Genomic DNA, 72,089 nt, shown 5'->3' on the forward strand with positions numbered 1-72,089 from the left:
CTTCAGTATTTTTCTCCTACACCAGCGTGTGCTGGCATCTGTCCTCAGATACCACTATTGCCCTGTAGGGCTGAGATCACCTGGAGGCACAACTATGAATATATAGGAATGACACCTACAGCAATGTATTGGAGCTGGCAGTAATTCCCATGGTGAGTCAAGGCCATTTAGCTATGTCTCCCAACAATGGGCAACAATAAATACTTCTAAGGACAGAGAAGACACAATGCAGCTCTATTTACTTTTAGCTTCCTTGGAATGTCTTACACAACCGGAAACTGAGACACCACCCCCTGCCTAGCTGTCCCCTCTATCCTTGCGAACTATTCCATTCTTCCTCTATTTATCACCCAGATAAAAGCCTGGCAAATAGATGCTCTGCTTCGGCTACAACATTCTTGGGATGTTTTCCCCCCCAAGGCTAAGCTAGACGATTGCATCATGTTGACAGGGAGCTGCAAATGTTTTGGGGAAGTTTGATGAGTGTGAAGTGTTTATAAAATGATCATAGAATCTGCCCCTGCAGTTTGCCTGGCTGCATCTTCTGAGACAGGAAACCCTGTTTGAATAAAGGAAGAAGAATGATGCATACATGACCCCTCCAATGCTTTCTATTCAGTTGGCTTTCAACCAATCTCTTCTGGCTACTGGCTAGCAGCTCCTTCTTCTGCACTTGTGGCTGCTTTGCTGTGAGGCCAGGTTCAAGGTACTTGTGTCAGTTCACAAAGCCATAATTTATTTTATTTTTTTCATGGGCACAAAGTCCTTTAAGGGCCTTCCGATTCCTTATATTCCACCACCACCACTGAGGTCCTCTGATGTGGCACTTCTGGTGGTTCCCCACTAGGGACTTACAGTGGCAAACCTACATTTTGGGGGCCCCTGAAGTTTGACCTGTTATGGGGGCCCCTTCGCAACTAGCAATGTGGCCTGAGTAACCACTGTTATCTTCTTCCATTGGTTGTTCCATAACAGATCATGCCATTTAAAAATAAAAATTAACCACTACATTTCAGATTTTGCTTAAAAGTGCTGTTCCGTGACACTCCATTTTTACATCTTCTGTGCTACTGACTCTCAAGCTTGTTGTGTGACTCAAACTGGGTTGACTATTTTTTAAGCTTTTATTTTTTTATTTTAATTGCTTTTAATTTTTAAGCAATGTAAAGTTGCCTCTGGGGTCTCTCCAGGATTAAGGGTCCTGAATCTTAAGCTTCATTCGTTTCATAGTAGATCTGTCACAGGGAACCTAGTCTCTATTGATGAGTACATGGCTTTGAGGAAATAACAATCCCCCTTCTCACAGTTTACTGCTAATATCTACTTAGCATCTGTTGCCTTCTGAATAGTTGAGAAGATTATTTATTCACATATAAAAGCAAGCTAACAAATCAGGAAAGCGAAAGAGGTGACTTTCAAACCTAGGGCATTTTACATACTAAAGCTGCAATACTAACCCCACTTACCTGGGAGTAAGCTCCCACTGAATTTGAAAATGCTGACTTCTGAGTAGACCTGGTTAGGTTTGCCCTGTAATCTGATACTCATTTTTGGTATCAGGAGAGGGTTTTCCCACACACCTTTCACAAGGAAATGTGTTAAGAGCTGATACTCATTAACAAGTTGAGATAAACAAGGTGCCTTTCATGCAGAACTAGTAGCTAGTATGTGTAAAACTCACTGCAGATTATCTGAAGGCAAGACTAAGTAAAGCAGGTTGGGGGTGGGGAGGTCATTACACAGGGAAGGAGAAAGGGGGAATGACACAAAATTAGATGATCAGGGCATATTAAGAGTTAAAACAGAGAGCACTCTTCTTCATTCCTTGCATTCCCTCAGCCAGTGACCCCCCTCACTATTATAAAGCCCCCAAATCGCTCTTGATAAGCATCAAGGGCCATAGAGCAAGATGAAGTGTTAGTTACTGTCTGACATTTACCATCATTTTGTGAATTTGAAGTAGATCATGAGGATTCTGTTTCCTTGGTGGTGAAAGCAAATAGTTCTTGATAATGGAGTGGTCTATAGGCACATTAGTCGTCCCCCTCAAAGGAAGGGTGGGTGGGTGGAGGTGAAAGCAGCTGCCCAGAGGGAGGAAAACCTAAACCTTTGGTTTCTTATTCCATCTCATGCCCTTCTGTTTTATATTTCCGTGCTTGATCTTTCTTATCAAACGGCTTCCTGCAAAAGATCAAATGCAAACGGCAACCATAGAATGTGACATGGAATGTCTTGTGACCACATCAAAGGGAATAATTAAAAAGTTGTGTCGGAGGCTTAGGAGCCCATCATGGTACATTGGCCATGAAGCATAAAAACACTCAGCAAAAGGTGAGACGTTAAAATTTCATAACTTGAGTATTACACGGCAATAACTTAACAGTGTGTGCCTGTGTGTGTGTGTGCAGACTGAGCCCAGTGTTTCTGAGGAGCAACATGATAATGATAAGAGGATGCCTGCTGCATCAGACCAAAGATCTGTGGACCCCAAGGTTATGCTTCCATCCACAGCCAACAAGATGCCTCTAGAAGGAAGATGCTCACACACAAGGAATATAATGGCAACAGCTATCCCATGTGGTGTGTCCTCAGCATCTGGTGCTTAATGCTGGAGACCTGGAATCCACTGTTCAGTAGACAATCCCCATCATCAGCCCTTAGGAGTCATGCTATGATCTCAGTTGGGATCTCAGAGTGAGAGGACTCAACTGGCAACACAGGAAGTTGCCATTAATTGGAAACATCAAAGTGCAGAGATGCATACCTGCAGTAATCCCTACTGATAGTATGTTGTTCCATGAATTGATTAGTCTTCCTCATTTGACCCCAACTACAAGGCTAATGTGGGACTGTGGGTTAAACCACAGAGCCTAGGACTCACCGATCAGAAGCTCGATGTTTCAAATCCATGCGATGGGGTGAGCTCCTGTTGCTTGGTCCCTGCTCCTGCCAACCTAGCAGTTCGAAAGCACATCAAAGTGCAAGTAGATAAATAGGTACCGCTCCAGTGGGAAGGTAAACGGTGTTTCCGTGCACTGCTCTGGTTCACCAGAAGCGGCTTAGTCATGCTGGCCACATGACCCGGAAGCTGTACACCGGCTCCCTTGGCCTGTAAAGCGAGATGAACACCGCAACCCCAGAGTCGGTCACGACTGGACCTAATGGTCAGGGGCCCCTTTACCTTTACAAGGCTAATGAGATCATCCTGCGATGGGTTCAGCTCTTTGGTAGACAGTACCTGTCAGCCCCTAGGAGCCCTTCCATCTTCTGAGTTGAATTTATTGAAGGCATTTATTTATTTAGTGTATGAGTTGCCTAAAGCAAAGCAAGTGACGTCCATAGTAAAACAGACAAAACTGAAACATAACGTACAGTTTGATTGGAAAGCCACAAATCAATAAAACCAACCCAGCAGCAGTACAAGAACAAAAGCCATAAAAATTGATAGGCACAAATTAAATCCCAGCAATCAATCCATTTAGCACAAAAACAAAACTCAGCCACACTGCAAAAGATAAAACTAGCCAGATTGCCATAATTCTGCAGATATTAAAATAGTACCGGCCATGTTAAATAATATTGAAAGATGTTAAGAGGCTTGGGGACCAAAAAAGTGTTTGCCTTGGACCAAGAAGACAGAAAAGTAGGTGCCAGGAAAGTCTTTAGAGAGGAGCATTCCCCAGATGGGGGGGGGGCACTGCTAAAAAAGCTCAATGTCAAGTTTCAGGGGGTTTGAAGATGAGCCTTCATTAAAGACCCCAGGGCATGGAGTAAGTGCATACAGGAGCAAGAGGTGTTCCTTTAGGTCAGGGACCACCAATGTGGCATTCATAGGTGTATATGTGGCTAGAGTGTGGTGCCCAAGGGGTGAAATTAGGCTAATGGAACTGGTTGCAGTGTGCGCTTAGCCACAGTGTGCTCTGCGGTGCCACAACAACTTCTTCAGCTTGCAAATTTGCCCATGGGCCCTAAAAGGTCAGCAAGTGCTTTAGGTGTGTGAGAAACCTACCTGAAAAAGGAAGAAACATTTATCAATCCATCAATCCATCAATCCATCAATTTATTACCCATCCTTCACCATAAGGTTCCATTGACTGCCATCAACTGGACACATCTAAGTGTGATACTGGATTCCCACAGTAATCCCTGATAAGATGGTCTCCTCTGAGTGTATTAGTCTTCAGTCTTCCATGAACTCATTAGTCCTTGAGTGACCCCAGCTACATGGTTGATGGTCACTGGTTCATCCTGTGATGTCTGTATACGCAGCAGCAGCAGCAGCAGCAAAAAATTCTGCCTCCACAAATTTGGCACATTAAGCAGCCATCATTTTGGATATTCCTGCCATGTACTCAGAGGGCAAGCCCGAACACCAGCTTCTTCCAATAAATGTCCCCTGTCCTCAATATTAGTTGTATCTGATTTACAAATAAATTATTTTTGCTTGGCAAACTGAAGTGGAAGCAGCAATGGCCTGGCTTCCTGGCTCTGCATCAGCTTAGTAACTCTAAAGCCTCCTTTGGAAACGTGGCCTCTCGGTGAATGAGGCTCTAGTATTTGTGGGTTCAGATAAGGATAGGGACACGGCATTCAGCTTTCTGAGTCGCTAGGCACAATTAGGTAGCTGGATAACTGCATGCCCTCATTTGGGTAAACAAGTAAGGCATGCACTGAGCTGTGAATGGCAGCATTGCAAGCACAAAAGGAGTAGTTGGGTTCTGCCATGGAATCTTGGATAAGACACGCTATTGACCTCTTCCTGTATATATACTGTATGCCTATCTCAAAACTGTCCTGTTTGGTAATAGCAGCAGAAAGAGAGAGAGAGAGAGAGAGAGAGAGAGAGAGAGAGAGAGAGAGAGAGAGAGAGAGAATGCAGTCGGTAGAGCATGAGACTCTTAATATCAGGGTCATGGGTTCAAGCCCTATGTTGGGCAAAAGATTTCTGCACTGCGGGGGGTTGGACTAGACCTCCATGGCCCTTTCCAGCTCTACAGTTCTATGATAATATAGCTACTGTATGGTGTGTGTGTGTGTGTGAATATTTGCAACTTGGATGATTGACAATGTAATCACTCTTCCCAGCCAATTTGGGTTATGCTCTGCACTGTGGAACTCAGCATCTAATCTGCAGCCTTGTTCCCTATTATGCCTTTTCAAGCAAATGGCTCCTTGAGTTAGTTCTCTCTGTGTGTGTTTTTAAGCATTCAGTCCAGAGATGCTTCCATCCAGATTGCCACTATTTTCAAGTGGCATTCAATCACATACCAACACCAGATTTAGGGCGCAGAGCCAAGGGGGCACATGATGATGGTGGTGGTGATATCTCTATTTATATGGGTACCTACAGAGATGATCCACAAAAAAGCAACTGTATCAAAAAGAATTATTGTGAGAATAAGAAATATCGGGGGGGGGGGGGACACGACCAAATTTGGTTTTCACTCAGGGCGCCATATTACCAAAGTCCACCTCTGCACATACCAGAGAAATCAGGTTGCCCCATTAAAGTTTATTTGTCAGTCTTGTGCAACAAACTCGCTTCCCGAAAATATCAGACTTTTTGCAATGTGGAAAATGACGAGAAAATTCACTGGAAAGTGTTGAATAACACTTGCTTGACACACTGTTGTCTGACCTACCCACAAATGTATCAACATGAATGCTAAAAAATAGCTGTCGTGGCTTAACCTTTCTGTAAACAAATGAATAAGCATGTCATCTGGAAGCAGCCTTAATGGGAGAGTCATTGACAAGGAATGCACAAAGACTCCAACAATTGTGGTCACTGATCTTTATCTCCAGATTCACTGGATTTGGGCTTTTATGTTGCTTCAAGTATTCTTAAGGTATTCAAGTGGGATTTTTTTAAAATGAGCATTGCAAAGCATGCACATCATTAAACTTAAGATATGCTTGATCATCTTGTTACTTCTTAGATGTTCAGGATAGCAAGCTGCTACCTTTCTGCTTCCCTCCCATGAGCAAAGACTAGCTATAGTGGAGAAGATTAGGCATCCAATGTGTTCTGAGATTGGATTTCAGAGGCACAAGTTTTGTTTGCCAGCATGGAACCTCATGGGCTCAAGTACAGTACAGTACACACACGAATTACAGTAGTTTGTCCAAACATAGGTTCTTATTAGCAAAGCTCAATAGCTGGCCTCAGGAGAGAAATAAATTGCCCTGTGATCTTCAGATGAAGGGCTGTATGGAAATTTAATTAATTAATATTTCTCGGTCTAACCTAGTTGACAGGGTTATCATGAGGATAAAATGAGATATGGTTATGGTAAGGTTCTCTTTCCACTTTGGAGGCCCTGAGAGAGAGCAGAAAATAAAACAATATAGAAGATGTAGTTTCTTCTGTTGCAGAAAAGATACATGCACCACGTGTCTTCAAATTTCTGTCGATTTCTTGGTGCTGGGTGGATTGCTTCAACATAATGGAGTTATGTAGGAATAACCTGCCAACGAGATATTGGAGAGCCTCAACATTTTCTAAAAATAAAAATGAGGCTCCTTTTCTCTTTCTCATAAGAATTTCTAGATAACTAAACATTTGCAAGTCTTAGTGGGCTCCGAAAATTTTATGCAAGTAGTTGTTGATGATGATGATATTGTTGCCTGCATTTACAAAACATTTGTCCTGTAAGAATTGCAATGATGCCAACTCAATACTGAATCTATTATTATTATTATTATTATTATTATTATTATTATTCCTGTAATGCTACAAGTGACCTTATTCAAACCACACTAGACACTGAATTGATTGAATTAATCTTATATTCAGCTGTGATCTGCCTTGATTGTATTAGTGTGTTTCCCTGGTATGTCTCATTGCTGCCCAAGCGCTTTGAAGTTCTGGGAAAATCCAGGTCTGTATGAGTAACTCTGTAGTTATCTTTTTCTTCAATCAATGTGATGACCTCACATGCCAAAGTCAGGCTGAAGCTTTTGTTTTGACTGCTGTTGGAACTTTCCTCTCTAAGATCTGAAACCACAATGTGGCAGTCATTCGAACTATTATTAAGTTCCATAAAAAGCGGAGGGGGGTATTTCAACCTATATGAGGGTTGTTTTTTCAGATGGAAAAACAACTCTGTAAGAGTTTTTATAATTTAGATTTTTTTTTAAATGTACCCAATGTCCAGTAGCTTCTGAGTGTATATTCAGAGGGGGGTTTGTTTTGTTTTGTTTTGTTTTTTAAGGCATAGATGATTGCTAATACAAATAAGAAAATACAGCAAGGGGAGTGCTACAAAGAATTACCCTGTTTCCCCGAAAGTAAGACATCCCCCGAAAATAAGACCTACTTCCAGTTTTGCCTCTCGCTGTAATATAAGGCATCCCCCGAAAATAAGACCTCCCCAATAATAAGGCCTTCCCCAAACATAAGGCCTCCCCAGAATATGTGTACCATATTCTTCTTCATGGAAAAATAAGACATCCCCTGAAAATAAGACCTAGCCCTTCTTTGGGAGCAAAAATTAATATAAGACACTGTCTTATTTTCGGGGAAACAGGGTACAACAAGACCTGCAGCAACCTTTCTACATCCCAGCAAATACTTTTTTAAAAAATCAAAACCCCCCACAGTTGAGTCAAAATAGAGGTTGTGTATTCATTTTTCATAATGTGTATAGCCCAGCAGGTTTTTATTGAACCACAGGAAAACAATCCACTGCTAAAGGACAATTCAAATATTAAGGCTACATCCTATGCACACTTATCTTCAAGTAAGCCTGGACTTACTTCTGAGTAGGTATGCATAGGATTGGTTGTATATATAGATTGCAGAATAAAACAGGATCTTTCCCATTAATTTTGCTATAGGGTTTTTGTAGCAACAAATATATTCACCATTTGCTTTCGCTTCATTTCCTTAGCATACGTCTTCTGGTTGTTGTTCTAAATACACTGGAAGTCTCAGAGCTGTGGTGGGGAACCTCTGGCCCTCCAAATGTTGTTGGACTCCGGTTCCCATCAGCCCCCGCCAGCATGGCTAATGGTGAGGAATGATAGGACATACACTCCCAAATCATCCTGAGGGCTACAAGTTTTAAACATTGTTTCCTTGGAAATAACTAATTGGGAATAGTGTCCTAGTGAGGAAGGGGGCTTTCAAACAACCTGTTTATTGAGCATTCATTCTGATTTGTTTGCAGGGCGGTTAGATGATGTTGCCTCACAGGAAGTGCTATCGCACTTCCCAGTGTATTCTCCTTCACTTTCCTTATCACAGAAAGTTGCTATTGATCTCCTTTGTTTTTCAAGAACTCCCAATCACCTATAATTACACAACCTGAATTTGCAAGTGTGCGATTGAATCCCACTTGAAAACAGGGACAGTCTGGGAGTGACCTTAACACTTTGTTTGTGTAAGCAGATCGGGATGAAAAGAAGTCTGGAAGGGACCGATGTATGACATTCACTGTTGATGGGGAAATAAGTATATATGCCCTACCTCACGGGGCTGGTGTGAGGATGATGGGAGAGACAACATCTATGCTATTTGATAAAAAGGCAACAAATAAAACGCATCTTTTTTCTGACGTGGTCCCGAGGTGCTAAAACGAGGATGTTTGTGGAGTGCTGAGAGTCTAGTAATGATTTTGTAGGATGCAGTTATTTTCAAGATTCCCGCCTCTTGCTTGCTGCTGGAAACGCGCTTTCAAACAGCTATGCTAAGGTTGGCTTTTCAGAGACCCAACCCCCGCCGTGTGGCTCAGTTTCTGTAATTTTAACTTGTCTCCATAGAACCGATCACGTCTTCTTGGCTTTCTTTGTCTTGGGAGACAAAGCCCGACCACAGGATGCACGTCCTTCCTCGGAAGTCAGCCCCAACTGAGGTCCATATAGCTCTGCTCCCACGCAGATGCGCCTGGCGAAGCATCCTTGAGATTTCTCTGACAACACAAGGCTTCTTGTCCCCCCCGCCCTGCTCCCCCCCCCCGCTTTCTCTCCCCCACCGCCATGGACACCTTGCGAAATAGGTTGGCCACGTGGGCCGCCGCAGCCAATGGCTGCAAGGGGGCGGTCCGGCAGCGGGCAGGTTTGTAGCATTTATTGGCTCGGCGCAGGCCGGCCGGCTCCAGCGGCGCTTGCAGTCTGCCGATCGCTCTCTCTCCGTCTCCCTCGCTCTCCCCGCCTGCTTTCGTTTGTCACCTGCGCCGGAGGGGGCGATGGATCGCGCCTGGCCCTCCGATCCCCCGGCGGCCTCCGCCGCGCTAAGGGACGGGCTCCTGCCGTCGCCCAAGCCCCCGGCGAAGAAGCAGGCGGTGAAGCGGCACTACCACAAGCACAACCTCCGGCATCGCTACGAGTTCCTGGAGACCCTGGGCAAAGGCACCTACGGCAAGGTGAAGAAGGCGCGGGAGAGATCCGGCAAGCTGGTAAGGAGAGAGAGGGGGAAGTGTGTGCGTGTGCATGTGTGAGTGTGCGGACCCGCTTTATGCCAGTATGCCGGGACCTTTCAGGCTAAGGTGCCTATTGCGCTGCGTGCACATTTCCGCCAAAGCTTCTCGGCCATCATCGGCCAGTTATTGGTTCTTGGGGTGCCAGGCAGGATTCTGACCCTGTGCCAACTCCTTGGGGCGGAGGTCCCAGCAGCCCCCCATAAAATATTTGAAGGGGCCAGGCACCCCCAAAGTTCATTTGGCACTGACATTCAAATAGGGTGCGCGCGCGCCACATCTTGTGATCGATTATGTGGGGTGGGGCTTATCTGCCCCCCGTCAAATATTTTATTCAGGTTGGCACCCGTGGTTGGGGCTGCTGCAAACCCGAACGCGCTTACACGGAAGCCAGGCCCCTTGAACGCCTTGCTTGCTCCCAATCCTGTATAGGATCGCGCTTTGCAAGGTGTCAGGACAGGGTTGCCCCGAACAAGTTCCTTTGCTTGTCTGACTAGAATCCTCCCTCACCCCCCGCGGTGCCGCAGTTTGTTTTTTTCTTCCCAGAAGGATTCCCCGGGAAGATCTCCCTTGAATCTTCCCGCTGTTTGTGCCACCATCAGCACTGCTGTTCCTTTTCAGTTTAGCAGCGAGGTGGCTGGCAGCGGCAGGACTCCCTCGGCCAAATTCCCCTGCCTCAAAGCCCTTTCTCCCGCTGGCTGCCTCTGCACCAAGCGCGGCGTTCTTGTCCTCCAGGTTTTAAGCCGCGCAAGCCGGCAACTGGGACCCCCTTTGCCTTTCTGTATGGCGAGATGCCTGGCAGCGGCTCTATGGTATTTGCGCATCTGATGCCATAAAGGTTGGCAGATTCTCCCTGGGAGATCACAGAAGTCTTCATCCTCTACAGCGCAGGGTTGCCTGCTGCAGACAGCAAAGGCTGAGGGGCGATTGGTGCTGCAGGAAAGCGCTTTCCAAGAGCGGGGGGGGGGGACGAGGGGGCGCGTGAATCGCGGTTGCACAGCCTGCAGGGTTTGCTGGTGCCCGGGGCAGCTTCGAGATCCTTGGAAAAAATGTGCGCATTCTCTTTCTCTCACCCACCTACCCCCAGCATAAAAATAGATTGCATAATGAATGTCAGTTATCTTGTGCCAGAGTGCGTTTTTTAAAAAAAAAATCTGCAATTCAGATGAGCCTTGTAACTAGCTCTGCAATCTGAGTCTATGCAGATTTACTAAAAAATAAATTTAACTGGTTTTTAATGGGACTTACTCTAAGCTAATGGCGCATGGGTTGGCAGCCTTCACAAATCTGAAGTTGCAGGGAAGGGGGGGGTGCAAAGAGAAAGAGGTTGGTTGGGTGGCCGTGTGAGACAGGGATTTCCCCCCCCCCCCTTGTGGCAAAGGCCTCCTGGTTCCAAATTAGTGGTGCAAACAGTGAAGGTAAAGCGAATTAATCCTAATCTGAGTTAATAAACTAAATTGGCAAGCTGTGGAACAGGCCTGTGCAAGTTAATGGTGGCCTTGCAAAACTTCGCTTTCCTGGTGTGAATCATTCTGGCTGGTGAGGAACAGAGTGGTAGGATTAAGGGCAATTACATCCTACTGAGCCAGGGTGGTGAAAATTTCACCTCTTCTGCAAGACTGCCTTAAGTAGCTTTCTTTTGCGGTGACAATGGCAAGGCATTTATAGCAGCAGTTTCCTTGCAAGGCTGAGCTTTGGTGGTAGCCAAAATGCCCTTGTAAAATGGGAGGGCAAGTGGTTTGGGGGCCCATTTTGGCAATGACACTCCCCCCCCCTAAAGGTAGAGGACAAAGCTAGCCAATCCTCTGCTGCTATATTTAGTTCTCCTCTCTCCTCTGCTGTTATTGATCTGACATGAATTGCCTGTCACTGCCACTGTTTGCCTTTGTGGCTGGCCTCATTTGAAATGGGGAAAGTCAACTTTCATTGGCTGGAGTTTGCAGGCAGGCAGGCAGGGAATCTCTGCAGAATCTAGGAAGGGACCCAAAGCTCTCAGGGTCTCTCTCTCCCAATTTGACCTTAATGTGCTGGTGTAAATTAGTATTTCTGGGGAAAGTGCATCAGTGTCTGTGTGAACACAATTAAAATTAGCCCAAAGGTTGTTAGGGACTGTGTTCTTAATAGCAGTACTTCCAGGTTCTGAACATGGACACCTAAGCAGCTAGCCTGTTAGAAACCTACTGCACAATGACAGTGGTCTCTCTACAAAACCCCTGTAGGAGAAGGCGTGTCTATGCAGGCCTTGGCAAAGCCCTGGATTTTGGGAATAAATTAATCTGGTGGCATGATCATCTTGGCCCATTAGTGAGCAGTGTTGATGTGGGTGGTGGATAAACAGCTCCCAGTCATGCTGACTGAAATGGCAGTTTTGTTTCCTTGTGAAAGGGGAATTTGCATGTTGACTTTTGGGTATTGTAGAAGGAAAGAATAAATATTACTGCAGTAGTGGGCTTGACCTTTTTCTGCAGTGTTGAGTTGCTCAAACATGCAAACAAAAATTGCAGGTAGTCTGGCGCAACCCGATGCCTCTTTTGTTTTGCATCATATCCAGCCTAATCTAATGGATTGTTCCTATCCCACCCCCACTCCTTTTGAAGGTGGTTTGCAAATTGCAAACTACAGATGAATCATGGAATTGTAGTGTTGAACCACTAGGGTCATCTAGTCCTAGTCTAGTACAGGAATCTTTTGCCCAATGTGGTGGGGATTTTATTTCCAAGGCTGAGTTAACCATGCAGCAACTGTGCAGGGACATAACATAGCAAAGGAAGATCTGCTATTAAAACCAAGAACTGTTTAGTTGCGACTCTTGCATTGCATTGGACTAGATGACCTTTGGGATCCCTTGCAACTCTACAGTTCTATGATTGTAGGAGGACTTAGACTTCTGTAAGCATGTCTGGCACCGTCTTCTTGGGCAATACCAGCATTGCTCTCCAGATGCTACTAATATCAAACGGTGCAGCTCCTCTCCTAATTTCAATGTAAAACCCCAATTTCATTCTGTTTATTCCATTTCCACATGAATGAAAATTGAGATGTATGTGATAACCGGTGCCTATGTGTAGAAGACGCAAGAGTCACCATATCTCAGGGAATCATCTTGATCACCTGCTTTTGCTGACATCTAGGCCTGCTTAGGCTTCAAATGCATCCAAGCAAATCTTGCTCTGTGATGTTGTGGATCAAAGGAAGTAAATCCTGAGTCAGCTGTAGAGTAGTGCACATTTTAAATTAACTGATATTGTGTCAGACGTACTGTGACTGAAGAAACCAATGAACTTTTAATGCAGGCACCTTTCTATGTAAGTACCCCACCAGGTACTTAATATATTTATTTGCAAACAAAGCTCATATCAGGCCTTATGAAATTACTGGTTTATTTGCTTACACAGAGATTATGAGCAGCCTTCTTTTCTATCTGGAGCTTCATGTGAAACTGCAGACCAGATGAAAGTGATGAGCTGAATTGGTTTCTACACCTGTTTGCCATTCTGCGTCTGCCTAAATGCTGGAGAGTAGCTTTTAGCTTTTGGCTTTCCGCCAAATCAAACAGGAAGCCTGCTGTTTCTATAGACTTTGCTAGCAAAATGTGATACATGGACTCCTAGTCCTGTGCTGTGCAGACAAAGGGGGAGGGTGGTGTTCCTAAAAATGGAAAGTCTCTCTCTCTCTCCCCACCCCACACCCCCAGTATCTTGGGAATATTGTGGGGTAGCTGTTAGTCTACTGAGAGCTTGTGGCACTTTTGACACTCACTCTCTGCCAGTAGGATATAATTCATTGCTTTCTGGGACTAGGGCAGTGAGCAGAATCTGGAACTGGTTTTGGAACCACCTGACAGACTTTCATTACCTGTCGGGAGATCTCTTCCTCTCCAAAACCATAATTAAAACCGGATTTGAAATGGGCTTTAAAGCCAAATTATAACAATCAAGCAGAACTGACTGGGGATATACGTGGTCTGCCTACAATCATAGTGCACTATATACAGTGGTTAAGCCTCGCAAAAGATGTGCCTATTCTAACTGGTCTCTGAAAGGGTGTGAGGCTAGTAGTCTAATGGAGACTTTCTCAAAGTCTCTTGTGGGCCATAGACACTTACTTTCCGAGTGCATTATGAACAGGGGCAGCGGAATTTCATATGGGTCTAGAATCATGCTCTGATCTTCATTGCTGCCATCTAATAAGAATCCTGCTCAGCTCCTGACCCCCCATCAAATGTCATCCTCAGTGAAGAAGAAAAATCAGTGAGATGGATAAAAAGTTGCTATTTTTTGCATCCCTTCAATTTGTACACTTTATTGTCAGTTATGTGTGTGAGTTTCTACAGAAATGATACATTTCTAACACAGGACCAGGCTGAAGGCCATAGGGAGCCACAGAAACCACAGATCCGGTTACTCTTTTTTTAGCAAAATTAGGAGCTTTCACACAATTTCAGCTTCTAATATGTCCCTTCAGGGATCTCTAGGATGAAAAGTTTCAGAAAATCAATAATGCAAGCCTGGATTGTTGTTGATACTAATTTGGGACCGGATTATCAACATTCATACATCACACATTGAGTGTGTTAGTTGAAGCTTTAATCACTTCAGAAACCAGCTAAAATTAATTTGCTAATCCAGTCACTGCGGGGTCACTGAGGAAAATGTAGCACCTTCTCACACTTGAGTCTGTGTGCTGGAAGGGCAGCCAGGCAGGCGCACAAAGGCCTGCATGTGCTAACACATGTGAGCACACTTTGATTTGTGTGGCTGTTGCCCTTTATTAATTTATAGTACTTTTATATCACTTTTTGCCATACAGTGGTCCCAAAGTGGAGCTATTAAAAGGCTGGCTCTTCTCTTCCCAAATGAGCTCAGTCTGGCCTCCAAGCTGTGGTCCTTTAATTGTCAGGCAGCACTCTTAATTTCTGGGAAGGCAAGGCAGGCGGCTCTTGGGTAGCTGTGCCCAAATCCTTAGGGCAGTTCAGACCAGACTAGATGCCAGGCATTCTGGGCACATGCCTCTGGGTCAGTGAATAATGGAGCAATGGGGATCCTCAATAGTGGGGGGTTCCTGAGGGGAGGGGGTGGAATGGATGAGTACCTTTGTAAGATTAGTAGGCTGCATCTTTGTCTGTTTACCAAAAAAGGGCTTTGCGTTGTCCAACAGTTGTGCACATTCCAGAAGGGAGGCCAGGTGATAAGGCACTGAGGCAGAAAGGGTTAAAGATTAACCCCCTGAACCAAGGCCACTTAGGGAAAGTGACTTGAGCTCAAACACACCATCTGTATTGCTTCCAACATTATTTACACCTCCTATTTATTTGGTTCCCCCATTCAACCTTGCTGGTTGGTAGGCAATGCATTTAGCAGATAAGTCTTAACTGGATGTGGGCGTGATGCTCCCTACTTGTAACTGTAATGCCAAGTGTAGGTTGGATGTTGACCTATGTGACAACTCTGGATTAAGTAATTCCTATTGCAAGAAAACTGTAGGCTACCCCCTGCCTCCAGGCACCTCTCCCTATATTATTCATTTTTCTTTTATGTCATTGATTGATTTATAAATCTCTCTTGCACAGAAGAACCTGCTTTGAACTTCCCTGATCATTTTTGCAAGAAATGATTCATGATGTGCCTGGTTGAGCTCACATAATTGGTTTATCTTTTGGGGATACAATTCCTTAACTTCAAAAAGCTGCAACAAACTCATAAGTGGAGAGGTGGTGATGAAATAGGTATTGCTAAACTGCTGTGGCAATATTGCCCAGTGACCCTACATATGGAGAGCAGCCAGCATTGGTGGGTAAATATTGGGTTAACAAATTCTGGGACTTGCATGCACCACTTACATTTCTCTGAAAATGTTCTTGTTAGGATAGTTTTTGTGATTATTACACTGTGATTGAGGGCAACTTTTATTTTCCTAAAAGTGCAGTGGGAAAGGCCACCATCTTGGATTCTTGTTTGGCTCACTTTGGAGCTAATTTGAAGCTTGAGAACAAACCGTTTAGAATTGTATATGACTGCTAAAATCATGGGATTTTTTTTTGAATAGGAAGTGCACATGAATCTGATTTCTTGGATCCCAAGCTAACTTTCTAACTAGCAACTGGACCATCTCTTGATTCTGTTGCCCTTACTCAGGCCTCCAAGGCCAGACCTCTTTGCTGCCGAAGCAAACAGGGGATAGCTTGGTACCCCATCCTTTGAACTACTTAAATCAGGGGTAGGCAACCTAAGGGCCGTGGGCCAGATCCGGCCCAATCGCCTTCTCAATCCGGCCCACCGTTGGTCCAGGAATCAGCATGTTTTTACATGAGTAGAATGTGTCCTTTTATTTAAAATGCACCTCTGGGTTATTTGTGGGGCCTGCCTGGTGTTTTTACATGAGTAGAATGTGTGCTTTTATTTAAAATGCACCTCTGGGTTATTTGTGGGGCATAGGAATGTGTTCCTTTCCCCCCCTCCAAAATATAGTCTGGCCCACCACATGGTCTGAGGGACGGCCCACAGCTTTAAAAAGGTTGCTGACCCCTGACTTAAATGCACAGTGCCGCCCTCTATCTGTTAGTGGTAATAGGGAATTGTGCATTGATGGTGGTTGCATGGGAGAGAGCTCTAACACTTCACTGCTTTTGGGATGCAAGGCCAGGCCTCCCTTTCCTTGTTGTTGCTGGGAGGCTTAGTATTATGTGTCCTCCAGGATCCTTTTACAGGATTAATGCTGTTCCGCATTCTTGTCTGATAGAAGAAACGAGGTTGTGCTGGATTCCCTTGTAAATTCAACCCAAGGAGTCCATTGTCTTCACAATCCCTTTGAAAGAGGATTAGCTGCATCTATTCTCTGGTCCTCTCACTTTCCCTCTCTCCTCCCCTTCATTTCCTTGTGGAGGAATTTTCATAATAAAGAAATCTGAGCAAACTTTGGAAGGTTTCCTCCTGCCGGTTCAAATTTCCACCATTTTGGATTGCTGGTTGTATTGCTGGGGGGTGGGTGGGCGGGTGGAGTTCTGTGTTTACTAGTACTTCTTTTCCACAAAAGAGAACATTACCTGGAACTCATGGCTTCTCTTCCATTTCTTTCTTTCTTTATAAATTTGAGCGACTTATTCTCAGTCTAATATAACAGAGAACTGTTCCTAAGGGCATGAAGTAAAGCTATTGATATTAAGTCATGTTCACTGATCACATTCCATACAGTGATGTATCCTAACTGCAGAAGCTCTTTACCTAAGCCTGAAACATATGATGCCTGTGTATAGCCCCTGCCTTTAAAAAGAACAAAGCAGGTGTATGTTGAAAAGAACATGATAAACTTCAGTGCAACTTTGATTCGAATAGAATAAAGGTAAAGGTAAAGGTACCCCTGCCCGTACGGGCCAGTCTTGACAGACTCTGGGGTTGTGCGCCCATCTCACTTAAGAGGCCAGGGGCCAGCGCTGTCCGGAGACACTTCCGGGTCACGTGGCCAGCGTGACATCGCTGCTCTGGTGAGCCAGAGCCGCACACGGAAACGCCGTTTACCTTCCCGCTGGTAAGCGGTCCCTATTTATCTACTTGCACCCGGAGGTGCTTTCGAACTGCTAGGTTGGCAGGCGCTGGGACCGAGCAGCGGGAGCGCACCCTGCCGCAGGGATTCGAACCGCCGACCTTTCGATCGGCAAGTCCTAGGCGCTGAGGCTTTAACCCACAGCGCCACCTGCGTCCCTCGAATAGAATAGGATTGTCTTAATCACTAGCCTTGAACCAAAGTGTTTCTAGAGTCAGTGTTCCCCAAGAGTGTCTCTTTAGTTAGCCAATCAGAATGCATGCTTCCCATCATGCATTTCTTCAGTTGTCAGTATAAACATGTGAGCTTCCAAATACTGAGCCAATTCTTAACTCCATATGGTACTTTAAAGCTTCAGATTCTTAGTAGCTGATGCTGTCATGCACATTTACTGGATTTTTATTATATTAGCAAGTAAGAATTTGTAACCCATCATTTTGTTGTGTTGATGCCTCATGTCCACCAATATGGATCATTTTTAATAGATATTACCCCTGTGACACGGAGCTTGTAGCTGGTCTATTTCCAATCACGAACACACTGGTATGTTGTATTTCCATCAGCAAGGAAGGAGATGACTTATTGACTAACCATTTTTCAAACTCCCTGTTTTCCAGGTTGCCATCAAATCTATCCGGAAAGACAAAATAAAGGATGAGCAGGATCTTGTCCATATCCGGAGAGAGATTGAAATAATGTCGTCTCTCAATCACCCCCACATCATTGCTGTCCATGAAGGTAAGAACATTTAACACACTCTTCAGGTACAGGTACCACTGTATATCCGTATAATATTGGCGCCAGCCTCCTTTTCATTATTTTTCAGATGTCTGACTTTTCAGAAAGGGGTCAGACTGAACTCAAGAAGTTGTAGCTCCAACCAGATATACATGGAGAGACCCATATATAATCAATTCTGATGTCGTTGAATATGATATGCATAGGGCATGATTTCCATTTACTATAGGTATCAAAAGTGTGCTAAAATGTTTCTGTAATTTTTAGGAGGCTGTCTGCAAAACTAATTGGGGGGGACGGACCCACAAAGCTCTTTTCACTCAGCAGTACTGGTTGCTGTTTCTTCTGTTTCCCATTCTAATGTACAAGTAAATGCCATTTTTCGTCAACTCCACAATGTTGCAAGAGTTGAAACTCTGTGGCTTCTACCGGAGGCACAAATGGATGACTCAGTAGTAGCAGCAGCAGCAGCAGCAGCACACAGATCTAGAGGGTAAAAGTTCCCCTCCTACACCCTTTCGTACTTTCTTCCTTGTTTTTGTGTACAAAACAACTTGTAGTGGCGGCACAGTCTCTATTTTTTTTTTAAAGCAATATCAGCCAGCTCCTATTATTTCCAGCTTTGAGAGTAAGGATTCCTGCAAAATTGTTCTTAGAACTCTGTGAAATGCCACGTAAGGTGTGTGTTCTAACCTGGAGCCTGGCTCCAGGTATTGCACCTTTATTGTTGGCATATGGCAGATACGTGCAGTATTGTAAATACTGGTAACGGTGAGAGTTCTTAAGGCACCGTGTTGCTAAATATAGCAGAAGGGTTGGCATTTCACAAGGCTCTCTGTGTTTGTACAGCCTGTGCCATTTGGTCCATAGCTCTTACTTTAACCCCAAAATGACTTGAACGGTGTGTTACATTGTGATAGGAAAAACCTGACCTTAAGCTACTAACTGGTAAAATGCATTAGACTTGAATGAAATGTGCCTGTTTGTTAAACAGGCAGGTGTTGTGTCATCTTAGAATTTATATGAATGTGCTCTTTAAAATAGGGATGCGGGTGGCGCTGTGGGTAAAACCTCAGTGCCTAGGACTTGTCGGTTGTATGATCGGCGGTTCGAATCCCCACAGCGGGGTGAACTCCCATCTTTCGGTCCCAGCTCCTGCCCACCTAGCAGTTCGAAAGCACCCCTAAGTGCAAGTAGATAAATAGGTACCGCTTTATAGCGGGAAGGTAAACGGCGTTTCCGTGGGCTGCGCTGGTGCTGGCTCGCCAGAGCAGCTTCGTCACGCTGGCCACGTGACCCGGACAGCGCTGCCTCCCGGCCTCTTAAGTGAGATGAGCGCACAACCCTAGAGTAGGACATGACTGGCCTGTACAGGCAGGGGTACCTTTACCTTTACCTTTACTCTTTAAAATAGCGCTGCATTTGCCTTGCATGAAGATGGCATAGGAAGCATCCAGCGGAGATGCTGGAATAGTGAACTGAAATGGTACCTTAGAGCACCAACTTCACGAGCCTGATTTGGAAGGGACGCAAGTCAGGATAGGAAAGGAACGGGGTTGTTGGTCTAGAATGCCCATCATCCCTAACCATTGATCACCTTGGTTGGAGCTGATGAGAACTGGGAATCCAACAACATCAAGAGGAGCAGAAGTTCCCCACTCTTGGGATAGGAACTAAAGCCACAGACTTGTCATCAAGATTCTTTGGCTTAGACATCTTGGATTCTTTGTGATTCATCTTAATGCCGTTCCTGTTCTTCTTCATGTAGTATTTGAAAACAGCAGCAAGATTGTCATTGTGATGGAGTATGCCAGCAAGGGAGACCTCTACGACTACATCAGTGAGCGCCAGAGATTAACTGAGCAGGAAGCCCGACATTTCTTCAGGCAGGTGGTGTCTGCTATCTACTACTGTCACAAGGTGAGTCAAATTGGATGACTTCAAGTCTTGGTGCACCTTCTCATGTCTGTGCTGTTTATCCAGCAGTTACTTAAGACACTTTGAAAGTCGAGAAGCGTAGGAGTCTTGAGACTCCGTTCAAATATCACCAGGAGTTGCCTTTTTGTCTTCATTGATCTCCCCAATGGTGTGATCCACAAGTTCTGCTTACCATGTTATAGCAAAAAAAGAGGGCTCATTCTCTTGCTTCTTGCTTTCCTTGTATCTGTTGACTCATTCACAGTGCTGTTTGCCCTGCTGCTTTAGCTTAGGAAAATCCACAGTTTACCGCTGAATCTGAGCAAACTGGATTGCTATTTGTTCCAATTTAGCACTAAAGCACAGACTGTCTGTGTAAAAGCAGCAAGGTAAAGGCAGAACTGCTCTGACCTGTGCCTAGAAATCATGGGGCAAGCAGAAAACCACTCTGAAAACCATAGAAGAAGAGTTTGGATTTGATATCCCGCTTTATCACTACCCTAAGGAGTCTCAAAGCTGCTAACATTCTCCTTTCCCTTCCTCCCCACAACAAACACTTTGTGAGGTGAGTGGGGCTGAGAGACTTCAGAGAAGTGTGACTGGCCCAAGGTCATCCAGCAGCTGCATGTGGAGGAGCGAAGACGCGAACCGAGTTCCCCAGATTACGAGACTACCGCTCTTAACCACTACACCACACTGGCACCACAAGTTTTGGATCTGTATTGGTCTACAGGGAACACACAGTGCGCAATATATTTGCATCACCATGCAGCAGCATGCTTCAAGCATGGATCATACAATATGTTATGAATGAACTGTTATAAAACAGTTGCACATATAAAGGTTAGTTTTTATTGGCAGTCATAGGAATTTTGATGTTAACGAGGACGTAAACATTGGAGGGCTACCTTCCTCCTTAAAGGAAATACGTGATAGGGGAGGGCTATTAGACCCTTGTCCTGCTGTATATAGTGGGCCAGTTTGAGCAGTACTGCCCATGCCAAGGCATGGTGCCCGTGGGACAAGTCATCTGAATTATAGTGTACACACATAGGCCCAAACTGCATGCTCAGTTTCCACAAAGGGTTTTATGCACACAGGCTGTGTAATTTGGATGTGTTCTATGTGTAGTATTGGATTGGACAGGTACTGTGTTCTGTGCAGAGGTGTTATGGTGTTGGGAGACAAGCAAAGCTGCATATTTCCTCAGGGTGTTTTGTGTACTGCTAAGGCACTGTTTTCCTAATGAGGTTAGTCACAGTAGTATTGTCAATGTCAACCTTGCACTTGGGGGAACACCCATTGCTGTCACACTGGATTTAATACTAAAAATGTAAAGCATTCTGGCTTGCATTTTCACTCTTACTTGAAGCGAAAGGGTCCCTGTGAAGCGACAAACTCAGTTGTGCTGATCTGTATGGGGAATGCGAACAAACCTCTTTCTACCTGCTGTGTCATCAGTTTTTTTATAGTTTTAAATCTTGACTGTTAAGGAAACAGATGCCGATAGTATTACATCACTGAATGTTTAGAGACAGAGCTCATTAAATTTCATTGACTCTTGAAAGTCTGGATTTGGTTAATTTTATTTTTGCCACTTGCAAAGTGTGCACCAAAAATGGTAAACTCATTTGCTAAACTGGAAAGCAGCTAATCTCATTTATTCTACTTTCAAAATGTATTCCTGTGATCTGCTGAAGTTTTGAGGCAGACAAAAAAACTTAAGGTGATAGATTGAGCTTGGATAAAGCACTCATAATATATACCCAGGCAATAAATGTCTAGAATTCTTGGCCTCCTCCTACTTTGCATGTTTTGTTTTTGTTGCAGAATGTGGGGAGGAATGTAGAGATGCAGGTTTTGGAACTCTCTCTTTCTTTTGGGAAGGAATTTTGGGATTCTAGGAATGTTAAAGGCCAGAGGACAAAAATGGACTTGCGTGGTACATAGGAAGGTGTGATCAGGGAACATAATTGCAATTTGTCATGGCATTACCTCAGCTCCACATAGCAATAATATGGACTAGGAGCCTGACTTCTTTCTACTTTGCTCGTGAAATTGTTAAATATCAGGCAATGATAGCAATTGAATGTGCTGGGTCCATCACATGATTTCAGGTCCATGGCAGATAGTGGTACCAAACATTGGTCAGATAATAGGCAAGATGTGGATGGCCAGGAGCATGATGCATCTTGAATGCAAAGGAGAGAGTTTTGTGCTTGTATCTGAGAAATGACACTAGCAAACCTGACATTCTTTCACCCATCATCTTGTTTTGGAGATGGGGAAACAAGAATAGCAACATGCAACACTTGGTTAAAGAGGTCCTTTGTAGACATTCAGAGCTTTTGTCATTGTTTATTGCAATTGGAGCTTTCATTTGTGGTGATCCTACTTATTTTCATGGATTTGCGATTATGAAAACATGGCTTTCAGGTTTGTATGCAAGCACATTCTCTTATGGAAAGTTCTCTAGTTGTGTAGAAGAGCACTACGACAGTAGAATAAAGTGGAAGGTTCTCAGTTTGAACCTAATTGTTGGGCTGAACATTTGCTGGAATCCCTTGTTAGAACTTTCTCTCCTGTATTCCTAGTGGGTGTGTATATTGTGTCTCTCACTTTAGTTTCCTGTCTGGCTGCTTTGGGCTTTTTGCCCTTAAGAAAAAAACCAACAGTCTGTTAAACACACTGCTAGCATCTCTATAGATGGACAGAATTAGTAGAGGCAGACTTCTAGCATGCTTTGGCTTCCACCAGAAAAAACAAACCTAAACTCTCCTTTTCCCTCTCTCAACAGAATGGAATTGTTCATAGAGATCTGAAGCTAGAAAACATCCTTCTGGACGCTAACGGCAACATCAAGGTAAGTGGAGCTATTCAAGTTGTCAGTAGTTTGCAACATGTGATGCTCAAATGTCTGTGAGGACATTATTTGCACCTTTAAAGTCAAGTTTGCTTTCAGATAATAGCAAAATATACAGAAAAAGAGTACTTTAAAAGCGCAATAGAAAGCTGACAAAATTAAAATCAATGCAAGAGAGAAAGGGGGTGGGAATCTAACGAACATTGTGGCCAGTGAATATGCTTTACATTTGCATTGTGGAATTGGAACCTGGAGTCTTAATGTTCACACAGCCACAACACCCTTCATCCTTGACCATTGACCAGGCTGGCAGGATGTGATGTGATTTGGAGTCCAACATCTGGAGGGCAGATGTTTGGGCAAGGATGGTTCAGACCATGTTCTCTGTGGGTTGTTCTCATTTCTAAACTGGCACCCGCTACAGTTGGATGCCAGGGTTGCAAAGGGGAAAGGTGAGCCTTGCTATTTCTTGTAACTGTGGAAAACAAGAAAATGCTGTCCTCCAGATCCTTGATATTTGTCGGGGACCAGGATCCTTTAACCAGGGAGACGAAGGAGCTATAAATAGCCAGCGGTTACCAGAATACCAGGGCATATCTCCCATGATAAACATGCAGCTATTCCGTGTAATCCAAATAGTGACTCATGGCAAGTTAGGGATAAGGGGAAAGTTTTTTGTGGCTTACAAGCAAGGAGGAAATGCCTGTGTCCAAGATGATTAGACCACATATTTCAGTTGTCAGGCTTAAGAATAATCCAACAGAGTTTATCCTGGTTCTGTGCAAAAGGATAATATCTAGAGTTGTCCTACTATGGAATAATAAGAAAGTGAAATTCCCAGGCACCATTTGAGCAACAGATGACCAAGTAGGAAACTTCTCTGATAATTGAAAGAAGCAATGTTGACTATTCACACTCAGTGGAAGGATAAATCTTACGCCAAGGGTAGCCAGTATGTGGCCCTCCAGATATCATAAAATCATAGATTTGTAGAGTTGGAAGGGTCTACGAGGCTTATCTTGTCCTAACCTTCTGCAATGCAGGAATCTTTTGCCCAGTGTGGGGCTTGAACCCATAAGAGTCTGAGCCTCCACCAGCACAGCCATTGGTTAGGGATGACTGAGTTTGCAGTCCACCAGCAGACAGTACATAAGGGCACCACCTTGGGCTACCCTTTTCTTTATGCAGAGAAAAGAAATCCATTGTAATAGCTTTAAAACTGTGATGGTCTTACTGGACCGCCAGGCATCTGCTATGATAATGGTACATCAACTAATTCCCATAGGCGCTTATGTAGCCAAACCCTTCTGTAGGGGACCTATGAGGTCTGGGTTCACAGAGGTGATGAAGGATGCATGAAGATGGCACTGCCTCAAGGCCCAGATTTGTGGTGTCAGCCCACTGAGTTTCCTACCTTTCATAATGCAGCAAGAGGGACTGGTAGGAAAATGTGGTATCCCAGAACTGTTAAAATCCAGGGGGCTGCAACTCCTCATATATTGCAAGGATAAGGAAACAAGGCTCCCAAAGTTCTGCTTAATGGCATAAACCATGTACTCTTTCACCCAGAGAGTTTTTCCTTCTTAAAAAAAAAAGAGCCAGTCAACTGTTAACATAATGGAGATTTTTGTGCAGTTAATAATAAACAAAGACCTCCCATGGTCTATGTTGCCTGAACAATAGGCCGTTCCGCAACTGTGAACCTGGAAACATGTTCTGTACCTTCTGGCTGATATGATTGGCTGTGGGGCTGGATAAACAAAGGTATTAAAATGTGGTATCAGCAGATGCTTGCAGCTGTGGCACAAACACAAGGCTGGTAGAGCTCAGCTGCTCAGTCCTTCAAGCCCTGGTACATTCCTGATGAAGCAGTTCTGCTTTTAGTCTAGGAACTGAATGTGCTTTTAGGGCTTCCACCTTTTCCCCAGAAGGCTCCTGAACAAGTGCATGGCAGGCAGAAATTCAACTGGTGCAGCTGTGATCCAGTGCCCAGCCCTAGAAGCTGTGGGTTCAGATTTCAAATCTTAATTCAGGCCAGCAATATTTTTAATAGACACAATGCAGTTTATGGTAGGGGTCTTCCACCAACAACAGTGCTGACCTGTGACCTTATTTCCCTCCCACCCCCAGATTGCAGACTTTGGCCTCTCCAATGTCTTCCAACAAGACAGGTTCCTCCAGACCTTCTGTGGGAGCCCCCTCTATGCATCCCCTGAGATCGTCAATGGAAGGCCTTACAAAGGACCTGAGGTAAGAGGGCTGCTTATAAAACAAAACTCCAGACCCAACCATTCTCTCAGGCCAGTCCCTCATGGGCTGGCAGTTATGTACCCTCTAGTCTGGGCTTCTCTCTCATCTTCTGCCTTCCTTCAGGGCACAGAGGCCTTAGGCAACCCAAGGGAAGGTGAGGGTTCCCCTTCTTAGACCACTGATGGTTCTGTCCATGTGCTCCCAGGCTTGAGGTTCCTTGTCTCATTTCCTTGGCAAATAAGATGATATTGTCTACATGGCACATAGTTCAAATTATGTGTCTTGATATGTCTTTGCCTAGCAATTAAAGCAGCCTGCTCCATCCAACATCTGCTCCATCCAACATATGAGCCCTCCGTGTGTTTGGAGCTATAACTTCTGTCAGCCCCAGCCAGCATGGTTGGGGATGAAGGGAGCTGTAGTCCCGTGACACCCAGAAGGCTGAATTAAAGCAATAGCAATGAGCAACACAGTCCTTGTTCTTTTCACCTGCTGACTGTCTCTTCTGTTTCTTCAGGTTGACAGCTGGTCCCTTGGAGTGCTCCTCTATATTTTGATTCATGGCGCAATGCCTTTTGATGGTCAAGACTACAAGACTCTGGTCAAGCAAATCTCAAGTGGTGACTATAGAGAGCCCACCAAGCTATCGGGTGAGTGGAAATGGCAGTAGAAGTTCTGCATTCTGCTGTTTTGATATTGTTTTATGAAAGTGTGGATTACACATCCTGTGCCTCTCTGTGTGCAGTTAACACAAACAACATGTAGCACATAGCAGCCAGTGCATGCAACTGTCCCTGTTTATTAAATAAAATACGTAGTCATGAATATAAGGAGAGCCTGCTGGATCAGGTTGATGACCCATCTTAGTCCAGTATCCTGCTCTCACGTTGCAGCCAGACATCATGGCTTTTGAATATCTGTTAAACAGGCCAAGCCATTGGCTGACATGGAGGTGGAGAGGTCAGAGTCTTCACTTACTTGAAGCACACACAGAGATTCTGGGGAAAGGAGATTTAAAATGGAACATGGCCCTTACTGGTGTATCTGATGTGGTTTCTTTGTCCTTCAGAGGCCTGTGGCTTGATCCGGTGGATGCTGATGGTGAACCCAGAGCGCCGAGCCACTATCGAAGACATTGCCAGCCACTGGTGGGTGAACTGGGGCTACAAGGTGCCCATTGGGGAGCAGGAGTCCTTGCGTGAGAACGAATCTCCATTGGCCACAGTGGCAGAGTGGCTGCGCCGCTCCTCCAGGCCCCTCTTTGAGAACGGCTCCAAGGTCCGCTGCTTCTTCAAGCAGCACATCCCTGGCGTCACGCTGGAGAGGCAGCGCTCGTTGAAGAAGTCTAAGAAGGAGAATGACTTCTCCCACGCTCTGCAGGAGACAGGACCCGTTCCCGAGAACCCATCCAAATCTATCCTCAAGAGACCCAAAGGCATCTTGAAGAAGAGGAATTCCTGTGAGAAGACCCAGGCTCCCCCTCCCCCTCTTCCTCTAGTGATGGCGCCTCCTGTGGACATGAGGAAGGAGGGCAGTACTGGAACTGCCCTTGATTTGACTTGCGTCTTGTCATCCAAGGCTTTGAACTGCAAGAACGAAGATGTTGCAGCCACCCCTACCGCACCCAAGAAGGGAATCCTGAAGAAGCCCCCAAAGAGAGAGTCTGGCTACTACTCCTCCCCAGAGCGCAGTGAATCAGTGGATGTCTTGGACTCTAGCATGGACCTTGATGCCAACGTCTTTTCTGGTGATGCCTCCTCTGCATCCTCACCTCAGAGCTCCAGTTATGACCATCACACCAGGAGGAAAGGCATCTTGAAGCATAATGGCAAGTACTCTTCCAGCAGCACCGAGTCAGACAGCGTGCCTGCCAAGGTCTTCTCCCCTTTTACAGAAGTCTCCTTGCCCAAGCTGCCCCTGACCTGCCGTAGTCGCCCATCCAGTGCGGTGAGCGAGGACAGTATCCTTTCCACAGAGTCCTTTGACCAGCTTGACTTGCCTGATCGGGTGCTTGGGAGCGGAGGCATCCCGATGCGAGCATCTGTCTCTGCAGATGACCTCCTGCAGCTGGAGGAGGAGGGAGAGGCGGGAGGTCGGCGGCTCCGCCGCTGGACAGTGACTCGTTGCCAAAACCCTCTGGCAGATAGCTGCTTCTCCCTGGTGGACTGCGACAACGTCACCGAGGTCTACAAGCGGGCTGTGGCCATCAGCATGAAACTCAGCTGAGGGGGCCACGGGAAGACTTTGCGCTAAACAATGCACACATCCGCAGCGATGTCTCGCAGTGGCTCTGGCTCGGAAGGAATGGAGTTGTCCAAACAATTTGCACTTCCTTTTGAGGTGGGACGAGAGAACTTTCCTCAGACTTTGTCTTCTCCTCCCCCAACAGGGTTAGAAGTGCAACCGGCTAGAAGTATTTATTTGTTGCATATGTTTTGGAATGTAAAGAGAACACTCAAGGTTTTAACAATGGCTTGTTCTGGGTCAACAGGGTATGGGAGTGTGTTTGGAGGGAGAAGAAGGTATGTTGGTAGGAAGTTTGTGGATTTCGGATGGATCTGTAAGGGCAGTGTAGCGGGACTGGAGTATTAGGGGAGAAACAGGGAGGCATCTGTTAAGTGCAGGGTTGAAGTGCAGTTGAAATCCTAAATGGTGGAGACCTGTAACACTCCCTTGAATACTTTCATCTTCTCCAAACAGACCCTGATGATCATCCTTTCGATCTTAGTGACTGGGATGGTTATTTTATTTGCACTGTGCTTCTTTAATTGCACAAGGATTGTAACTGAGGTAGAAACTCCTGAAGGGGAACAATGATGTGGCAAGGCAATAGGAAAGGAATAGCTCTTAAGCTGCAAAAAACTAGGTTTCTGGCCCCTTGGAGAGTATCTGCATTACAAACACAGAAAAGGGTGTCTTGCTATATCCTGGTATTCTCAGCCCTAAAAAAGTGTGGAGGGGGCAAGGGCTTGCTAATGTGATTCTGAGCATCCTCCATAAAATCAAGACTGTCTTTAGAAAAGCCTTGGTGGTTGAACTAAAAGCATGCAACCGTGGTGTAAGTAGGATGTCAGCTGTTGAGAACTCACCACAGTAACAGCACACAGGACCTCAGAAAGATCCCTCACCATCCTTCCTGCTTTGGTTTATTTATTCATTTGAGCAGACGAATATTTTGATTCTTAATTACAGATTCTAAAAATAAAAATAAAATAAAATAATGCAAGATGGCTAAAGGTGTATCTCTATCCTTGGTGTACCTTTCCTCTCTGCACCTCCTGAGAGAGAGATTGCAATTTTGAGAAAGTCAGTTTGACAACACCTGTGACCATTACAGCAGTCATTGTGTATCTCAGGAGATTGGCCTGCCCTTATTTTTGGGAAAAGATATTGATAGAAATGCGAATCAAATCAGAACTGGGCACTGGGGTACATGACATCTGAATGCTAAATGGAAGCCTTTACTGGAATGGGAGCAAATAAGGAGAGGGTTTAAAAGAATAGGCACATCAGGCATTAGAGAAAGTGGGCATCTTGTCCATGATAAACACGTGTGCCTTTTAAATACAAAAGTATGAACTGTGGCTCTGAGCATTAGATAAGTAAACTTACGCAGTTTAATGGAAGAAAGCCTTCTGGTGTCCTTCATTTCTCAATAGCCTCTTATACCCCCTAAAATTCCTCTCTAGAGGTCTGGGGGGGGGCCTGAATAATGTGGGGTGAGGCTGTGGGCAGAGGACTGGAAACTTTCTTTTTATGAACTCCTTGGAAGTTAACTTATCTCAGCCTATGTGTGTTTGCCCGGATAGCTGTTACCTAATGGGGATTTTGCTGTTGCCAAGTATTTCAAAACACTGCTTTTCTGAGCAATGCAAGCTACTTGATGAAATGTTTTTGTTTCTTTTAATGGTTAAAGATGATATTTTGTGTGTGTCTGTGTTTTGTTGTTGTTTTTTTAAAAAAGTAACTGGTGACTTTATAATATTTAGCAGGAAAGTGATCTGCAGAACATTTCTATCTTGTAACCCTTTTGGATTCCAAATAATCTGTTGCACTATCTTGCCATGTCTTCTCTGGTTGGCCTTCCAACTCTGTTTGCTTTGATTATTATTTTTACCATCCAGAGAAGTTAATTAATACAAAAAAGCAAAATGAGACTTGAACTCTCTGGTCTATGCAGCTCTCCTTTTCGCAAGCTGATGGCAAACAATGGTTATGCAAAAAGAATAAAGGAAAAGGAACCAATTGTTGGATGCGTCAGTTGTCGTCATTGCCACTTCACTGGTTGGCCTGCCAAATGGTTAAAAGGCTGCTCCCCACCCGCTGTTCTCTACTGGTCTTTTTCACATTCTCTGAAGACTGATCTTCTGAGATCTTCTGAAGCTAGTCACATCAAAATACTCTCTAGGCAAGACCACAAACTCCTTTGGCCATCGATCAGGAAATACTGTGAGCCCCTGGTTTCCATATGAGCAATTATGACCATTAGAAGGTAAAAGTGGGTTTTTCATACCTCATTGCAACCCCAACTGATTATAAAACATAGATTACTCATTACAGTTTTATCCCACTTCTTCTTATGAGGGGCATGCTAGCACCCAATAATTCTTGTTGAGGCAGAGGAGAGCACTGTATTGCAAATGGTTGGATATTAGAGCCCAGGATTCTTGCATTAAGCACTCCAGCCCCTGCACCTCACTGCCTCTCAGCAGTGAGAAACAACTCATTTATGTTAAGTAATTACACAGGCAATAAAGGTCTATTTATTACTTTCAATTATATCTCGCCTTTCGTCCCCGGTAAAGGACCCTTGGATGGTTAAGTCCAGTCAAAAGGTGGTGGCGCTCATCTCACTTTTCAGGCCAAGGGAGCAGACGTTTGTCCACAGACAGCTTTCCGGGTCATGTGGCCAGCATGACTTCTGGCGCAACAGAACACTGTGACGGAAACCAGAGCGCACAGAAATGCTGTTTACCTTCCTACCACAGCAGTACCTATTTATCTACTTGCACTGACATGCTTCTGAACTGCTAGGTTGGCAGGAGCTGGGACAGAGCAACCATTGCAGGGATTTGAACCGCTAACGTTCTGATCAGCAAGCCCAAGAGGCTCTGTGGTTTAGACCACAGCTCATGGTTCTGAGAGGTGGGGCAGCCTCCGAGTCTTATGACTGGCTCAAAGTTACCCAACGAGCTTCACGGCTGAGCACAAATTGAAGCCTAGTTCTCCCAGGTTCTAGTCCAACACTAACCACTACACCATAAAATGCAGGAAAGATGTTTGTACAATTTCAAACACACCCTCCCAATTTCTTTTGCCAAAAGGCTTGCACAGAAGCTGGAAGTCTTCAACAGTCTTACTGGATGCTATTGGTGTAACACATGAAGCTTTCAAAGAGTCTTCGTTCATCTATTCCAGTATTGCCACTCAGCCCCTGGAGAACCACTGCCAGTCAAAGGCAGTGATCTCCACCCTGCCCCACACCTGCTGCCTGATCCTGCTAGCTAGAGATGCCAGGGACTGAACATTGGGATGGGGCTTTTTGTGTGCAAGTGTTCCCTGCTGCTAGGCTATGTACAGTTCCTCTGGAGTGGGGAAGTGGGATAAAACGGACATGGAACTGCACAATTTTGGGGAATCCCTTCCAAAAAAAAATAGGTAAAGGTAAAGGTACCCCTGACCATTAGGTCCAGTCATGGCCGACTCTGGGGTTGCGGTGCTCATCTCGCTTTATTGGCTGAGAGAGCCGGCGTACAGCTTCCGGGTCATGTGGCCAGCATGATTAAGCCGCTTCTGGCGAACCAGAGTAGCACACGGAAATGCCGTTTACCTTCCCACTGGAGCGGTACCTATTTATCTACTTGCACTTTGACGTGCTTTCGAACTGCTAGGTTGGCAGGAGCAGGGACCGAGCAACAGGAGCTCACCCCATTGCAGGGATTCGAACCGCCAACCGTCTGATTGGCAAGTCCTAGGCTCTGTGGTTTAACCCACAGCGCCACCCACGTCCCTTCCCAAAAAATAATATTCAGTAAATGGAAGTCTGAATCGCCCTATGCACTCAAGAGGTTAATATTGCAAAGCTGAAACAAGGATTCAGGATAATCTTGGGCTCATCCTCACTGCCCTGCTGCATTTTCCCCAGGGAAACCTGCAGTTTAGTGCTGAATTGGAAAAAAAATTGCAATTGGGTGTTCCATGGATTGCCACTTGTTCCGAATCAGAGCTAGACCACTGGTTTTTCCAGGGGAAAGTGACAGGGCAAAGGCCAAACTGCTTGAACATGTCCCTTCGTCTTGGCTGTAAATGAGGGTAGGTGGTCATCAGCCCAACTAGTGCCTTCTAGGCAGGAAGGAAACAAAGGTTAATGAGGAAATTATGGGTATTGCCTTCTATCCGTTGAGCAGCTCATGATACAGGGGCATATACTGTGACCTGGTCATTGCCTTGAGGGACACTAAATTGTTGTAGGGAGAATCTTGTCTGGGAAAAATAATTGCAGGGGTGGAGCAGGAGAAAACCAGGAAGCTACTGAGCTTGCTGATGAAGCAATTCCTGTGCTGCAGAAGCAGGTGGGGGAGACTATGCCTGATAACCATCAAACCCCACCTTGACCTCCCCGTTGGCAAAGGTTTGGCCATCCCACTGATACTTGCCAAAGTGCACTTTATCATGAAAGAAAGTATTAAAATATATCCATAGTTTGTTATTTCTTGCAGTGCTTGTTTAACCATATTTTTTTAGACTAAATATTTATAGCTTAATCTTGCAGTGAGATAAATGGTGATCTTACATTCTCCCTCTCTCATGAAAAAGCCTGATTACTTTTATAAGTACAATAAATCTTTCAACAAAATTAAGTGTTCATTGGGGTGTGCATACATTGGGTTAAGAACTTAATTCGTTCTGGAGGTCCATTCTTAACCTGAAACTGTTCTTAACCTGAAGCACCACTTTAGCTAATGGGACCTCCCACTGCCGCCCGCACTGCTGCTGCATGATTTCTGTTCTCATTTTGAAGCAAAGTTCTTAACCCGAGGTACTATTTCTGGGTTAGTGGAGTCTGTAACCAGAAACATCTGTAACCTGAAGTGTCTGTAACCTGAGGTACCATTGTACCTGAAATAATGATTCTGCAACAGGCAGAACTGCAACTTGCAGTTAAGATGTATGAAATTTTGACACTGCTGAAGACTTAAAATTCATGCAGCAGTAAATCGATGGACTTGTGTGTTGCCATATTAAAAGCTGTTCTAGAGAGCCAACTCCTAGGGGTTTAGGTCACTTTGCCCCCTAGTAAAATATTTGAGGGGGCTGGGGCCCCTAAAGTAAATGGCATTGCCATTCATATAGTGTGTGTGCGCATGTGTTTGCCACAGTATGTGGGGTGGGGCTTACCAGGGCCCCCCAATATTTTATTCAAGTTGGCACCCCTGTTCTAGAGCATCACCTTTCAAGAGAATTTGACTACCCCTTTCCAGTTATATGCAATTTCTAACCATGAGGCAATTAACACCTTAGTAATTAAGGTCACATCCATACCATACATTTAAAGCACACTGAATCATGGGAACTGTAGTTTGCCCTTACAGAGCCGCAGTTCCTAGCACTCTTAATAAACAGCAATTCCTCATATTTTGGGGAAGGGAAGCCATGTATTTAGAATGGTGTGAATGTGATCTATGTCTTTGTACAACTATTTAGAGTTTACATCCTTAAAAAGAAAGAGCAGCATGAGTGAGGCATCTTAAATTTACACTAAAAGCATTTAATACCAGGGAATCACAATTAGAGAAAGCATTTCTAACTTGCTATTCCTCACAATGGGCGGGGTTCAATAACAAAACAGCCATACCATTTCAGAAATGCAGTGATACAAATAAATATATCTAGAGCAGAAAATATACAAACCAGCACAGGATATGACTCATGATGGGCACTCGGAAACTACCATACTTACCAAATGCCTGGTTAATTATCCTTTACTTTCTACCAAGCACAATTTCCTAAAACAAATTCAAACTAGTACTTAAGGTTACTGTCTGGGAACCTACTTAAAGCACAGTATTTTCTCTCTGTAGCACTGCCACTTGCATGAAGCAAACCCTTTTGTGGCATAACAAAAATGGTATCTTTTTTTTCAGCGTTCAGTTTGGTCAGCTAAAAATGGAATTGAATGGTGCTGCATCTTGCAAAAATCTGGTTTGAGAATGGTTTACAAAACTTGGATAGCAGCATGCCAGAAGACCTGGAAATTATGTTAAAAGCCCGAACTCCAAAGTCTAAATGTGTAAACAAAACACACAGACACCATAGGTCATTGCTGTTGCTATGTTAGATTTAAGTTAGGTTTTAACATTGATTTCCATTTTAATGCTAGTCTAATTTCAAAAAATAATAATAGACAAGCACAGTACTGAACGGACAGGTCCAAAATATCTGTTCTTGGGGAACTTGCCTTCAGAAATGGTGCTCGAAGGCCTTTTCAAGTTGATTAATGGAGCATAGCGTTTAGAATTGCTCATTATGTATACAAGCACCTCCAGCAGTAATTGCATTGTATTTGCACTAGGAATACCTCCAGGTGTTCTTGGACTCGGACTCCCATCAGCACCAGCCAGCACAGCCAATTATCAGGGATGATGGAAGCTGTAGTCTTAATAACTTGTAGACCAGACGTTCCCTGCCCCTGATGATTTATTTATTTATTTATTTATTTATTTATTTATTTATTTATTTATTTATTTGATTGATTGATTGATTGATTGATTGATATACTATCCTCCATCATAGATCCCAAGGAGGTTCACAGAATAACAGACAGGATAAAAAACAAGTAAATAAGTAAGGCAAAACAGCAAAACAATAACAGGCACATTTAAAAGGCTGTAGAATATTAATCAGCCCAAGACCTGGTTGTTGTACACCTTTGGTGCAGCTTGATTTCCCCATACCCATCAGTGTCTATGCATTTACATCAGTTGCTCTCTTACTTTCTGCTGGAAATAATTGTATTTCAGTATTTCCCACAAGCAACGACTGAGGCCCTGAACAAAAGGGTGTTGGTGAACTGTTCATATAGAAAGAACTCATATAACACACCACAGAAATTGCAGCATTTCTGAGCTCATTTACCCTGTACAAAGTATCTCCATAACATTCCTTTAGCTTCTGTGGGAGAAACACAGCCAGATTGTAACTAAGCTGCTGATTTTCTAAATATCTGACCATCAGACCCGGTGATGACAAGAGCCAAACTTTGGTACAATTAGAGGACAGTTGCTGGAAATAGGGATGGCTTTTATGGTAGCCTGTGAAAGCTGACACCTCTGTCCTTTTGGGGGTGGTAGTGATTTGTGGGTATTGTATCTCTGAGGTACTGCTGTGAAGAAATGAACGTTTCCACACATCCCCTCCTGCCCTCTTCCTCTGCTCCTTTATTCTGTGGCTTCCAGTATTGTCCCCAAGTGTGTTTTATTACACAGTAAAAGCACTGTAACATGCGCTCCCATTTCCACTTGGGTTAATAAAAACTTACAGATTCCATCTCCTTACCCCCACCTTGGGCTGCTAAACAGAGAATGAAATGAAAGTAATGAATGCCAGGAATTCTCTCTTTCCCTTTCCCGATTCAGATGACATTAACGAGGGCAATGTGCAGCTTGCTCCCCTGCAGAGAATTCCATGCATGCTTCCAGGTCCATTAAGAAAACTCAGGAACACTCTTAAAGCCTTTTTTTTGGGGGGGGGGGAGGACATGCTGATTAACAAGGGCAAAGTCCCAACAAACCTTGAGATTTCAATGCGGAATTTGGAAGAGGAGATGACAACTTGCCAACCTTTTGCAAACTGGCAGCTGTCAACGGCTGATGGAAGGAGCATAAATCGCAGGAGTTCTGTTCCCTCGCTCCAGAGACTTTCCTCTAGCCTGTGCTTGTTGGCACACTTGCACCTCAATGACCTTGGCGGGCCTGGCAGGCATTTGACAATAGACCTTCAAGGTGACAGATGATAAGCAGCAGTAGCAGGATAAGGCAGGGGAGCAGGTGGCTCAACCCTAGCATCTCTTCTGCACTTCTTTGTGCAAACAGTCCATTTTAAATGGCCCAGAGGGTCCCAGGTTCAATCTCTGGCACCTCCAGGTAGGGCTGGGAGAGACTTTCTGTCTGAAACCCTGGAGACGCACTGCCAGACACTGCCAGCACTGAACTAGATGGGCCAATGACCTGACTAATGATAAGGCAGGGTGAAACCACAGAGCCTAGGACATGCTGATCAGAAGGTTGGTGGTTCGAATCCCTGTGACAGGGTGAGCTCCCATTGCTCGGTCCTTGCTCCTGCCCACCTAGCAGTTCAAAAACATGTCAAAGTGCAAGTAGATAAATAGGTACCGCTCAGGAGGGAAGGTAAACGGCATTTCCGTGCGCTGCTCTGGTTCGCCAGAAGCGGCTTAGTCATGCTGGCCACATGACCTGGAAGCTGTACGCCGGCTCCCTCAGCCAATAAAGTGAGATGAGCGTCGCAACCCCAGGGTCGGCCATGACTGGACCTAATGGTCAGGGGTCCCTTTACCCTTTACCTTTAAAGGAAGTCGAGGACATGACACATGTTTCTAAGCACACAGCATCATCTTTGACTGGGGCTATATGCACAGCTGGCATGTGGGGTACTCTTAACACACACAGGCACAAGAGGCCACATGCAGATCACAAAGCCAACAGAGCTTTAAGAGTGCAAACTGTGCCTTCTGTTGGTAACCGTGAGAAACAAACCACTGGAAATTGAGGTTTGTGTAGTTAAAGTGCTATGTTCGCTCTAGCTTTTGCAGTTAGGAAAGCGATGGGGAAATGCATTTGAAAAGTGTGGAGTGAATGATTATTATCCTGCAGGATGAACGCAATATGAAAATCAGGATCAATGCAAGATGAATGGTCGTTGTTGTATATAACCTCCTCACAAATAAACCACAATGAATGCTCACTGATATAATGTAACCACTCTGGAAACTTTGGGCAAGCAATCAGGATGAATCCACAACATGTAGGTTGTAAGAACATAAGAAGGCCCTGTTGGATCAGGCCAATGGTCCATCAAATCCAGCATCCTGTTCCATCAAATCCAGTGGCCTAGATGCCCGTGGGAAACAGGCAAGCAGGATCTGAGCACAAGAGCCCTCTCACATCCTGTGGTTTCCAGCAACTGCTATTCAGAAGCCTTGCAGCCTTATACCATGGAGGCAGAGGACAGCTATCATGGCTAGTAGCCTCCATCTCCATAAATGTGCCCATTTCTCTTTTAAAGCCATCCAATATGATGGCCATCAAGGCCTCCTATAGGAATGAGTTCCATAGACTAACTATGCACTGCATGCAGAAGTACTTTATTAGGCTTTATTCAGCCAGATTGGATGCCCACTTCATTGGGGGCCATCTGGATGAGCCCTACAACTTCCATCACTTCAATTATCCTGGCTGGTGCGAATGAAGTCCAGCAACATCTGGAGGCAAGTCACAGTTTCTCCACCAGGCCCTGAGTTAAGGCCCTTGTTACTGTCCTATACCCCTCATTATCAAAATGAACATCTTCCCCACTGATGAAGAATTAAAAAGTTAAGACTCTTGGAATCTTGGCTCTAGTTTCTTCCTTACTGGTAAAAGGGGGGAAATAAACAAAATTGCAGAGAGAGGCCTGCAAAGTAGAACCAGGTGCAACTTTTTCAATAGGAAGGGGAGAGAAAGGAGCTCTTTTGGAGTCCGTATCTATTCCAGACCCCATCCTGCCTCCCAAATCCCGAGCTTCTGTTTTGAAAAGGGAACTGATTGAGCACACGGCTTTAGCAGGTGTTGTTTCTGCTGGGAGAGCTTGTCTGGCTGCTGGCCTGCCACTTTCATCTCACAGAGGAATGTTAATAGGATGGAGCCCTGGCCTCAGCAAAGTGTCAACCTTCAATACAGGGAATGTGCTTGCTGGCCCCATTGGATGCTGCAGGATTAGGGGGCATCCTCTCAGATAATAAATATTTTCTGCCTGATCTTCTCCATGTGGCTTTGAACTCTCAACATCATCCAGACGCCCGCCCCTACCCTCCACCCCTTGCTTTATTCCCAAGACAACTGTTTCACTTATGCTGCAGAGGAATCTCTGGATGCACAAATTGGTCAAAGCTTCAAGCAGGTCATGAGCTCTTTAACTTCTCAAGATACATGCTCCAATTGCACCAAAAGCACTGCACTGTACAAAATATTTTACTCTGGAAATATTGCACAGTTCCTGCATGGTGCCAGCAATTCAATACTGCATATGGTTTTGTTTTGTTTTTAAAGTCTTTATTTGTAACATTTTTACTCTCCTCATCAAAGATAGAGAATACTGTATGAAATGGAACAAAATTTGGGACTCTGTACCATTCTGTACCATTCTTGGTTAGTGTCATCACAAATAAGGGAAATAACTCATTCAAAGTAATCCATAGATGGTATTTGCCTCCCCATGCTCTGTAGGGGACTATCGAGGACTAATACTCCACTACGCTGGAGTGGGTGCAGGGATTTGAGCACATAGTTATTTTAAAAGAAAGAAAGAAAGAAAGAAAGAAAGAAAGAAAGAAAGAAAGAAAGATGGAGAAATGGTGAGTTCATACCATCCAATTTCTCTTGTAGATGCAAAACTATGCATGAATATATTATCGAAGGAATTGAACCATATGATCCCCCAGTATACACATATAGATCAGATAGAGTATATTTGGAAAAGATCAGTTACCAGCTCCATCAGATGGATATTAAATGCCATATACCATGATGGGGGTGGAGACCACCCAAATCAATCATCATGTTTGATGCTTAAAAGGCATTTGGCAATGTAGGAATCTCAGAACATAATCAACAGATGATGTATATAGTTTTAATTCTATCAATGTTTCATTTTTTAATTATTGTTCTCTCTCTGTTTTTAATAGTTCTTATTTTTTTATATAAAATATTTATTGAAATTTTCCAGAATAATACATTGTAAAACAAAAAGAAAATAAACAACAAAAATACAAAAATACAAAAAAGAAAAAGAAAAAAACTAAAAACACATAGAATTTCCCTTTACTTGTTTTCTTTTAACTAATTTTCCGGACCTCCTCATACCTCCCTTTCTTATATTCCAATTCAAATTATTAATTCAGCAAATCCTCACCATTCATTTTTGCTTATTTCAAAACCTTATTTTCCATATCTCTTAAGGCATTACAGCTGGAAACCACTTAATTTCTGTCCAACATCATTCTAACATTCTTTAATTTTACAATATTTCTGCAAATAGTCTTTAAACTTTAATAGTTCTTATTTTTATCTGTGAGCTGCCTTGAGTCCCACCAGGGAGAAAGGCAGGGTATTGTTGCTGTTGTTATTGTTATCAGGCTTCAGTCCGTGTAGGTGACCAGTTCAGATCTGCAAATAGATGTGGTCACAATGCCACATGATTTTGTGTCTACATTGTTTGTTTGGAAAAGGGATAGTAAGGAGGCAGGCTAATTCACCATCAACATAGATGGTGACTGATTAGTGCCAGCTAATATCATTTAAATTGTGCCCCTTATCCCCCCTACTCCACCCCTGTGCTGTTTCTTTCTCTTTAGGTGAACAGGATTGGTGTTTAGGCCCAGCATCTGTTGTCATGGGAACAGATCCTCCTTCCCTCCTGCCGGAGCTCATTTGCAACCCTCTGCATGCCCCCAAGCACAATGGAAGAGAGCTGGTGTGGCAAAGAAAGTGCAGCTTTGTTTCTCTTTGGGGAGGGAAAGGAACATTTTTTGTAATAATTCTGCAGACTAGTTAACTGAAGGAGAAATGTATTTGTGTGGATTTCAGGGAGGAGTTCATTTGCAGGGAGTGATCGGGTGGGGATTTTCTTGGAGGAGGATCAATGTGGAAAATGAGCACATAAAGAGGGAAAACTAAACAGGGGAAATGTTTTTAGTACAGGTGAGGCACCAGAGTGGTAATTCAGTGTTTGGTTGTTGCAGTAGAACATAAGGAGACCTTGGCTGGGGTCAGACCAAAGTCAGAAAAACTTAGAGTTGGAAGGGGAGATGTTGAGCTGAGCTTAAACGGCTGCCGCGTATTGAAAAAGAGAGGAGAGAGGGAGACAGTGTTAAGGTTGAGAGTGAAGAGGACAAGACCTGAACAGTGGGCTTCTAATTCTTCAACCCTATAATATTTATTAACTATATTTTTTCAGTCTAGCTGGGATCTAGTTTGGCCCCAGCACTGCAAACTTTAAATAAGCATTAAATAGTGGGGAGGGTGTTTAAACATCTCCTAAATAAGACCTTCCTTCTTATGGAGTTGTTTTTAAGATGGATAGCTTTTCTGCATCTGCCAAATTTTATACTGTTGTTTTATTTGTTTTGATTGTCCAAAGCTTTTAAACAATGAATAGTACCGCTATTGCAAGATTTTCTTGTATTGTATAAAATTCCTTTCAAATTTAATACCGAACTACCCAAAAAATGCTTCCAGCGTCCTTCCATATGATTGGCACCCCGCTGGGATAAAGGGTTCCACCTCTTCCTTTTCCTGTTTAAAAGATCTGCTACCCTCCAATGTTTCATAGATGAAAATAGAGAAATTCCTGATGCTATTTGCTTATCAGATGCCTCAGACAAGTGTTGCCAACCTTTTCAGGCCCATGGGCACGTTTAGATTTTTTTAGTGACTTCTGTAGGAAAACATCTATAGTCACGTCCAGTAGAATTAATCTGAGCCTTGAAAAGCACATAGATTATCACTCTTCCAACTTCCTCAACTCTTTGTACTTTTCAAGGTAGAAAAAGGACTCCTGACCTCAGGAATTATGACCTTCACCAGTGCATGACCAAAGAGACTGTGAGGTGAGGGGGTGCTCAGTGGTTTCCTGGGTGCTAGGAGAAGACCTCAAGGGTAACATTGCACACAAGGATATCAAGTTGATGATCCCTGACCTAGGATATCTGAAACCAACTCCATGACAACTCAGAGCAGGGCCTTTTTCATAATGGCACCTGACTTGTGAAATTCTGTCTTGGTATGCATTAGACAGGAAATACATTTTTTTGTATTTCCAGTACTTGCTGAATACTTTTTTACTTTGGCAAGCCATTCCTAAAGGATGATCCAAGCTCTGCTACTTATCAACTTTTAGGTTTTTAAAATGTATTCCATATCATTTATACTGTAAAGACATTTTTGTTCATCATTTTAAAATTTATGAATGTAAAACAATTTGAATAAATCTTGTAAGTAAATAAATGAATAAAATTTAAATGCCAAGAAAGTAATTGTTCTTTTGCCTTTAATTATCAAAAATCCATTGGTAATGTTCCCCCAATAATGTAAATGTAAAAATTATTTTGACAGTCAACAGCATTTGGCGTCAACAAAGTATCTCCTAACCTTCTTGCATCCAGTGAATATAAAGCTATCGTATAGGTGACACTGCCAGGAACCAACTAATTTTGAAATAACCTGACTGACTTCCTAGGAAAATCTGAAATGTAAGTGCAATCTTGCTGCCGCATCTGTCACCCCACCAGTCGTTCAAATGCCCAATCTGCCTCGAAATGCATTAACTGACCCTGGGCAAATCACCAGTATGAGAACCAAAACCATTATTTGAAATTTGCACTTCTCTGAATTTTGCAGTGCATCCAAGTAACGTGTACAAAAATGATTATATTACATTAAAATGTGCCTAATGCATGTATTAGTAAAAATGTGTTAAAATGCATATATTAGCAAAAAAAAAAAGTGTTAAAATGCATGTATTGGTAAAAATGGCATACACAGCTGCATTGCATGATGGAAAAACCAATTTGCAAAAATATATACTTTGGGGGGGAAGGCATTCAAAAACGTGTGTATGAGGCAAAACCCACACTAAAATGCTGGTGGATTTTCAATGAGGTGTTTTTTTAAAAAAGAAAAGAAATAAATCTCAGATTGATGTGGAAAGGTTGAGAACGAAATGTAAGTTTGGAAAAATAGGAAACTGGGAGAAACCATAATTGAGAGATTTCCCCACCACCACCCCTAACTGACTCTCCCATTTCCACACCTCTGTCTTTTTGGCCAGCCATCACACATACTGGGCAGAAGCTCAAGAATCCTGCAACCTGCCCAATGTCCCAGCTCTCCCTTGGGTTTCCAAGCCAGCTTTGTGCCACAGAAAAGGTGTTTCCTGGCCAACCTTGGGTGGTTTCCAGTGACCTGGTGCTAACCTCAGAGACGGGCCTTTAGTCTAGAGAGTGTGGCTGAGTGCGCAGCTGGGAACAAAGAGTGTCTGCGGTTTCTCTTTACTCTCTCTCAGAAGGAGGAAGGAGAGGAGGGCAGGGCGGGAATGTTATGGCTGGGGTCTGGCTGCCTTGCTCTGCCTCTGCTCTTGGCAAACATTTCATTGTATTGTTGAGGGGCCGCTAAACCACCATGACATGCCTGTGAAACCAAATGGGCCAGCGGAGAGAAAAGAGGGACATTTTTCTTCCCTGAATACAAATTGTTAGCAGCTGGCTCAGAAATGGGTAATAAATACCAGGCAGGCCACAACTCTCAGGGAGTCTCTGAGCAGGGAGGGTTTTGTACTGAAAAGAGCTGGCTTAGCCTAACAAGAAATACTTCTTCTTGGTTTTCAGCTGTAAGCAACAATGCGGCCAACTTCTATTTCTAATTATATACCTTGGCCTAGTTCTGGAGTCGCTCCTCTGAGATTTCTTCAGGGCAACACATCTGTATGAACATGCCTCCTTCTCCTCCTAGTTTGGCAATTTAGTGCAAATTGTATGTTTGGAGAAGTACCCCCAAAATGAAATTCAACATGGTACATGAGACCCCTGTGTTATCCTACAATGGGTTACGCAGACAATTGTGTGGCCACTTTCGTGTTGCTGAAAAAGAAGAAATGCCCCACCATTTTGTACAGCTGACAGAGGCACATTTAGATGCACACTGTGAGATGCTGTGATTTAAACAGAACTACAGTGCGGCTCAGCATAACAGGGAACAAGACTGTGACCACAGGCCACCTGTGTAGCTGCTCAAACTGCTGTCCAGGTACTCACCATTGAGAGGATACTCTAAGCCCCCTGCTGCTCTCCCTTCTGATGGTTTAGAATAGAAGGTGAAAGGCGGCGGGGGCGGGGGGGACGGGACAATGACACCAAAGTCTACCCCTGCCTGATACCCTTATTTCTTTGTGTAGCCACACCTCAGCTCTACTAAGATCATTCTACACTCGCCTACTTGTTCCCAACTTGTCTTGCATCTTAAGGCTTTTCTCTACATAGCTTGTGCTCCCTCTCCAATCTCCTCAGAAAAAATAAACCCAAGAGAAGGAGGGGGGGAACCTGCCTGTTCAGCAAAATTAGGGTCCTTTTTAATAGCACAATAGCACCGGCTTTTCAAGAAAGGTCTGCTACTTTTTAATCCTGTTATGTTCATGCATCAGTGAAGGTAAAGTGTGCCTGCTACTATGGGAACATGCACGTATAATTTGTGCACGCAACATGCACATGTAAAGAGATACCGGCAATCAAACAACAACAAAAATGGTATGTCTGTAGCCAGGACTGCTATGAATGATTCTACATGTTTTTACTATATAGCCAATAGATGCTGATGGTAGAACGTTGTTTAGAATGCAATTGTTACCTGAAGCAGATGTTGGATTCCAGGTGTATATTAATGGATTCTTATGTTCCCCTCTTTTTGCTTACTTGGCTGACACACCTGACCAGTTTTGGCAGAAATCTGTTATCAGAAGAAAAATATCTGTTTGCAGAACAAGTTTTAGAGAAGGGGAAGCTCAGTCCCTTGCTTGGGACACTTCCAAGTGCTTACACTAGGGATGCACAGCATATTAGATTGTACAGGTACTCTGTGGCTGAGATCTAAAGAACTGTGCAAAATTCTTTGCATGCCCAAGAAAGGATCAGGCTTATATTTTTCAAACAGCACTCCTCAAATGGGATATTGCAGATAATTTTTGAAACTGATAGGACTTTCGAAAGCATTTTGTGATAAGGCAAGGATGCTCCGCTGTACAAAGTAAAAGTAAAAAAAAAAAATCTGTAGGCCTGCCCACACTCTTAAGCTCTTTGGATCTTGAATAACAGAATCATAGATTTGTAGATCTGGAAGGGACCCTGAGGAACACCTAGTCCAACCCCCGGCATTGCAGGAATATGCAGCTGTCCCAAATGGGGACTGAACTTATCAGCACCATGCTCTGACCAACTGAGCTATGCCCTATGGCTTGCACATACTAGGAGACTGTGTACAGAAGCAAATTTATCTGAAAACATCTCAGGTTGGCTACTAGACCTATGGTTGTCATTCACCCCTTCTAAGTCCTATCGCTGTTGTGGGTAGTGAGCCTGCATCCTGCTCCTGCTCCTAGTCTTGCTCCTGGGACCAGCACTGCCATGTTCCACACTGCCACTACCATCACACAGCATTGTGGCCTTCCTTTCATTTGCTGTCACCAATCCACCCTGCCTCTTCATCTCCTTCCAGGCCAATTGGAAAGAGAACAGGAAGATAAAGCAGTGCAGTGGCAGTAAAGGAGACAGGATGACACAATATACCTGGCTCCTGTGTTGGTGAACTAGCCTCCTTCTCAGGGGAGTCCCCTGTCTCCTCCTTGGTGGAGACGGTGTGCTCTGTTGCTTCCAAGAACAGCTCCAGCTCTCTAATTCTTTGGAGCGTAGCTACACGTTCCTCCAGTTGCTGGACTTTGTCTTTTAAGAGGGCAATCAACATGCAATTGCTGCAGGTAAAGCTGCCTGCAACCTTTGGCAAGATGGCAAACATTGTGCAGGAACCACAGGCGACTGCAGCTGTTCCCTCACTCTCCATCTTGAGAACGTGTCGTTGGGGGTGGCTACAGCAGTCCTCCATCATAAGAAGCATGCAGACAGGACAAATAACTCCCCCCCCCAAAAAAAAACCCTAGGTCTCCCCCAACAAACATTTGAGACCAGCTCCCCTAAATCTAAAAGATGGATCAAACTGCCCTGCCGCTACCCTGCAACATGTTTAGCCTGGAGAAGAGGAGGTTAAGGAGTGATATGATAGCCATGTTCAAATATATAAAAGGATGTCACATAGAGGAGGGAGAAAGGTTGTTTTCTGCTGCTCCAGAGAAGCGGACACGGAGCAATGGTTCTAAACTACAAGAAAGAAGATTCCACCTAAACATTAGGAAGAACTTCCTGACAGTAAGAGCTGTTCGACAGTGGAATTTGCTGCCAAGGAGTGTGGTGGAGTCTCCTTCTTTGGAGGTCTTTAAGCAGAGGCTTGACAACCATATGTCAGGAGTGCTCTGATGGTGTTTCCTGCTTGGCAGGGGGTTGGACTCGATGGCCCTTGTGGTCTCTTCCAACTCTATGATTCTATGATTCTATGACTTTCCTTCTCTCCTTCCTCATGACTGGAGGCCAAGGGTTTGGACAACTTTATGGGAGAAGATGAAGAGTCCAAGTCCTGAAATCATCAAGACAACACCTGAGAACTGGCAAGGCTAAGGAGGCCAATGCAGACACAGTAGAAGGGAATTAAATGCACCAAGGTTAGTTCCAGAAGACCTGTATATATTGAGCATTCATCCTAATTTTTCTGCACAGAGTTTGCAGGGAGGTTCAGTGATGCCAACTACTTACTGAGCATTCATTTGGATTTGTTTCTGGGATTAGATTATTTTGTGCCAAGCAAATATTATCCCACACTTTTCAGTGCACTTTCTTATCACAAAAGACAGGGGGGGTTTTGGCACGCGGTGTGGGCTTGTTGTACAAGAGCTCCAAACAGACTTTAATTGCACAATCTCCATTTGCCAACATGTGATTGAATCCCACCCGAAAATATCGACAGTCTTGAAGTTCCCTGAATGAATGCATTTTGAGCGGGCAGAGAAGTTGCATGGGCAAGTCTAGAGCTGACTTTGGTTTAAGTAACTGGGAGCAGAACTTGGCTTCCTATCATGTTGTTTACTAGACTATGGCACCTTTGATGACTGGCAGGAGACAAATGACAGGATATCTCACTGTTGGCAAAATCCAGCCTTACACTTTTTGGAGCTGATCTTAAAGAGAGTTTAAGAAACAGACAAGAATCAACACAGCTAATTACACTTGACTCAACTGAACTCTGGAATCACTCCCTGGAGATCTTAACAGGGTAAATGGAAGTCTGACTTCCTCTCCCTCTCTCCCCCACCCTCCTCTCTAAACACACACATCTGTGTAACATAATAATAATAATAATAATAATAATAATAATAATAATAATAATAATTGTTGTTGTTGTTATTATAATTTATTAAATTTCAATACCTCCCGTCACCTGAGGATCACAGGGTGGTTTACAATGTAAAAACATACATATAAACCATAGTAGCAAACAAAAACAATGACTCCCCCTACACAGTTTAAAAGACCATAGCTAGTTTAATTAGCCAAAGGTTTGGGAGAAGAGGGATGCTTTTGCCTGGTGCCTAAAGGTATGTAGTGAAGGTGGTAGGTGAGCCTCCCTGGGGAAAGCATTCCACAAATGCAGTGCCACCACAAAAAATACCCTTTCTCATGTTAGCGCCCTCCTGACCTGTTGTGAAAGAGGCACACGAAGGAAGTCCTTAGGTGATGACTGCAGGGTCCAGATCTCTTCCTATGGTGAGAGGCAGTCCTTGAGGTATTGCAGTCCAGAGCTGAATCCTATAACTGTATGACCAGGGCAGTTAAACCCAATTGTTCTGAAATCCATTCTCAGGCAATCCTTGAGCTTGCTTTGCTTGATTCATGAGGGCAAGACTGCAATCCAATGCCCACTTATTTCCGAGTAAGCTCTGCTGAGATCCATGGCACAATGTTCAAAATAACTGTACACCCAACTGGGCTGCATTCAACGCAGAAGTATTAACGCAGAATAAAGACAGGAATCAGCCTGATAGGTATGAATTGTGTGGTGAATAGATGGACCTATGCTCCTTTCTCTGTCAGTTGAGAGTGCTGGGTTAGTATGAATCCATCATGATTTGCAAAACCAATGCTTTATTATGGTCCTGATTGCTACTTTCATGATAGTACATTCCCCAGTCTGGACACAGTGGGTACTTAAAGCCATGACCCCCAACTCAGAAAGTGATGTAGTGAATCCTGGTTCTGTTTATTGCTGCTGAGCTTAAAGCCACACAGAACTTTCCAAAAGCCTTTCACTCTACATTTCCCCGCTTAAGACACATCTGCTGAAGATAAAAGAGGGGGAAACTGAGCAAATACAATTAAATGTGTGAGATCGCAACATTCTCCATCTGATCCTTGGAGACGGCTCTTTCACTCGGTGGCAACAGTTTCCGGTACTTCCCCTCCTCCCTCTCCACCCCCATTGCTTTCTGATCCCTGGCTGAAGCACACTCTGCAAGAAGGGCTGCATTCACTCGGTGACTATTATTAATGAGTCCCTTTTATCTCTTCCCAAAGATACCCCAGTCCAATCCAGTGCTTTAATAGAAGGTTAGGGCCAGATCCCCAAGCCCCAAGAAAAGCCTTCGGCTCGATTTCCTTTCAGTAGACATGAAAGTCTTGCTTCATTCATGGTCAGCTTACTTCACTTCAGCAAAGCTTATACCAAGAACAAACTTAGTTGGTCTCTAAGGTGCTACTGGACAAATTTTTTTTATATATTTCACTTCAGCAGTTTCGCAGAAGGTGCTCAGTGTCGTTGGGAATCAAACTCTGCATCTTGGCAAAAAGTACTAAGCACTCTTTTAAAATGTGTTGTGATGTTTGAATGGGTGAAGCACACCTTCGCGGGAGAAGACTGTCCACCTCGCAAAATCTGGATGTTAGTTAATCCCTGGAAAATGATGGCAATGGTTTTCCCTTTGGAAATAATCTTCCCCTCCTTCCTATCCTCCTCTTCCTCTATATTTCTGCATTTCTCTGTCTTTCTGTTTTTGCAACAAGACTGTGCTGAATAATAAACTTGTTGTGATTTAACACAAAGTGTCTTTTATGGCCTAGGAAAGAATAAGAAGAAAAGCAGCATTCCTGGTGCAAACTTGGGTGATGCAACGGAGGAAACAAAAGAGAGGCAAGGCAGAGAAAAACACCTGAAACACCAAACAATCTCAGTAAAATAGTGTGCTTCCTAGAGCTCATTTGCTAAGGATGCAGGATACTCTCCTGTGCTGCTTGTTCCCTTGAGTGACTATGGAAGTACTATAATCTTCAGGTAGGACCAGGTAGGTTGTGGGTGTTTTCTGCAACATGTCATTGATGCAATTGTAGTGTGTTGGTGATGGGTTTATACTGGACCCCCATACACCATTCTGCTTCATTGCCTGTTCTGTGATGCTTCCACAATGTGAACACATCATTACCGTCTCCTTTGCACTATAGGGCAACAAAATCAGGACAAAAAAAGAAAGAAAGCCCTGAAACATTTGTGGTATTTATTCATTGACTGTTTTCAGTCCCAGAGTGGTGAGCCATATAAAAAGGTTAAAACAGAGAAACAGCAATATACAAAAATATATAGATAGGACCAATAAGCAACCAGTTAACATAAGACAAACAAGCAAAATTACAATGAGGACGAAATTTCCAATTTAATCAATACCTAAATGAAAACAAATACAGCACAATCAGGCAGATTAAGCAATCAACAGTCTTAGGAACAGTATGAAAAGTTTCAGAATTTCAGCAGGCAGTTATGGGGCAAGCACTGATTGGAAGCAAAGCAATACGTCTAACCTCATGACTTTTGCAGATGCAGACAATATTGAAAGTGGGGCTGTGTATCTAGATCCCATCATGAGCACAAATAATCATGGATGCTCTACAAAAAGGATGACTGGAGGGGCCCTTAGGGCACGGACCTTACCATTAACACAAAGTGAATCTTGTGACACCTCAAAAGCTTTACGTATTGTGGAACACTGGGAACTCCAGACCACTTGTTCCTTTCGCAAGAGTCCTTGAAATGTGTAAACAGCCCGCAGGATGCTTGCTGCTAGAAATAGCAAATTAGGATGATTACTCACAAATTTCTCTGCTCAAGGATAGGCACTCCAGCCAACTTTAAGCAGCATGCTGGGTAGAGAGGATCTGCCTAAGGACTTCCTTCAAGATTGGAGCCCTACCTTTCAAACAGATCCTGGCAAGCAGCTTCCAGTCTAGACAAATTTCCCCTAAGGATGGGTACTTGGGTGGGTGTGTGAATCAGTGCCTTCTGAGAAGTGAATAATTGGGATCCACAACATAACCTTTGTTTTATTTTACCAAATCTTTATAAAGAACTAACATAAAAAATTCAATGTGGTGTGCAACAGGTTTAAAAATGAAGTCTAAAATACAGTCATGCCTTGGAAGTCGAACAGAATCTGTTCCAGAAGTACGTTCAACTTCCAAAACGTTCGAAAACCAAATCACGGCTTCTGATTGGCTGCAGGAAGCTCGGGCAGCCAATTGGAAGCCACGGAAGCCACGCCACACGTTCAAGTTCTAAAAGAACGTTCGCAAATTGAAACAGTCACTTCTGGGTTTGTGGCATTTGGGAGCCAAAACGTCTGATTTCAGGGGCGTTCAGGATCCAAGGTATGACTGTACTATCACTAGAACAATAAGGATAAAATGCAAATATATGTAGATCAGCAGAATCAGACAAACACTAGGCTGCATTAGTGCTCCCCATTGCAGTGTAGAGTGCTCCTGTTCCAGATTCCAGCAAGCCTGCCATGCCCTTTTCCAAAGGATTCTGTTACATTTCTCAGGCTCCTCCTCCTCCTGGTTCTCAATTTCTTCCCAACTAGCAGCCAGTCAGCATTCTATCACTGAGCATGCTCAGTCCTCACTGGGGCTGCTCTGTCGCTCGTTCCCCTGTTAGTTCCACCCTTAGAGAATTTTTGGTACTTCTGCAAACTTTGAGGTTTCTCCAAGCTTACTAATACCTTCTCTCGTGTGTGTGGATAGTTCTGTTTGGGCTACATAAGGATCCACAGCCAGACAATGAGTTCACTATTAGCATTATAGGAATGAACTAAAATGCCAGACCCTCCAAGTGTCCCTATTTTCCAAGAATGTCCCTGATTTAGAGAAACTGTCCCGGTTTCTGATTTCATCCCAGAATGTCCCAGTTTTCCTTAAAGGGACCCCTGACCATTAGGTCCAGTCGTGACCGACTCTGGGGTTGTGGCGCTCATCTCGCTTTATTGGCCGAGGGAGCCGGCATTCAGCTTCCAGGTCATGTGGCCAGCATGACTAAGCCGCTTCTGGCAAACCAGAGCAGTGCACGGAAATGCTGTTTACCTTCCCGCCAGAGCGGTACCTATCAGTATTTATCTACTTGCACTTTGACGTGCTTTCAAACTGCATCGGAGAAATGTTGGAGGGTATGGAGTTATCCACCCCCGAGCCATCTGAAGGTAATCCTGTATAGGGAAGGTTTTTTTAAATGTTTACTGTTTTATAATGTTTTATATACAGTGGTATCTCAGGTTACAAACACCTCAGGTTACAAACACCTTGGATTACAGACTCCGCTAACCCGGAAGTAGTACCTTGGGTTAAGAACTTTACCTCAGGATGAGAACAGAAATCGCACACCTGTGGCACGGCGGCAGTGGGAGGCCCCATTAGCTAAAGTGGTACCTCAGGTTAAGAACGGTTTCAGATTAAGAACGGACCTCTGGAACAAATTAAGTTCATAACCAGAGGTACCACTGTATGTTGGAAGCTGCCTGGAGTGACTGGGGCACGGTATGTGTGGGGCATAAATACCGTAGTAAAATTTTCATTATGGAATGGGTTGTCCCTATTTTCATTGGAGAAATGTTGGCAGGTATGGAATGTAAATGTTTGTATAGTAAGGATCTGCTGGAAAGGAAGTGTTTTACCTTAAGGTACCAAGAAGGTACCAAGAGCTGGACCATAAAGAAGGCTGATCGCCGAAGAATTGATGCTTTTGAATTATGGTGCTGGAGGAGACTCTTGAGAGTCCCATGGACTGCAAGAAGATCAAACGCATCCATTCTTAAGGAAATTAGCCCTGAGTGCTCACTGGAAGGACAGATCGTGAAGCTGAGGCTCCAATACTTTGGCCACCTCATGAGAAGAGAAGACTCCCTGGAAAAGACTCTGATGTTGGGAAAGATTGAGAGCACTAGGAGAAGGGGATGACAGAGGAAGAGATGGTTGGACAGTGTTCTCAAAGCTACAAACATGAGTCTGACCAAACTGCAGGAGACAGTGGAAGACAGAAGTGCCTGGCATGCTCTGGTCCATGGGGTCATGAAGAGTCGGACACGACTAAATGACTAAACAACAACAACAACAACAACAACCAAGAAGGAGCCCAAGTAATATGTTTGCCATGTAGAGTGCGAACCATGAAAAGATCCTCCCCAAAAGAAAACAGAAAGGGGGGGGGGAATTAAAACACTGGCACAGATAGAGCCCCATTCAGGATGTGAGTAAATGAAACCAACTGGAGTTAAACTGTTTACCCTCTAGTAGTGGGCTTAATTTCTAAAAAAAGAAAGAGATGCCAGGTCTAAAGACAGATCCCTCTGATCTGGATGCCCAGATTAAGGCTCTATACATGTTAACTCATTCACAGCACAAAAATGTAGTTTTTCCTCAATCAGGAATCATTCATGCTCATCCTCAACATGCTGTTTTCAATCTAGATTGATTCTAGATCCTGCCATCCACAAGAGTGGGTGTGGTTACTTGGCACACATTTGAAAACCCTCCTCTTGATTAGGTTATCAACACCTTTCCCTCCCTGCACATGTCCCGGGCGATTGGAGGAAGAAGTGGTGACTGCAATCTTGGGAGACACCCACCCACAACATCTTCAGGTAGGTGTGTCGATACACCCTCCCTCCATTGCTGGGACAGTCTACATCTGTTTCCAAATGGATGCACTGTGGGGTAATGCAGAGTCAATCTGTAATAAGCTTTTGTTTTTGGAACTCACCAGTTTCTCAAGAGGTGCTGGGAGGAGAGGGATATGCAGCAAATCTGCATTGTGTGTGGACTATGCAGAAAACCATGTACTGAGTCTTCATTGATTCTAAAGTAAAATGGCATGTGTAGGCATCTTATATCTAATCCCTGATGTATGAGGACTCTCTGAAGTAACTCAGTGGCGAGAAAAAGAACTGTACACCTGCCCAGGGCCACTTACTTCACATATTAAAGAACAGTCCAAACATTAAAAACAGATGCTGGGGCTGAGCTCTGGAACATAAATTAAGCCTTACCTAGTTATGGTATTGTCAGGGGGTGCTATGAAGCCAGAGATATGTGTTTTATGGAGCTATATTTTTTTACAGTTACATTCTCTAATAATGACAGACATCTGGCAGCAACCCTAGAAAGGACAAGAGAGCTGAAAATAAGTCTGGTTAGGTTCCTAGTGTGAGTTGGACAGAGGAAGAAAGGTGGCTGGTTGCTCCCTGAAGGAAATGAAGAAGACTCAAGACAGTATGGGGCAGCACAGGAAAATGATGCTGGACTTTGGATTCCAGAAACATGACAGTTTCTCCTCAGCCACAGACTCACTGAGAGAGCTAAATTGCATCTCAGTCTTTTGGGCCTTTGGTCTTCCATTTTAGATCAGTCATTGAGGTACTTCCATTTCAGTTCTCCAAACTGTGAATTATAAAGACTATACATTGATGATGATGATAAGAAAAGCCAGCATTCAGGGCCTGCAGTTGTCAATCAGATGTCCATGGGAAGCCCAGAATCTGAATGTAAAAGCATTCCCCTAATCTGTAATTTCCAGCAAATGGTATTCAGAGGCTGAGAGGATGGGTGTGATTATAATAATGGAAAGTGGTGAAGTGTGTGTTTATAATTCCTATTTTGAAGAACTGAAGTGAAACTGTCCAAATGCCTGATTTCAAAAGTAAGACCTAACATATGATATCGCCGGCGTCACCACCGCCATCTCAATAGCACCCCTCAGAAAGGTTCTGTGTAGAGATGGACAAATCTGTCAAATTCAGTTTCTCTTAGTTCATCGTTTTCCCTATATTGAGTTCAAGTCTCCACATTTCTGCATCAATTTGTGATTAAGTCCTCATGAAAACTCTTCATCACTTTAGTGTACATTTCTCCTAAAATACATCTTTGCATGCAGTTCTGCGCAACACAGAGATTCTTGTGAGCAATTTTCCCTAAGGCATTTTTGCATTCCCCCAATAATATGCATTTCATGCACACTTTTCCCTAACATTTGTGTCGTTTTTGGTTGGTCAACTGCATTGCAAAATTCAGAGAAGGAAGACTTTGGAAGGAAGCTGTGTTGTGGGTTCTTGTATTGTTTCAGGAAGTGTGTAGATCTGCATTAAAATGGAGATTCCACTGAATTTCTCCACTACCCCTTAATTTAAAGGCTGTAAGCCAGAGTTGAGTACCAATGTGGCTTTGCACAATGTCTAATTCAAAAACTTGTTGAGCAAGCAGGGTGGAAATGGGGAACAGTGGTCCACCAGCCACTCTTGTCATCATTTTGCAGTGCATGAGAACAGAGGGCACATCTAACAGAGAGGGGGAGAGGGAGAGCGAGAGCAGTTTTGAGCCATGGACTCCTGATGACATTCTGACCTCACGTGCAGCAGCTATAAACAGGGCCATGTGTGAGCAAGTTAAAAAACATATACAGCTATGTGACTTACCCATCATCTCTGCTGTTTTTATAACAACAAAGATTTTCCACTGAGTTCATAGTTTCCTTTTTTCCTTTTTTGTGGCAGAACTTTTGCAGGGAACTCCACCCCTCGGTTGACGGCAGCTGCCACAAAAATGGCACAGCATAGAAAGGCACCACTAGAAAGCATACTTGGTTCCTGTGGCTGGGAAAATTTCACCCAGGCTGCTCCATTCCATTAAAGTAGTCATCTCGGTCTATGAGAAAGACAGGCTGATTAAGATCTCTTTTCCAAGGTCACTGAGAGCAAGACAATGGGAGCTCCCAGCACATTGCACCCAGGGTTCACGGAGGAGAAGTAGCCATATCTATTTGTTTTAATTTCTAGCCTGTCTCATCTTGAAGGCTGAGCCCAGGTAGAAGTTCAGTCCTAAAAACCCAATGCAAGTTTACCCAGAAATATTTTCCACTAGGGTCAATGGGGTTTACTCCTAGGCAAGTCAGTATAGGATTGCAGCCTGAATGGGGTTCACCATCAGCTTTAAACTGCATTTTCAAGCAATCTAACTCAGGGACACCTGAACAGAGATGAATGTGTGTCTGTGTGTTTCTATGTATATTGTAATATGTGGGTTAATGGGGTCTCCACCACGGTATAAACTTATGGGCCCAAGCTTTGCCTTGATTTCCGATGCAGAGCTCCTGCTTCAAACACATAGGATACATACAGTGCAATCCCATACGTATCCGCTCGGAAGTGATTCCTACTGAGTTTGGTGAGACTTACTTCCACCCAGTGGCTATAGGGTTGCTACCTTAATTCCCTAATAAATAATTGACATTTCCTTTATCCTCAGTAGCCTCTGGTGAGTTGATGCAGGTGGGGTTCCACTGCTCTCCTGCCTTCCCAACACTGTGGGTCGCTAGTGTTTCCTGAGAGGGAGAGGCACAGAGAGCTTGGGGTGGTGCTGAGTTGTGTGGTAGTGGAAGTGGCGGGTTGGCTCGCCTGCCATGCACTGCACCAAGCTCCCCATGTCTCCCCTCTTCCTCTTTGGAAATGGTAGCAACCCACTGTGTTGGAAAAGCTGGGAGAATAGCAGTGTCCCACCTGCACTGCCTTACCAACTGATCCTGATTGCCCTGTATATGCCTTGCTTCTCCTTGCCCACTCTCCCATCCTGTTACCAGCAGTGGAGGCTAGTCTATTGTGACAAATGGTGCACCGCACCCACCTCAGTCTGCTCCCAGCCAGCTCCAAAATGCTTGCCTTTTTACCCACACATTCAGTCTAGGGAGAAGCCATGGCTATGAGCTTCCTGATGCTTAATCTATGTGTTGCCCTTGAAGAGCACAGCAGGGAGGAGGATGGGAACAAAATGAGTATTAGTAGGCTCAGTCTGTCATTGCCTCTGACTCTACCTCCCATTGGCTTCTCTGCTTTCCACCCTACCTGTCTGGATGTATACCAGCCCCACTGGTTAACAGTCATGACTAAAGAGTGAGTAATCTCTGAGACTGCAGGATGTAGGCTGGATGAGCAGTTGAGGTTAGTGTGTGCTGAGAGAAAGAGAAAGATGCAATCAGCCTACTGACCATATATCTGTATATTCTGGCTTAGTATTTTCATGTAGGAATATCATAATAATGGACAAAGGGGCCTGTCATGGACTGGTTGGGCACAGAGGAATGGTGAGAGGAACCAACTGGTGAACCACCAAGGGAAGAAGGCTCAGAGCCTGGGGATTTATGGTGGGATGATGATGGGTGGGATGATGAGAAGGAGAAGAGGGAGGAAACTAGGAGGAGGAGGTGTCAGAAACTGAAGAGGTAACAGGGCTTAGTGAGCTGGGAGAGTCTGTGGCAGACAGAAGCCCAGAATTAGAGGCAGAAAGTGAAGCAGGGGAGGAGGGCAGCCAAGAGCAGAGATGAGTCAGGCTGGTGTCTCCCCCTCCTGCTGCTACAAGCTTACCTCCCCACTGGTCTCCCAGAACCAAAAGAGGCATGAAATGGGCGAAGGAGATGTTGTCTGCACACAAGTATAGTATTTGATTGCTTGGGACAGCTGTGGGAAAGCAGGGACTTTCAGTCTCAGCAACTGATCCATGGGGCAAGACCTACAAGGGATGAGCTGCTGTGCTCATTAGGCCTGACACTTCACCAATCCTGTGCAGATTTGCGGAAGGCTAAACTAGCAGGTCAGTCTAGATGAGGTGTTTCCACGCAAAAATGAAATATGCCAAGTGGCAAGCTCCACATGATGGACTGTCGATGATTCAATGCCTGGGTGGAGTCAGCCTGACTTTACCAGGACTCTGCAATCACAGGAAGGAAGGAAAGAACAGATTTCTCCAACAACAACAATACCATCACTGCTAACACACCACAATGTTTTAAAAATAATCCATGCTGCAATAGGGAGGCCATAGTATTAGTCACATGTTTTAATGATCTGCTTTCCAACTCCATCCACCTCTGGTCTTCTCTAAACAGTGTGATAAGAATATTATGGGACACCTTGCAGCAAAAGGTTGGAAGGCTGAGGCTTCCGTTTTACTTCACAGTTGAGCTGAAATATCAACATAACAGTGCGTAACGTTAGTGGGAGCAGAATATGCACCTTGTGCCCTTGTTTTCAGCAGCCTTTATCTCCCATTGTATTTTGGAGATGCACTGCTGAACATGGTGAGCTCAGTGGGAAATACTTATGAGGATGCAGGCTCATAAGGATACTGTTTTGATGCTTGAGGTGAAATGGGATGTGCTGCCTTTTCTTGACCTGCTGCTGCTGCCACTTCTCCACACACCCTACAATTTTGGGTGAGATCTCACCCAATTTGGGTGATTTCAGACATGATATTAACCCAAGTAAGCACTTATATCGGAGGCACTTCTGCACTGGTGACGAAGTTAGTAGGATGTTCGCAGGGCTGCTACCTTGGGGGCTTCTGACACAGTGAGATATGCAGAACGACCATCTCTGGAAGAGGTAAGTGAACTTACCGTACCTGTTCTGTGCTGTTTATGTCATAGAACATTGGGAGCCTGGTTTAGCACTGGGTGGAATATGGCAGAGATATTTGGCTCTGCCGCAGATTCCTCAATGCAAACGTAGTCAAGCCACTTTAACCCCTTTTTTCTCATCATTTCTTCCAACTTTAAAATGGGCACTGCAACCCTTTCTGCTACCGCCTGCCTGCTTTCACACCACAATCTCAGACTTTGAGATATGCAACTGCACCAGCCAGAACCTCAGCCAGTATGTCTAGACACTAGAGTGTCATCAGTAATAGTTTAAAATATAGACTTAAGCAAGCACTTTCTCTTACCAGCCTTGCTGAAGGAAACATGCCTGATAAAAAGGTAGGGTTCCAGGTGGAGAAATCGAAGTTGGAAACAGAATTGTTAGAACCAAAGACTAAGGTATTATCAAGAATGTATAACTTGCTGTTAAAATGGAATACACAAGACGAAATGGTTAAATCGGTTATGATAAAATGGGCTCAGGACATTGGGCATAATATTATGTTTGAGGACTGGGAAAGGTTGTGGACCACTGGGCTGAACTTCACTGCATGTAATGCTCTGAAGGAAAATGTAATGAAAATGATATATAGATGGTACATGACCACAGTTAAACTTGCCAAAATATACCATTTGTCTGATAATAAATGTTGGAAATGTAAGGAACATGAAGGTACATTCTTTCACCTCTGGTGGACCTGCCCTAAAGTGAAGGCCTTCTGGGAAATGATATATAATGAGTTGAAAAAGGTATTTAAGTATACCTTCACTAAGAAACCAGAGGCCTTCCTTCTGGGTATTGTCGGCCAGAAGGTGTTAAAGAAGGACCGAACATTTTTTATGTATGCAACAACGGCAGCAAGGATACTCATCGCTAAGAGCTGGAAAACTCAAGATCTACCCACACTGGAAGAGTGGCAGATGCAGCTGATGGACTATATGCAACTGGCCGAGATGACTGGTAGAATCCGAGACCTGGGAGAGGAGAGGATTGAGGAGGACTGGAGGAAATTCAAGATTTATTTACAAAAATATTGTAATTTGGTTGAATGTTAAGAAGGATGCTAAATTATAAATAATGGCCCACCACTGAATTAGATCTGATTTTGACGATAAGTGAGATTAAGGAAAATATAAATTTATTGGAGAATTGTTAGATTTTATTTAAATGAGCGGAGATAAGATTGTAAATAAGTGGATAATTTGCTTGGAAATTTTTTTTTCCTGTAATGATGTAAGTGTGAGCGGGAGACGTGGGGGAGTCCAAAGAAGTGATGAAACTATGTTATAATATAAGTAATGTTGTTTATTCATGCATTTTTATTCAAAAATTTTAATAAATATGTATTAAAAAAAAAAGGAAACATGCCTGGTCCTTGTAATTTTCAAAACCTCACAATTTGATGTGAGGCTCAAAGAGAGAGGGAAAAGGCTGCAATTCAATACAGTACCCACCTGCTTGGGAATAACCCCTGCTGCTGCTGCTGCTGCTGCTGAACTTAATGAGACTTACTTCTGAGTAGGCATGTATAGGATTGTGCCATAATGTGAAACAGAGTGGCATCTGTATCCCTTTTGATAATCCCTCTCATTATTGTGCTTGACTCAGGAGGAGAATTTCCAGACAGAGAAACAAGTTTGTATGTGAGAGAGTAGCCTTCAGTTGCCCTGGGCAAATGACAGGAAGGTGAATCATCTACTTTTGATGAGATATATGCCTTTTGAATACTAGATCCTGCATTAATCTTAGGTATTTGTGCCTTTTCTTTTCTGCTTGGTGTTGCTACACGTGTCTGGATGACAGACAAATGGAGAGATCAGGGAGGGGTCAGTGTGCTCTTTCTCCTTCCTTGCATGTGTTTACGGATGACAGAGAAATGGAGAGGTCAGTGCATATGTTTGTTTTGGATGTGTGGTCTTTTGAAAACAGTCAGCTGACCATATGGGGGGGGGGGGCTTTCTGGAAACCAGTGGGGCAGGAGTGATCTCTTACACGTTGCCAAAAAAGATAGAAAATGCACAACCAAAACAGTGGACAAAAGAGAGCAAAATTTGCATACAACTTGCAGATACTAATTGATATAACACAATCTGGGATAGCTCAGTTGGTAGAGCGTGAGACTCTTAATCTTAGGGTCATTGGTTTGAGTCCCACATTGGGCAAAATGATTCCTTCATTGCAGGCAGTTAGACTAAATGACCCTTGTGGTCCCTTCCAACTCTACGATTCTATGATTAATTAGCTAATTGTGTAGATGCAAGTTTAGATATGATTTCTACAACTTAATTAGATAGACAAACCAGCATAACAGGGAAGACTGTTACCAGATGATCTATGGGCCTGCTCAGTTAGCTGATTAGGTGCAAAGTGTTAATAGGCCATTTCAAATCCCTGCCGCTGCCCCAACAGAGACTTAGACTGCACAGTCCTTCAAAGAGAGGACTACCCCCCAACAGCTCTTCAGGTAGAGGAGTGTAAAAGTAGGCCACTCAGGGATGGGGGCAGAGAGGTAATGGGCGACGGCACAGAGTCAAATTCCAAGCTTGTGTATGAAAAGCACACAGCTGCCTCAAATAACTGCTAAGTGAAAGTTAGTGCCAGCTGCTCAGATGGCAAGGGAGCTAAATGCCAGCTGCCCAGTCAGCTGATGCTGACCTCCCTTTGTGTCATTCAGTAAGCTCACGAAATGTTACGTGCGTTCGTTTAATCACAAATACGCTTATCTGAACTTTACTTCGTGCTGGCATGCCAGGAATGGCTGAGTCAAGGTGAGCCGCATTCTGCAAGCCTGCTTTGTTTTTGCTGTGAGCCATGATTTCTATATAGCTTTGGTAGGCTCGATATATTTCTTCAAGTTTCACTTTATGTAACCCCAACTGGAGGCAGTGGGGGGGGGGGAACCTTTGATCCTTGTAACGAAGTACAAACTTCACCGCCTCACAATAAAACAAAAACCATGCTGTGAGCTTCTAGGCCAGAGGTAGACAACATGGTGCCCTCTGGGTGCTTTTGGTATTCCAGCTCCCCTCAGCTCCAGCCAGCAGGGCCAAGAGCCAGGGCTGATGGAAGCTGGAGTTCAGCAACATCATGTTGGTTAGCTCAAGGCTGTGGGTGGATGCTGAGACAGCTTCTGGTTGGGTAGGTTCTCCTTCCCTGGAGATAGCTAAGCGAAAGCTCGATGGCTATCTGTCTGGGATGACTGAGCTACAGGACCTCCATGGTGCCCTCCAGCTGCAAAACTCTATGGTTCTGCTATTCTTTAGACAGGCCATCACTCCCATCTGCCTGCTTCAGACTGCTGCTTCAGAACACTAAAGAATCATAGGATCATAGAATTGTAGGGTTGGAAGGGACGCTGAAGATCACCTTGTCCAACCCGCTGCAATGCATGAATATGCAGCAGCCCAATTGTCAGGGAATGGACTGAGGAGGGATGGTGGAGACCACCCCCCTCCTCCTGAACCTTCCCAAGAAGAGGAGGACAGTCTAGATTTACAACAGTGGTTTGCAGAAGGTCATAGTTCAAAGGCTGCAGAAGGGAAAAGCTGGGAAATATTAGGAGAGGAGCAGAAGAAAGAAAAAGTGCCAGGAGGGAGACAGCGGTCAGATTCAGTGTCTTTAGAAAGCATTCCTGACCCCGGCCCCCTCTGCCAGGACCCGGCGGGCATTGAGAGTAGGAGAGCAGAAAGCTCAGAAGCAGAAAGCACAGGTCAGCTGAAGCAGGGATGACGTATAATACGAGAGACGGAGGGGGTGGGACTTTACTCGGAGCAATGCCATTATCCAAGAGAGACAGCATTTCTACCTCTCTCTCTGTGGATATTGAATAAAAGACTTGCTTGATCTAAGCCTTGGCTGCCCACCATGGGAGGGATCAGATTCCCTGAAGCCTGACACCCATACAGGGATTGAACCTGCAACCTTGGCGTTATCAGCACCATGCACTAGCCAAACAACCTATCAGAAGCTGCTTCTGAACCTGCAGGGTGAGTTTTATCCCACCAGAAGGGAAACTTGAGGGATGTGGTTGGTGGTGGTGAGAACAGGGGGCTGGGCTAGAATGGGCTTTTTGTCTGATCCAGAATGGCTTTTCTTAAGTTCTTAATCACATCTAGTTCTCCATTTCCTTCTAGGATTAGAGAGAATGACTTTCAGCTGTATAAGAGCTGAATAGAAGCCCTTGCATCTTTCTTTTATACTGCACTGAATTTTGTATTGCGTCAGTGCGTCCCTGTCCTTGATACTTGTTGCTTCGCCGCATTGACCCCTACTCACTTCTGAGCCATTTTGAAGGCAATATCTGCAGGAGTGTCTCTAATTAATTAATTTGTTTATTCATTCAAAATCACGACCTTTTACACTTGCATCACGGTGGTGTACAAGAAAAGATCAGCCTGGAAGGGATAGCTCAGGTGGTACAGCATGAGACTCTTTCTCTCTGGGTTGTGGGTTCAAGTCCCACATTGGGTGAAAGATTCATGGAATCCATCCGGTTGGACTAGATGACCTTTGTGGTCCCTTCCAACTCTACAAGTCTGTGACTCTGTGACTGGAAGACTGCACAAACCCAGAGTTGTGCTCCATGTACCTGTATATCTCATGTGTGAGAACAGTCTTTGCCTCCAGTTCTTTGCTGGGAAGTAAGGTAACAAGAGATTTCATAAGCTTTCAAATAAATCACCTCTTTCCTCTTGGATGGGAGAATCTCCATCTTTTACCAGTGCATCATGCCTATTCAGTTCCATTTGTTGGCTCAGTATCTTGTTATGGTGCCAAAATATTCCTCTCCAAACATGGATCATGTAACTTACTCTGCACCCTATGTCCACTTATCTGGGACTGGGAGCAAGCCCCACTAAACTGGAGAGGACTGGGGCTGTGAAAATGTGAATTGGCATAAATAAAGAATCCCTTTCTGGAGGTTCCCCGGGGGGTGGGGGTGGGAGTGATACTGACCAAATTGCTCCATGTCACATGAATTCTGCATTTTGCATTGGGTTGATCTTTGTCTAGATCTGGAGACAAACTGTATATCAAAGATACCGGTGTGTTAATTTGACAGCGTGAAACAATAAGGATGGGGGTGAGGATGAGACAGAAATGTGAGATGTTGCTTCTAACGTGGTGGGGTTTTTTTTATTTGTTTAAAGTAGTTTTCAATATTCCTTCTTTGATTATTGACTTCCTTTGTAGATCTCAGGACGGAAAATTTCCTGCTTTGAATATTCTTTGACTACTGACAGCATGTCACTTAAGTTCCACAGCTGCTGAGAAAGGATGTAACAGAGCAAGAAAAGGCTTTGATCATCTTCCCAGGGCAGGGCAGAATGTTGAAAGCAATCTAACAAGAGCCTTTTGCTTCCAGGATCCAGGGCGGCATATAAATGCTTCAACAAACAATTTGTGTGAGCAAGGCTCAGACACTGATATCTGACCTCAAGGCTTCATCGCATATTGCATTGATCATAGCTATTTAGATAGGTGTTTCAGAGATAGCATACCTGGCAGATCAACATATAAATGTCAATAGAACCATAAGCTGCTTGTTGTTGATTATTAGGCAACATGTGGTTGCAAGTCCCTGCAAGCAAGTCTTGTGAGTTCAGAAACTGCAGAGTATGGAAATAACCATCCAAATTTGCCTCCCCTAGAAGAGGATGACATTCCATTTTTAGTAACAGGATAAGCCAGACTGGTAATTAAAAATAGAATGAACCGAATGGTTACATTTAGGTGATCGGCCACTGTCCTCCATTTCCCCCTTGCTGCCACAGTGGTCAATGGCAAAAGTCTTTTTCTTAAAAAAAAAAAACACTCATAGAACTTTAGGTAGTTTCACCCTAAAAATGCAAATCATTGAGTTCCAGTATCATCCATCTTATTTGGGGCTGTTTGTAAGGCCTCCATCCTAGATCTTTGGAGATTTTTTTAAAAAAACCAGATTTGATACATAGCCAGACCTGGGAAATGAATCATAGAATTGTAGAGTTGGAAGGGACCCTGAGGATCATCTAGTCCAGCCCCCTGCAATGCTGGAATATGCAGCTGTCCCATATGGGGACTGAACATATAAATTGTCATCGCTATGCTCTAACCAGCTGAACTATCCAGAAGACTGGTCCTCTTCTGTGTAGCTGGTCTAGGCTGCCTAGATCTTTCATAGGTCCCGTATAGCATATCGTGTCAGGCTATAAAGGTCTTCTTTCAGTTTCCTTCTATACCTTTTAGATGACATTGCCAAGATCTAATTTCTGGGACTTAACAAGATAAACAAAGAGCCGCCACCCCACTCTATTTCTGCACACCAAAATGAGGGGGTTCCTCTTTGGGGTGGAAACCTGCCTTAAAAGCATCAAGGATGGGTTGCATAAAAGGAGCCAGACAGAATGAAAAGCCACAGTTGCCTTGCTTTCCACTTCACTGGGGTATTTAAGGTTACTGCATCGCTCAGCAGGTTGTGGTATGGCCCTGGTGATTGCAAGGAGCAAAGCACCAGTCTCTCGGCCCCATCTTTTGTATACAATACGCACAGGATTCACAAATATTTATTGAGGAGGGGAGGCCAACCAGCTGCAATTCTGTTTGCGGAACAGATACCTAGGATGCTCACTAACCTCATTCCCTACAGCTCCAGGCTGCCAGCTGCTCTCACCTGGCAAAAGGAGACATGAATTGACTTAACCACAGGATGTGTGCCACACCCATGCACGGTCTCTTTGGCAAGGTAGCCAGTGTGAGCCCAGCCATCTGCAAGGGCCTGAAGCTGACTTTGTCATGTCTCGAGATGGCCCCCTCAGAGGATACAGCGAGGCATGAGCAAGAAGCCCTGTGCTTTGCAGACATGCATGACCACAGCGTGTCCTGAGGAGGCAATTCCACGCACAAATAACAACAGCAGTAGCTTTGCCTTTCATGAAGCAGTGCAGATTTTGTGTACCTTATGAAGCGGTGGAATAAATGCTACCAGTGACAAACTAGCATTGTTTTCTTTTTAAAAAACAGTTTCCCCATGTTTCCAGGTTGTGGACAGAAACAGTGCAACATTGTTTTGGTGGCTAAGCTTGTGGCATGAACTAGAGATTTGGGGGACAGCTAGTCTTTAATCTTGGCCCTAAGGTTGCCCTTTCTCAACCCACAAATCCATGGTACAGCCTGGTGTGAGCCCTCTTCACAGGGGTGGACTTTGGTCTTTCAAGTTTCAGTGGCACCCCATGCAAGGCCAAAAGTCAGTGCCCCCCCTTCCATTCTGTATGTGCACTACATCATTATTGGGAAATTGTTGGGTTGTCTTTGTCATTGTTTTTAATCATGTATTTTGTGTGGTTTTTTATGTTGTATTTTTATGTTGTGAACTGCCCTGAGATCTATGGGTATAGGGCAATATACAAATTTAATAATAATAATTGCAGTGCCCACCCCCACAGCTCAGTGCCCAGTGTGGGGGAACCGGTTGCACTACTAGCAAAGTGTAATCTAGGGTATTTTTTAATTTTTTAAAAAACCACACATATAAAAGGACCCAGTAATGCTCTTGCTTTTTGCAGTTATACATCTCACTGTATGTTCAACATCATTGCTACTTTATTTTAAAAGGGGAATTGCACAACCATACACCCACGTCTGTTAACTAAATTTGGAAAAGTTTCACAAGGTCAGTGAGGTCACCTGGGCAGAGAGTCTCCAAAGAGCAAGCATTGCATGCAATGGTTTGAGTCACTGGTTTATCATGCCTTGATCTCTAGACTGGTCACCTGAGCTGAGAGGTGGTCTGCCGGCAGACTAGACTTGCATCCATCATTGCTCAATTGTGGGATTTCAGGACTTCCTGGTTCCGTTTTCATGCTTTAGCACTGTGACTGGCATTTCGACTGGTGGGTTGTGTGAGTGACGTATAACTGGCTTGCAAACAATCATAAAATGGGTCATATGTGTGAGACTGCGATCATTTATTGGAAAAAATAGTTTTTGGGGGGTGGTGAAGTCTTCATAATGACAGAAGTAAGTATTTTCATGGTGTCATAGATCAGCTGTATGCGGAAGGAGAGAGAAGGAATAGTTAAAAAAAAATACACATCCCATGTTAAAGTTGGGATTAAAGGTGGAGCCTTCTGAAAAATGGAAGACCACTGTTCTGTCACAGGGATGGGAACATGTGGCCCTCCAGATTTTGTTGAAGTACAGCTTCCATCATCCCTGACCATTGACCATTCTGATTGGGGCTGATGCGAGTTGTAATCAAAAACATCTGGGAGCTCGGGAAGGTTGCTCTAGCATCTTCTCATAATAGCACACATGGACACCCAATCAGTGAGTTATTGGACACCTAAACTTACCCTCCCCACTGTTGTGAAAGTATTTTAGATGGTCTGTCACCTTGTGAGGGCTGCTGGGAATACAGACAGTGTGCTGGCATATTCCAGGCATCCTGGTAATGTTTATCTTTTTTTATTGGCCTTTCTCCTGATAACAGAATGAGGAAATGCGCTCTCTCTTTTAAATATGTTTTTCATTGAGTTTCAATATGCTGTGACAAACAAAGTAGTAAAAAGAACGAAAGGAATCATAACAACAAACCCCCAATTCCTGCCTCTAAAATGAGCAGCTGACACCATCATCAATGGAAATGCATTGCACCCCAATTGATCATGTGAATGCGAAGGATGTGAAGCTGTGGTGTGGCCAGCTGAAAAGGTTGTAAAAGGGCAACATACTTCCATAAAGCCATCAGAGTCCTGATTGACATTCAAAGCTCTCACACATTGAATGAGCTTTCCCATTAATTCCGCTGACCATAGGGAAAATCATAGCTTTTCCAGGTTTTTCCAGTTTGGCACCATCAGTTGCTGTGTAGGCAAAAGAAGAAACATAAAAAAATTATTTGAACTGTAAATCCTTTTGGTCATTATGGAAAATGGTCAGTAAAGCCAACTGAGGTGTACATCAGATTTTTTTGTTGTGTAATGAGACTTATTTCATTAAAGACTTTCATCTGAAATGTCCGTATCTTATTGCAGATCCACCATATTTGGAATACAGTCCCAACTTCACTACATTGGCTCCAAGAGAGAGGGGAAGTTGATGGGTAAATGACACCATTATGGTGTCAGATGCCACTGATGAAAAGTTTGAAGGTGTTTCAACTATTTTTGTAGAAACAGATAGCATAGGCATATTGCTTCCTGATGTGGGTCCCCAGGTCCATTTCCTAATGGAAGGGGGCATGGCTGATCTTTTGGTCCCAACATGAATGATGCTAATATAATAAGCCTTCATTCATATTAAGAAACTATCCTATTCCCAAAACTTAGATAGGGTTACAAAAATAGCTATAGTTTTACATATTTCCAAAAAAAAAAAAAAAAGAAGGGGGGGACTTGACTCTGTTGATTGAAATGCTCACAATATTTTTTAAAAAAATCTGCTGTGTAACCCCATTAAAGTTAAAATTATCCAGCAGAGTCTTCCAAGCAGTGATAAAAGTGGGTTGCGTGTTTTGACAGCACATTCATAACATTCTGTTGGCATTCAAAGCTTAGTTATGAATCTCCCCCTGCCCCTCCTGGAATTTCATAATACTTTGCTGGTACTTGCTTGCATATCGCTCTTATGAGCCACACTGTCGATTAAATGAATAGCAGGATCTGGCATCATAATAAACCAGGCACAAATGTGCATCTCTCCCTCTTGTCCTGGTGCCACAGTTACCTTCAGATATGCAGAAGCCAAACAAGCTGGGGTAGCTCAGTTGGCAGAGGGCGAGACTCTTAATTTCAGGGTCATGGTTTAAGCCAACATTGGGGAAAAGATTCCTGTATTGCTGGGGGCTGGGCTAGATGATCCTCATGGTCCCTTCCAATTCTATGATTCTAAGATCAGTTACATTGCTGTCTTGGAGAGACGGCAAAGGAGAAGGGAGACCAGGTCCACCTTAGATGAAAGCCTCTGGATCTTGAGCTGGGGCATAGAAAAGACATGGAGGCCCATGCAAAATGTGCATCAGCCAGATGCAACACTTATTTGTTTATTTTAAAATACTTATATACCATTTTTCTATTGAAATATCCAAAGCAGTTTTGCATTACATAACCAAAACCACCCTAAGACACAGAGACAAAAGAACAAATGAAACCAAGAGGCATATCAGAAATCCAGGAGTTTAAAATCACAAGAGGTAGTCAAAGCTGCCACAGGTTAAGCAGAGGTAGAGAACTCCAGAGCCCAACCTGAGAGCAGTGGGGCAAAGCGGTGGGTTGATGGGCTGCATTCAAAGTCCTGTCACTTTCATCAGCCAGAGCAGAGGTATTTCTTTCATTTGATTCCCTTTTGCTGCACCAGCTTCAGGCATCAGCAGAAGACTACCAAAGAAGGGAGTAAGGTGGGCCTCCCTTGGCAAGATATCCCAGAGAATATCTTCCCAAGAGAAAGAAAGACCCTCTCATTGGTTCCAGCCAATCATATGTCAGGTGTGAGAAGAACTGTAGCTCAGTGGCAAAGCACATACACTGAGGAGAGCCAAGGTGGCAACTTCCAGCTGCTTTGGACTACAATCCCCATCATTCCTGACCAGGGTGGTGGTGCATCCCATTTTGTCACTTGAAGCAAATCAGGAAGTGCTGCTCTGCCCTGATGCCAGCGCCGATTTTGGGCAATAACTGCAAGATCTCATGCAGTTATTGCAATATCTCACCTGAGATTGGCATCAATGCTGGGGGTGGGGCATCTGTGGAGGCACTGCCTTTGGGACTTCTGCTGCCTGAGGCAGCAGCCTCGCCCCACCTAATGGTCCTGTTTCCCGTCCATTGGCCCTGCTGGCTGCGGATGCTGGGCACTGGAGTCCACAACCTCTGGAGCAAACCAGACTGATGAAAGGGGCTGTAGAAAATACTGAGCTTGGTGGACCAATGGTCTGAGTCTGTATAAGGCAGCTTCCTGTGTTGCTAGGTTGGTGGAACACCTATGGGAACCTCTGCTGAAGACCTTAATGAGCAAGGAGGCTCAATAGTAAGGGTTAGGGGAATGGAAGGTTTTTGCCAAGCTGTCCAGGAGTTCTTCTTGCTAAGAATAGATGGGTTGCTTTCTCCAGCTGCCATGGGGCAGGTTCCTGCTTGTGTTGCTGCAGGATGTGGAAAAAAAATCCTGATAATAGAAAGCTCACTCCTGGAGGGTAGGGTCAAAGGCTGTGGAATTATAAGAATTCAGCACTAAAGCTATGAAACTAGGCAACTTTACAATATTTTTGACGTTTTTTCTTTTAATGGCTTGCTGTGTTTATAAAAGTAAAAAACAAAAATGCTCCATGACTCGGTAGTTTTCTTCACGAGCTTTCAGTATAAATGCCAGCTTCATTCGTGCCCATTTGCAGCCATGAGTCAGCTTATATCACAGTACAGTGGTACCTCGGTTTTTGAATGTAATCCATTCTGGAAGACTGTTCAAGTTCTGAAACATTCAAAAACTGAAAACTCAATAGCCGACAGCCAGGCCTCAGGATCTTGCACTCAGCGGAAGTCACGTGGCATGTTCGACTTCCAAGGCGTGTTCGAAAATGGAAGCATTTACTTCCAGGTTTATGGCGTTCAAAAACCAAAATGTTCATCAATGGAGATGTTTAAAAACCGAGGTATCACTGTATTCTTAAGACCCTGGACATTCTCTTTGGGGAAGGGCTAATATTGTCATGGGTGGAAGTTCTGCGTCATTTCTCTTCACTTCTCTTCTCTGAACCCTATGACTGAAGGCTCCGAAAGAGGAAAATAACTTTGCATACATTTCCCTAAAAATGCAGGTGGCAAGAAAGCGTCTGCCTTTGGGACATGCAGAGACAGCAGGCGACACACCCCTGCAGCCCCGATCAGGCTTACTCAGGATCTGTCCCCATGAACACCACTGCTATTCTGAGTTCAGTTCCGTTACAATTTTCATATCCTGGTTTGGCACTGAAACAGCAGCCAAGGGTGCTTCTAGGTGGAGGTTTATTGTGAAACTGGTACTGCTCATGCATGCAAAGTAGTGTTGGTGGTTGTTTTGCACTGTCCACATGATCCTATAGTTCTCAAAATGCTTTTGCTGATGCAGCAGTGCTGTCTTATGAACCCCCCATAGCCTTGATCTCCAGTCTCAATAACCTGCTTTTCTTGCCAGTGCTTTCACTTGCTGTTTTTCTCCTCCTTACCAGTACTTTGCACCCTGTCAACAGGAACAAACCCTTGCCAGTCGTTTCCCTTTGATCCTCAGAATAAACCCTTGATACTCTTATCTTTATTGAGCACGAAACATTCTGGGCAATGCCCTTCCTTATCCCAGAGCTCGTTCTCAGGTTTCTGTAAATATGCTATGAAATTATTGTATTTGACCTGAAGCACAGAAGGAACCTGAATCTTCGTGGGTCTGTTTCTAAAGCTTGCAGAAGTCATTGCTATCATTTCAGATGATAAACAAGCTCTATGCCTTAAATCGGAGATACAGCGTCTAAAGTTCAGTAGGTTCTTGGCTCATATGGGTCTCAGACTAAACTTGTTGCGAGGATAAGATCCTTTCATCCTTATCTTCTCCTCAGAAGTATGTTGCTATTTGCAGCCTGTTGTGGACAAATGCAGATGACCAAGTCTATTTTAAATTCTTACTGCTACTAAATTTCCCTCCAAGAGCATCACACTTATATGCCACTCGCTGTACCTACACTAGCCATGTTGGCTACGCTCTGCCTCCACAACTGGAGGCAGCAAAGCTTCTGAATACCTGTTGCTGGAAGCCACAGTAGGGGAGAGGGCCCTTCTGCTCAGGTTCTGTCTTCAACAGCCACTGTCCCCACTGGCTTCAAAAACCACTGTACAATAGGAATCTCATACCCAAAATAATGCAGAAGTCACCATACAGTGAGCTTCCACCTCCTCTTTCCTCCCTGAAGGTATATTGCAACTTGTTGAACAAGCAACACATAAAACCAGAGATCAGAGGTGAGATCCCTCCACATGCTCAGATTGCTATGTCTTTCCCATAGAACAGCCATGAGGGTGGGGGTTGTGATTAGGACCAGGGCCATGGCATAGATCAGGTGTGCAGAATCTTAGGTCCATCAGGTGTTGCTGAACTACAATTCCCATCATCCCTTGCTTCCTAGGGCTGTTGAGAGTTGTAGTTCAGCAACCTCCAGAGGGTGCACTCTTTTTGGCACAGGCTAAAAACATTTTTGTTTAGACAAGCCTAGTCAGATGCTTAGAAAGTCGATGCCAGACTTCTTCATTTTTTTGTCTATTCCAGTTTTAACTTTTTGAAAGGTTTTAATTATTGTTAAGTTTTTTATTGATGATCTTATTGTTTTGTCTTTTTTATTAAGCTACTTTGTAGGGGGGTTTACAATGAAGCAGTATATAAGTTTTATGAAATAAATAATACATCTGCGTATAATTTTTTTTTTTTAGTGTTATTGTTTTAATTATGTTTTATGCCTTTCTTTGAGATATATATGTGGAAGGTGGTTAAAAAAATAACAATAGCAACAATAACAAACAATAACAATAATGAGCATGGCAATAAATCTGGAGACATGGCTCAAACCATCAGAACCCCACCCCCACCCCATTTGCTGTACATATGGCACACTCATGAAGAGGGCTAATGTGTTGTTTTGTTTTCCAGAAAGCTGCTTTATATGGTGCCAAGTCCACGTGGCACAGTCTGGTCTACACTGGCTAACAGTGGCACTTTGTTGTTTCGGGGAAATTCCCCATCCCTATCTGGAGAACCCGGGGATTGAATTTAGGACTTTCTGTATGCAAAGCAGATGCTCTGCCATTGAGCTATGGCCCTTCTCGGGAGCAGTATCCCTCAGTGAGTTGACCTGCTGGATCCGATCAAAGAACCATCTATTCAGTATTCTTTCCTCACATGGCCAAGCAGATGCCTTTGGAAGGCCCACAAGTAGAATCCTCATCCCACTTGTGAATCCCAGGGTGGTTTCACAGTCAATCCTTCTTTATAGAGAACACTGGAAATTGTAGTTCTGTGAGGGGAATAGGGGTCTCCTAACAGCTCTCAGGACTCTTAACAAACTGCAGTTCCTTTCCAGAATTCTTTGGGGGAAGCTGTAGCTGTTTAAAGTGGTATCAGTGCCAGTGTGGTGTAGTGGTTAAGAGCGCTAGACTCGTAATCTGGGGAACCGGGTTCGCGTCTCCGCTCCTCCACATGCAGCTGCTGGGTGACCTTGGGCTAGTCACACTTCTCTGAAGTCTCTCAGCCCCACTCACCTCACAGAGTGTTGGTTGTGGGGGAGGAAGGGAAAGAAGAATGTTAGCCGCTTTGAGACTCCTTCGGGTAGTGATAAAGCGGGATATCAAATCAAATCCAAAATCTATCGTTGTGCTTTATAGGTGTGGTGTGAATGTGGCCAAAGTTACAGCTGATTTGGGTGGGGGAGAGGGATTAAAATACTTTGCAAAAAGAGAAAAAAAATTCCAGGCCTGGATTCCTGCTGTAGGCAATTGGAAAAGGCAGAGGCCAAAGCAGTGGTGGACTTTAGTAATACGGCGCCCTGAGTGAGGACAAAATTTGGTCCCCCCCCCCCCCCCGTTTCTTATTTTCACAATAATTCCATTTTAAGTTTTAAAATTATTTTGCATCCCCTCAGCTTGGCATCCTGTGCAGTGGAGCTGTCCACACTGCCCTAAATCCAGTGTTAGCCAAAGATTAGCCATGCATTATGGAAAGTGTACTGAAATTTCCAATACAGGGCAAGGAAATAAAAAGAGACTGGCAGTGGCTTTCTAGCGGAAGTTGTGTTGCCACTTCAGCCTTCAGTGTTTAGGGAACTGTCCGTGCCTGCACCATGGGAAGAAGGCATAAATAACCCTCCTCAGTTTCACTTCCCTGTCCAAGGTCTCCCAGAAGTCAGCCTCAATCCTTGTTCACCCCAGCTAACCAGTTGATTGCTCTTTCCTCATCACTTTTGCTTTTAATCCCTTTTAAGACCATAAACATCGAAGCTGTCTCCATAGCCTTTGCTTTCTCAATGGAACTAAATGGCTCACTACATGATCCTTGGTTTCAGCCAGGAAAATACTAAAGTGCCTCACGCTGCATTAGACTGTTGGGTGTGCCTAGCTCAAGATGTTGGACAATGACTGGGAGTAGATCTCCAAGATTTCAGGTAGGATTGTCTCCCAGCCCTACCTGGAGATGCCAGGGACTGGACCTAGCACCGTCTGCATGCACAACAGCTGTTCTGCCTCTGAGCCACAGCCCTTTCGTTCACCTTGATGCAAATCCAGCCAAGCATCTTGGCTGGTTTCTCGCCCTCTCCTGGAGGGCAGGGGATGAGACTGGGTGTGGAGGAAGATTTTGGAGCAGGTGTCTAGGGAACTTCTTGGCTGGTTCCTGGCCCTTGTAATCTTCAACTGGCATATTGCGGAAGGGCTCACAGGTTTGAGGCTGGCACATCACCCCAGGCATTTGAATAAACAGGCAGAACAATGACTGGCTTCGCTTCGCTAGGCCAGGCAACCATCTCCCAACTTGCTGTAGCATGAAGGGCACTCCCTACCCCAATTTCATGAGCCTCTTAGAAGGACAAGTTGAGGCTGCACATTTGGCTAGACCACAGAACAACACCAGCTTGTTGAAAGAGCAGAGGCAGGTGCCTTGAACTGAGCTTTTGGGTTCAGGATTCTTTATTCTAATGTCGACTGTGTACACACCATACATTTAAAGCACAGGCACCCCACTAACCCTGGGGAGTATAGTTTCCCCTCACAGAACTACAGTTCCCAGCACCCTCTGCAACTTACATTCTCAGGATTCTTGGGGGAGAGAGTCATGTGCTTTAAATGCATGGTGTGTACACAGCCTGACAGTGGCTCTTCAAGGACTTCCCCATGACTTGCTACACGATTTCCTTTTATTGGCTATAATTCCTATGAGGTAGGCCGTAATCCCCATGTTAAAAGTGAGGAATTGAGGACTCAGCTAGACTGGTAAAGAAAAAGCTATTTATATGAGCACCTTAAAGACCAACTAAGTTAGTTCTTGGTATGAGCTTTCGTGTGCATGCACACTTCTTCAGATCTGAAGAAGTGTGCATGCACACGAAAGCTCATACCAAGAACTAACTTAGTTGGTCTTTAAGGTGCTACTGGAAGGAATTTTTTTTTTTTTGTTTTGACTATGGCAGACCAACACGGCTACCTATCTGTAACTGGAACTATTTATATGAGTTGTATATGCGATATAACTTCGTGCCACCGGATGGTGATGTGGAGTCCTGTTTTTCTCTACCTGTTTTCCCTGTTTAAATTTACAATGCTTTAAACTGAAACACTTATTTGATGTGTCTAGATCCAGCCTGAGTGTGTGTGTGTGTGTGTCTATATGAGAGAGACAGACTGACTGAACTGACTGAAGAACACTTTGCCAAAGAAGCAAAATGAACTCAGATCAAAAGCAGAACTTGGAAACACCAGTCCAGGTATAGCTCTGAAATTCACCTGATTCAGATACCCTACTGAAGCTGAGCAAAAAGCTATCCAGTACCTGACTGAGAGACCTACTGGGATCCCCATGTATACCACCTTAAGAATATAACATAAGGACATAACAAGACCCTGCTGGGTCTAGTCCAGCATCCTGTTCTCACGGTGGCAGACTAGATGAACTGGGGCAAAATGCAGGAT

The 72,089-nt window shown here is 44.2% G+C and overlaps 1 protein-coding gene and 1 long non-coding RNA gene across 2 annotated transcripts in view; both read left to right on the forward strand.

The window, feature by feature from the left end:
- Window positions 1-9,091: 9,091 nt before the first annotated feature.
- NUAK2 (NUAK family kinase 2) lies at window positions 9,092-28,971 on the forward strand. The gene is made up of 7 exons (XM_079981910.1): window positions 9,092-9,398; window positions 17,576-17,696; window positions 19,465-19,616; window positions 22,411-22,476; window positions 24,607-24,726; window positions 25,244-25,376; window positions 25,796-28,971. The coding sequence occupies exons 1-7, from the start codon at window positions 9,189-9,191 to the stop codon at window positions 26,950-26,952; spliced, it is 1,959 nt and encodes a 652-aa protein (XP_079838036.1). The 5' UTR covers window positions 9,092-9,188; the 3' UTR covers window positions 26,953-28,971.
- Window positions 28,972-57,225: 28,254 nt separating this feature from the next.
- Window positions 57,226-72,089, forward strand: part of LOC307218172 — a 15,136-nt gene continuing 272 nt past the window's right edge. Inside the window, exons 1-2 of the long non-coding RNA XR_013839851.1 lie at window positions 57,226-57,309; window positions 69,064-69,297. This is a non-coding gene — a long non-coding RNA (uncharacterized lncRNA). The remainder of the gene's footprint in view (window positions 57,310-69,063; window positions 69,298-72,089) is intronic.

Source organism: Podarcis cretensis (assembly GCF_951804945.1).
Source record: "Podarcis cretensis genome assembly, chromosome: 6".
NCBI lineage: Eukaryota > Metazoa > Chordata > Lepidosauria > Squamata > Lacertidae > Podarcis > Podarcis cretensis.

Excerpts from the sequence above, each read along its gene's own strand:
- NUAK2 (XM_079981910.1), top strand. The coding sequence starts at position 9,189 with ATGGATCGCGCCTGGCCCTCCGATCCCCCGGCGGCCTCCGCCGCGCTA. Across the intron at positions 9,399-17,575 it reads GGGAGAGATCCGGCAAGCTG|GTTGCCATCAAATCTATCCG; the intron begins GTAAGGAGAGAG and ends CCTGTTTTCCAG. Across the intron at positions 17,697-19,464 it reads CATCATTGCTGTCCATGAAG|TATTTGAAAACAGCAGCAAG; the intron begins GTAAGAACATTT and ends TTCTTCATGTAG.